We start from the raw sequence: 72,089 nt of genomic DNA, 5'->3' as shown, positions 1-72,089 counted from the left end.
CCCACTTAGTAATGTAATCAACAGCAACTAAAATATGTGTATACCCATTAGAGGAAGGAAAAGGTCCCATATAATCAAAGCCCCAAACATCAAATGTTTCAATAACAAGTGAATAATTCATAGGCATTTCTTTACGTCTACTAATATTACTGATTCTTTGACATTAATCACAAGATAAGACAAACTTACGGGCATCCTTGAAGAGAGTAGGTGCTACCTCTTGAGCACTGCGTTGGATTTCCCCGAAAAGGAAAGGATGATGCAGCAAAGTAGCATAAGTATTTCCCTCAGTTTTTGAGAACCAAGGTATCAATCCAGTAGGAGGTTGCGCGCGCGTCCCTAGTACCTGCACAAAACAAATAACTCCTCGCAACCAATGCGATAAGGGGTTGTCAATCCATTCACAGTCACTTACGAGAGTGAGATCTGATAGATATGATAAGATAATATTTTTTGGTATTTTTGTGATAAAGATGCAAAGTAAAATAAAGGCAAAGAAAATAAATAAGTATTGGAAGATTAATATGATGAAGATAGACCCGGGGGCCATAGGTTTCACTAGTGGCTTCTCTCAAGAGCATAAGTATTTTACGGTGGGTGAACGAATTACTGTTGAGCAATTGACAGAATTGAGCATAGTTATGCGAATATCTAGGTATGATCATGTATATAGGCATCACGTCCGAGACAAGTAGACCGACTCATGCCTGCATCTACTACTATTACTCCACTCATCGACTGCTATCCAGCATGCATCTCGAGTATTAAGTTCATGAAAACAGAGTAACGCCTTAAGCAAGATGACATGATGTAGAGGGATAAATTCATGCAATATGATAAAAAACCATCTTGTTATCCTCGATGGCAACAATGCAATATGTGCCTTGCTGCCCCTACTGTCACTGGGAAAGGACACCGCAAGATTGAACCCAAAGCTAAGCACTTCTCCCATTGCAAGAAAGATCAATCTAGTAGGCCAAAGCAAACTGATAATTCGAAGAGACTTGCAAAGATAACCAATCATACATAAAAGAATTCAGAGAAGATTCAAATATTGTTCATAGATAATCTTGATCATAAACCCACAATTCATTGGTCTCAACAAACACACCGCAAAAAGAAGATTACATCAAATAGATCTCCACAAGAGAGGGGGAGAACATTGTATTGAGATCCAAAAAGAGAGAAGAAGCCATCTAGCTAATAACTATGGACCTGAAGGTCTGAGGTAAACTACTCACACTTCATCGGAGAGGCTATGGTGTTGATGTAGAAGCCCTCCGTGATGGATGCCCCCTCCGGCGGAGCTCCGGAACAGGCCCCAAGATGGGATCTCGTGGATACAGGAAGTTACGGTGATGGAATTAGGGTTTTGCCTCCGTATCTGATCGTTTGGGGGTACGTAGGTATATGTAGGAGGAAGGAGTACGCCGGTGGAGCAACAGGGGGCCCACGAGGGTGGAGGGCGCGCTACCTCGTGGCCTCCTCCTTTGTTTCTTGACGTGGGGTCCAAGTCTCCTGGATCATGTTCGGTGAGAAAATCACGTTCCCGAAGGTTTCATTCCGTTTGGACTCCGTTTGATATTCCTTTTCTTCGAAACCCTAAAATAGGCAAAAAAACAACAATTCTGGGCCGGGTCTCCGGTTAATAGGTTAGTCCCAAAAATAATATAAAAGTGGATAATAAAGCCCAATAATGTCCAAAACAGTAGATAATATAGCATGGAGCAATCAAAAATTATAGATACGTTGGAGACGTATCAAGCATCCCCAAGCTTAATTCCTGCTCATCCTCAAGTAGGTAAATGATAAAAACAGATTTTTTTAATATGGAATGCTACTTAGCATAATTTTAATGTAATACTTCTTAATTGTGGTAGGAATATTCAGATCCGTAAGATTCAAAAGAAAAGTCTTATATTGACATAAAAATAATAATACTTCAAGCATACTAACAAAGCAATCATGTCTTCTCAAAATAACATGGCCAAAGAAAGTTATCCCTACAAAATCATATAGTTTGGCTATGCTCTATCTTCACCACACAAAGTATTTAAATCATGCACAACCCTGATGACAAGTCAAGCAATTGTTTCATACTTTTGACATTCTCAAAACTTTTTCAATCTTCACGCAATACATGAGTGTGAGCCACGGATATAGCACTATAGGTGGAATAGAATGGTGGTTGTGGAGAAGACAAAAAGGGATAAGATAGTCTGACATTAACTAGGTGTATCAACGGGCTATGGAGATGCCCATCAATAGATATCAATGTGAGTGAGTAGGTATTGCCATGCAATGGATGCACTAGAGCTATAAGTATATGAAAGCTCAAGAAAAGAAACTAAGTGGGTGTGCATCCAACTTGCTTGCTCATGAAGACCTAGGGGATTTTGAGGAAGCCCATCATTGGAATATACAAGCCAAGTTCTATAATGAAAAATTCCCACTAGTATATGAAAGTGACGAAATGAGAGACTCTCTATCATGAATATCATGGTCCTACTTTGAAGCACAAGTCTGGTAAAAGGATAGTAACATTGTCCCTTCTCTCTTTTTCTCTCTTTTTTTTATTTGGGCCTTTTCTATTTTTTTGATGGCCTTTTTTTCGTCTGGAGTCTCATCCCGACTTGTGGGGGAATCATAGTCTCCATCATCCTTTCCTCACTTGGGACAATGCTCTAATAATGATGATCATCACACTTTTATTTTCTTACAACTCAACAATTACAACTCGATACTTAGAACAAAATATGACTCTATGTGAATGCCTCCGGCGGTGTACCGGGATATGCAATGACTCATGAGTGACATGTATGAAAGAATTATGAATGGTGGCTTTGCCATAAATACGATGTCAACTACATGATCATGCTAAGCAATATGACAATGATGGAGTGTGTCATAATAAACGGAACGGTGGAAAGTTGCATGGCAATCTATCTCGGAATAGTTATGGAAATGCCATAATAGGTAGGTATGGTGGCTGTTTTGAGGAAGGTATATGGTGGGTGTATGATACTGGCGAAAGGTGCGCGGTATTAGAGAGGCTAGCAATGATGGAAGGAAGAAAAGTGCGTATAATCCATGGACTCAACATTAGTCATAAAGAACTAATATACTTATTGCAAAAATCTACAAGTTATTAAAGCAAAGTATTACGCGCATGCTCCTAGGGGGATAGATTGGTAGTAAAAGACCATCGCTCGTCCCTGACCGCCACTCATAAGGAAGACAATCAATAAATAAATCATGCTCCGACTTCATCACATAACGGTTCACCATATGTGCATGCTACGGGAATCACAAACTTTAACACAAGTATTTCTCAAATTCACAACTACTCAACTAGAACAAATTTAATATCACCATCTTCATATCTCAAAACAATTATCAAGCATCAAACTTCTCCTAGCATTCAACACACTCATAAGAAAGTTTTTACTATTCTTGAATACCAAGCATATTAGGATTATTTAAGCAAATTACCATGATATTTAAGACTCTCAAAATAATCTAAGTGAAGCATGAGAGATCAATAGTTTCTATAAAACAAATCCACCACCGTGCTCTAAAAGATATAAGTGAAGTACTAGAGCAAAACTATATAACTCAAAAGGTATAAGCGAAGCACATAGAGTATTCTAACAAATTCCAAATCATGTATGGCTCTCTCAAAAGGTGTGTACAGCAAGGATGATTGTGGTAAACTAAACAATGGAGACTCAAATAATACAAGACGCTCCAAGCAAAACACATATCATGTGGTGAATAAAAATATAGCTCCAAGTAAAGTTACCGATAGAAGTAGACGAAAGAGGGGATGCCTTCCGGGGCATCCCCAAGCTTAGGGTCTTTCCACTCCTTGTTCCATAATCCATCAAATCTTTACCCAAAACTTGAAAACTTCACAACACAAAACTTAAAGTAGAAAATCTCGTGAGCTCCGTTAGCGAAAGAAAACAAAAGACCACTTCAAGGTACTGTAATGAACTCATTCTTTATTTATATTGGAGTTACATATACTTTATTCCAACTTCTCTATGGTTTATAAACTATTTTACTAGCCATAGATACATCAAAATAAGCAAACAACACACGAAAAACAGAATCTGTCAAAAACAGAACAGTCTGTAGTAATCTGTAGCTAGCGCAAGATATGGAACCCCAAAAATTCTAAAATAAATTTATGAACGTGAGGAATTTATCTATTAATCATCTTCAAAAATAATTAACTAAATATCGCTTTCCAAATAAAAATGGCAGCAGTTCTCGTGAGCACTAAAGTTTCTGTTTTTTACAGCAAGATATTGAGACTTTCCCCAAGTCTTCCCAACGGTTCTACTTGGCACAAACACTAATTAAACACAAAAAACACAACCAAAACAGAGGCTAGATAAATTATTTATTACTAAATAGGATCAAAAAGCAAGGAATCAAAATAAAATCGGGTTGCCTCCCAACAAGCGCTATCGTTTAATGCCCCTAGCTAGGCATAAAAAGCAAGGATAGATCTAGGTATTGCCATCTTTGGTAGGCAATCAATAAGTGGCTCTCATAATAGATTCATAAGGTAATTTAATTTTCTTTCTAGGAAAGTGTTCCATGCCTTTCCTTAAAGGAAATTGGAATCTAATATTTCCTTCCTTCATATCAATAATTGCACCAATCGTTCTAAGGGAAGGTCTACCAAGAATAATAGGACATGAAGGATTGCAATCTATATCAAGAACGATAAAATCTACGGGCACATAATTCCTATTTGCAACAATAAGAACATCATTAATTATTCTCATAGGTTTCTTAATAGTGGAATCCGCAAGGTGCAAGTTTAGAGAGCAATCATCAAAATCACGGAAACCTAACAAATCACACAAAGCCTTTGGAATCGTGGAAACACTGGCACCCAAATCACACAAAGCATAGAACTCGAGATCTTTAATTTTAATTTTAATAGTAGGTTCCCACTCATCATAAAGTTTTCTAGGGATAGAAACTTCCAACTCAATTTTTTCTTCAAAAGATTGCATCAAGGCATCAACGATATGTTTAGTAAACGCTTTATTTTGACTATAAGCATGAGGAGAATTTAGCATGGATTCCAACAAGGAAATACAATCAATCAAAGAGCAATTTTCATAATTAAATTCCTTGAAATCCATAATAGTGGGTTTAGCAACATCTAGGGTTTTAATTTCTTCAATCCCACTTTTATCAAATTTAGCATCAAGATCTAAAAACTCTGAATTTTTGGAACGCCTTCTAGATAAAGGTGGATCATAATCAGTCCCATCATTATCAAGATTAATATTGCAAAACAAAGATTTAATAGGGGACACATCAATAACTTTTAGATCTTCATCTTCATTTTCATAGGAACTAGAAGAACACACTCTTATAAAGGCATCTTTCTTAGCACGCATCCTAGCGGTTCTTTCTTTGCACTCATCAATGGAAATTCTCATGGCTCTGAGAGACTCATTGATATCATGCTTAGGTGGAATAGATCTAAGTTTCAAAGAATCAACATCAAGAGAAATTCTATCAACGTTCCTAGCCAAATCATCAATCTTAAGCAATTTTTCTTCATCAAAGCATTGAAATTCTTTTGCGAAGTAATAAATTTTTTAATATTAGATTCAAAATCAGAGGGAATCTTATTATAATTTCCATAAGAATTGTTGTAGGAATTACCATAATTATTAGAGGGATTACTAGGATAAGGCCTAGGATTAAAATTTCCTCTATACGCGTTGTTACCAAAATTATTCCTACCAACAAAATTCATATCCATAGATTCATTATTGTTCTCAATCAAAGTAGACAAGGGCATATCATTAGGATCAGAAGAAACACTCTTACTAGCAAATAATTTCATAAGTTCATCCATCTTTCCACTCAAAACATTAATTTCTTCTATCGCATGCACCTTTTTATTAGTAGATCTTTCAGTATGCCATTGAGAATAATTAACCATAATATTATCTAGGAGTTTAGTAGCTTATCCTAAAGTGATTTCCATAAAAGTGCCTCCTGCGGCCGAATCTAAAAGATCTCTAGAAGCAAAATTCAATCCGGCATAAAACTTTTGTATAATCATCCACAAATTCAAACCATGAGTAGGGAAATTATGTATCATTAATTTCATCCTCTTCCAAGCTTGTGCAACATGTTCATGATCAAGTTGCTTAAAATTCATAATATCGTTTCTAAGGGAGATGATCTTAGTGGGAGGAAAATACTTAGAGATAAAAGCATCTTTGCACTTGTTCCAAGAATCAATACTATTTTTAGGCAAAGACGAAAACCAAGCTTTAGCATGATCTCTAAGCGAAAAAGGAAATAGCTTCAATTTAACAATATCATTATCCACATCTTTCTTCTTTTGCATATCACACAAATCAACGAAGCTATTTAGATGGGTAGCGGCATCTTCACTAGGAAGGCCGGAGAACGGATCTTTCATGACAAGATTCAGCAAAGCGGCATTAATTTCACAAGATTCAGCATCGGTAAGAGGAGCAATCGGAGTGCTAATAAAATCATTGTTGTTGGTATTGGTAAAGTCACACAATTTAGTGTTATCTTGAGCCATCGTGACAAGCAAGCAATCCAACACACAAGCAAACAAAAAGCAAGTGGGCAAAAAGAGGCAAATAGAGAAAGAGAGGGAGGATAGAGAGAGATGGCGAATAAAACAGCAAGGGTGAAGTGGGGGAGAGGAAAACGAGAGGCAAATGGAAAATAATGTAATGCGGGAGATAAGGGTATGTGATGGGTACTTGGTATGTTGACTCAACGACGCCAGAAATGGCTCGTTGTCGGGAATCAAATCTTGACTTGCGCGAACCTCCCCGGCAACGGCGCCAGAAATTCTTCTTGCTACCTCCTGAGCACTGTGTTGGATTTCCCTGAAGAGGAAAGGATGATGCAATAAAGTAGCGTAAGTATTTCCCTCAGTTTTTGAGAACCAAGGTATCAATCCAGTAGGAGATTGCGCGCGTGTCCCTAGTACCTGCACAAAACAAATAACTCCTCGCAACCAACGCGATAAGGGGTTGTCAATCCCTTCACGGTCACTTACGAGAGTGAGATCTGATAGATATGATAAGATAATATTTTTTGGTATTTTTGTGATAAAGATGCAAAGTAAAATAAAGGCAAAGAAAATAAATAACTATTGGAAGATTAATATGATGAAGATAGACCCGGGGGCCATAGGTTTCACTAGTGGCTTCTCTCAAGAGCATAAGTATTTTATGGCAGGTGAACGAATTACTGTTGAGCAATTGACAGAATTGAGCATAGTTATGAGAATATCTAGGTATGATCATGTATATAGGCATCACGTCCGAGACAAGTAGACCGACTCCTGCCTACATCTACTACTATTACTCCGCTCATCGACCGCTATCCAGCATGCATCTAGAGTATTAAGTTCATGAAAACAGAGTAACGCCTTAAGCAAGATGACATGATGTAGAGGGATAAATTCATGCAATATGATAAAAAAACCATCTTGTTATCCTCGATGACAACAATACAATACGTGCCTTGCTGCCCCTACTGTCACTGGGAAAGGACACCGCAAGATTGAACCCAAAGCTAAGCACTTCTCCCATTGCAAGAAAGATCAATCTAGTAGGCCAAACCAAATTGATAATTCGAAGAGACTTGCAAAGATAACCAATCATACATAAAAGAATTCAGAGAAGATTCAAATATTGTTCATAGATAATCTTGATCATAAACCCACAATTCATTGGTCTCAACAAACACACCGCAAAAAGAAGATTACATCGAATAGATCTCCACAAGAGAGGGGGAGAACATTGTATTGTGATCCAAAAAGAGAGAAGAAGCCATCTAGCTAATAACTATGGACCCGAAGGTCTGAGGTAAACTACTCACACTTCATCGGAGAGGCTATGGTGTTGATGTAGAAGCCCTCCGTGATGGATGCCCCCTCCGGTGGAGCTCTGGAACAGGCCCCAAGATGGGATCTCGTGGATACAGGAAGTTACGGTGGTGGAATTAGGGTTTTAGCTCCGTATCTGATCGTTTGGGGGTACGTAGGTATATATAGGAAGAAGGAGTACGTCGGTGGAGCAACAGGGGGCCCACGAGGGTGGAGGGCGCGCCTGGGGGGTAGGCGCGCCCCCTACCTCGTGGACGCCTCCTTTGTTTCTTGACATGGGGTCCAAGTCTCCTGGATCATGTTCAGTGAAAAAATCACGTTCCTGAAGGTTTCATTCCGTTTGGACTCCGTTTGATATTCCTTTTCTTCGAAACCCTAAAATAGGCAAAAAAAACAACAATTCTGGGCTGGGCCTCCGGTTAATAGGTTAGTCCCAAAAATAATATAAAAGTGGATAATAAAGCCCAATAATGTCCAAAACAGTAGATAATATAGCATGGAGCAATCAAAAATTATAGATACGTTGGAGACATATCAGTAGGCCAATAAAAACTAGATTGCAATACCTTATGCGCATTTCTATCTCCAGCGTGGTGCCCTCCATAAGCCTCGGAGTGACACTTGCGTAGAGTCTGTTCCTGTTCATGCTCAGGTACACAACGTCTAATAATACCATCTACTCCTTCTTTATAAAGATGTGGGTCATCCCAAAAGTAATGTCTTAAATCGTAGAAGAACTTTTTCTTTTGCTGGTATGTGAAACTAGGTGGTATAAATTTGGCAACAATGTAATTAGCATAATCAGCATACCATGGAGCAGTACAAGAAGCATTTATGACATTTAATTATTCATCAGGAAAGCTATCATCAATAGGAAGTGGGTCATCAAGAACATTCTCTAACCTAGACAAGTTGTCTGCAACGGGGTTCTCAGCTCCCTTTCTATCAATAATATGCAAATCAAATTCTTGTAGCAAGAGAACCCATCTAATAAGTCTAGGTTTAGCATCTTTCTTTTCCATAAGGTATTTAATAGCAGCATGATTAGTGTGAATAGTTACTTTAGAATCAACAATATAAGGTCTGACTTATCACAAGCAAAAACAACTGCTAAAAATTATTTTTCAGCAGTAGCATAATTTCTGTGGGCCCTATCTAGAGTTTTACTAGCATATTGGATAACATCCAGCTTCTTATCAACTTTTTGTCCTAGAATAACATCTAAAGCATAATCGCTAGCATCACACATAATTTCAAAGGGTAAATTCCAATCAGGTGGCTGAACAATAGGTGCAGAAATCAAAGCTTTCTTAAGTATTTCAAATGCTTCTACACAATCGTCATCAAAGACGAAAGGAAAATCTTTTTGTAATAGGTTAGTCAGAGGCCGAGAAATTTTTGAGAAGTCCTTAATAAACCTCCTATAAAAACCGACATGACCAAGGAAACTTCTTATACCTTTGATGTCCTTGGGACACGGCATCTTTTCAATAGCATCAACTTTAGCTTTATCAACTTCAATACCTCTTTCAGAAATTTTATGCCCCAAGACAATACCTTCATTAACCATAAAGTGCCACTTCTCCCAGTTCAAGACAAGATTAGTTTCTTCACATCTCTGCAAAACTCGATCAAGGTTGCTCAAGCAATCATCAAAAGAGGATCCATAAACGAAGAAATCATCCATGAAAACCTCACAAATCTTTTCACAAAAGTCAGAGAATATAGCCATCATGCATCTTTGAAAGGTAGCAGGTGCATTACATAAACCAAAAGGCATATGTCTATAAGCAAAACTACCGAAAGGGCAAGTAAAAGTGGGCTTTGCTTGATCATCAGCTCACACAGGTATTTCAGAGAAGCCAGAGTAACCATCTAGAAAGCAAAAATGTGTATGTTTGGATAATCTTTCTAGCATTTGGATAATGAAAGGCAAAGGGTAATGATCTTTTTAGTAGCTTTATTTAATTTGCGAAAATCAATTACCATCCTATAACCTGTAATAATTCTTTGTGGAATCAATTCATCTTTATCATTAGGAACGACAGTAATACCTCCTTTCTTAAGGACACAATGGACAGGACTTACCCACTGACTATCAGCAATGGGATAAATTATACCCGCTTCAAGGAGCTTTAATATTTCTTTTCTTACCACTTCTTTCATCTTAGGATTCATCCGTCGTTGGTGATCAATAACTGGTTTGGCGTCTTTCTCCAAATTTATTTTGTGTTGACATAGAGTGGGACTAATGCCCTTAAGATCATCAAGAGTATATCCAATAGCAGCGCGATGCTTCTTCAGAGTTTTCAATAATCTCTCTTCCTCAGCTCTGGAAGGTTAGCACTAATAATAACAGGATATATCTTCTTTTCATCAAGATAAGCATATTTAAGAGTATTAGGCAATGGTTTAAGCTCAAACACGGGATCACCCTTGGGTGGAGGAGGATCCCCTAGGATTTCAACAGGCAAGTTGTGTTTCAGAATAGGTCCCTGTTTAAAGAATACCTCATCTATTTCCCTTCTTTCATTCATGAAATATCATTTTCATGGTCTAGCAAATATTGTTCTAAAGGATCAGTAGGAGGCACAACAATAGAAGCAAGACCAATAATTTCATCTTTACTAGGCAATTCCTCATCACGGGGTTGTCTACGAAACTTAGCAAAATTACACTCATGAGACATATCCCCTAAACCAACAGAAATAACATCCTTATTGTAGTCTATCTTAGCATTAACAGTATTCAAGAAGGGTCTACCAAATATAATGAGACAAAAGCTATCTTGTGGGGAACCAAGAATAAGAAAATCAACAGGATATTTAACCTTCCCACACAAGACTCCAACATCTCTAACAATCCCAATTGGTGAAATAGTATCTCTATTGGCAAGCTTAATGGTAACATCGATATCTTCTATCTCAGCAGGTGCAATATCATGCATAATTTCTTTGTATAAGGAATGGGGTATTGCACTTGCACTAGCACCCATATCACATAAGCCATGATAGCAATGATCTCCTATTTTAACAGAAATAACATGCATGCCTACAACAGGTCTATGTTTATTTTTAGTATCAGGTCTAGCAATTCTAGCAGTCTCATCACAGAAGTAAATAACATGCCCATCAATATTATTGGCCAAGAGATCTTTGACCATAGCAATATTAGGTTCAACTTTAACTTGCTTAGGGGTTTTTTGTGTCCTAATATTACTTTTGTTGACTACAGTTGAAACTTTAGCATGATCCTTTATTCTAACAAGGAAAGGTAGTTTCTCAACATAAGCAGTAGGAACAACAAGATCATTATAAGTGATAGTCTTTTCTTCAACTTTAATAGGTGCAACTACTTTTACTTCAATGGGAGGATTATATTTAAACAACTTCTCCTTAGGGAGATCAACATGAGCAGCAAATGATTCACAAAAGGAAGCTACTATCTCAGAGTCAAGTCCATATTTAGTGCTAAATTCACGAAATGCATCGGTATCCATAAAAGATTTAACACAATCAAACATAGGTGTTATACCTGACTCCTTACCTTCGTCGAGGTCCCAATCTTCAGAGTCGCGTTTAATTCTTTCCAATAAATCCCATTTGAATTCAATAGTCTTCATCATAAAAGATCCAGTACAAGAAGTATCAAGGATGGAGCGATTACTGAGAGAAAGACGAGCATAACATTTTGAATAATCATTTCTCTTGAGAGCTCATGATTGGGGCATGAATATAACATTGACTTAAGCTTCCCCCAAGCTTGAGCGATGCTTTCTCCTTCGCAAGGCCAAAAATTATATATATAATTACGATCATGATGAACAAGATGCATAGGATAAAACTTCTGGTGAAATTCCAATTTCAATCGCTTATAGTCCCATGATCCCATATGTGACGCCCCGAGACCGATGTGCCAGGTGTCGTCCAGTTATTCGATGTTGTTGCCTTGTCTTTGCTTGCGTGTCATGCATCTCATATCATGTCATCATGTGCATTTCTTTTGCATACATGTTAGTCTCATCCATCCGAGCATTTTCCCCGTTGTCCGTTTTGCAATCCGGCGCTCCTATGTCACCCGGTGTCCCTTTCTACCTCTTTTCGTGTGCGGGTGTTAAAAATTTCCGGATTGGACCGAGACTTGTCATGCGGCCTTGGTTTACTACCGGTAGACCGCCTATCAAGTTTCGTGCCATTTGGACTTCGTCTGATACTCCAACGGTGAACCGAGGGACCGAAAAGGCCTCGTGTGTGTTGCAGCCCAACACCCTTCCATTTTGGCCCAAAACCCACCTAAACCCTCTCCATCATCTCGGCCGTTCGATCACGATCGCGTGGCCGAAAACCGCACCCCATTTGGACTCTCCTAGCTCCTTCTACCCCTATATAAAGATCCCCCACGAAAATCCCGGGTCTCCCCTTTCCCCTAACCCTAAATTTCCCTCGCGCCGCGCCGGACATGTCCGAACCCGGCCGGACAAACTCACCGCCGCCGTCCGCGCCAATGGCCTCTCGCCATGTGGCACGCCGCCGTCCCACCGCCGCCGCGGCCCGCGGAGCCCATCCGGGGCCCGCACGAGCCCGGATCTCGCCGCCGCCCGACCCGCGTCGCTCCGCCGTCTTCTCCAACGCCGGTCGGCCCCGCTGCTCGCCGGACTTCACCGCCACCGCCCTGGCGCAGCCGCCCGACGCCGCCGGCGAACTTCATGTACCCGAGGCGCCTCGCCTCCCTGCCGTGCTTCGACCGGCCGGCCGCGCCCGCGCCGGCCCCGCCTCACTCGCCGCCGCCATGCTCGACCTCGCCACCGAGCCGCGTCGTCGGGGCAACTCCGGCGAGCTTGCCTCCGCACCGGAGCCCGCGCCCGGCCGCGACGACCGCGCCACCGGCGGCCGCGCCTCACCCCCGCACGGATCCGTCTGGGATCTTTCCTCCCCCCCCGTCCTCTCCGGCCGCCGTCCTCTCCTCCTCCGGCGAAGTTCCGGCCAGATCCGCCGCCATCCTCGTTCTCCGCGCCGCGTTGACTTTTTCCGCGGGGTGAGAATTCCACCAAGTCCCTGAGATTTCCAGATTCAAATGCCTATGTTCATCATGTCATAACTTTGCATCTGTAGCTCCGTTTTAAGCGTGTAGCATATCGAAATGTTCGCCTCAGAGAGTACATCATTCCAAAGCATTGCATCATTTTCATTTGAGATCATCTTGATGCCCAAAATGCTGTTGGAAGAGGGCTATGTGGTAAAATTATCAGATCTGCTGCATCAAATAGCTATTTGTCTTTTTTGCCATGATTAATGTGTGCATGATATGCTCCTGAGTTCTACATGTGTTTTGTTATATGCTTTGCCATATTTACAGAGGTGCTTACCATGTATTTTTGTGATATTTGTGGTGACTAGCACAAGCTTGCAAAGTAGTGCATTCGTTAATGCTGATTTCAGGGACTTAGAATTTCTCTAAGTCCTTGATCTGTTTTTGTCAATATGCCATATGTTCATGTTGTTTCCTAGTGATCCGTGCCTCTTTTGAGGATGATCAGTAAGGTTGATTTGTTAACATTGTGGTGCTATATCCATCCATGTCTTTGTTTTCATTTATGGAGCAATCTAGCTTGAGTCAATCGAGCTCTACTTTTGCTATTTCGTGAATCCTGGCAGATTGTTTACTTGTTAGCGATTTTGCCGAGGATGTTGTTGTTGATCCGTGCATGCTATGTTGTTGTTCTTGCAATGTATGGCTTCTATAATATGTATTATTGATGGGTGTATTATTAGTTTGTCATGCTTTGCTCTGTAGTGAGTGCATCGAGCTCGTGAACATGCCTACTCGTTAACAGATTTGCATGCTCACATGCTTGCAATTGTATTTTCGGATCCCTTTTGGCTCAAGGTCACTAAGGGACTTTTGTTAAGTGCTTTGAGTAGCTTCATTCCATGCCTTGCTTTGCCATGTTAAGTTCCTGTAGCATGGAGTTTTCATGCTCTAAAGTGTGCTACCTGATGTTAAATTCCAGACTTGTGTTAATTTCACTAAGTCTGAAACCTGTTTATCATTTGCTCTTTTGCCATGCTTGTTTGAACCTGTTAATGGATGAATTGGCCGTAGCTCAGTGTTCATCTTTTGTCAAGCATCTTGAGTGGATCCCTACCATGTATTTTTTTGTCATGTTTGAGTGCCGTAGCATATTTATCTTGGTGCATTTAGATGGCTACTTGCTGATTATCGCAGACCGGTGCCATATTTGTTTTGCTTGCCATTTCCAAACCGTGCATCCGATTCCGGTGATCTTTATATCGATTTCAACCGAAATGACCCCACCTTTCCAGTGGCACTCTTGGATTTCCAAGTTGAGGCCAGGTTCAATCATTCCTTTGCAAATCATGCATATGCACCGCATACCGCATCCCGCATCCCGCATATCATATCATATTCATGTGTGGTTTGTTTACTTGTTGTGTGCTTCTTTCCGGTGTTTGCTTCTTCGGGTTGGTTCCGGTAACGTCATGTTTGTGAGGACTCATTCATCTACGTCCGTTTGTCTTCTTCATGGGCTCGTTCTTCTTCCTTGCGGGATTTCAGGCAAGATGACCATACCCTCGAAATCACTTCTATCTTTGCTTGCTAGTTGCTCGCTCTTTTGCTATGCCTATGCTGCGATACCTATCACTTGCTTATCATGCCTCCCATATTGTTGAACCAAGCCTCTAACCCACCTTGTCCTAGCAAACCATTGTTTGGCTATGTTACCGCTTTGCTCAGCCCCTCTTATAGCGTTGTTAGTTGCGGGTGAAGATTGAAGTTTGTTCCTTGTTGGAACATGGAGATGTTGTTCCTTGTTTGGAACATGTTTACTTGTTGGGATATCACAATATATCTTATTTAATTAATGCATCTATATACTTGGTAAAGGGTGGAAGGCTCAGCCTTATGCCTGGTGTTTTGTTCCACTCTTGCCGCCCTAGTTTCCGTCATATCGGTGTTATGTTCCCGAATTTTGTGTTCCTTACGCGGTTGGGTAATAGTGGGAACCCCTTGACAGTTCGCCTTGAATAAGACTCTTCCAGCAATGCCCAACATTGGTTTTACCATTCGCCACCTAGCCTTTTCTTTTCCCTTGGGAGTCGCGCTCCTGAGGGTCATCATTATTTTACGCCCCCCGGGCCAGTGCTCCTTTGAGTGTTGGTCCAAACTAGAGTCGTGTGCAGCGCCCCCTCGTGGAAACTCGAGGTTTGGTTTTAGTTGTATGGAGAACTCATCTTAGTGTGCCCTGAGAACGAGATATGTGCAGCTCCTATCGGGATTTGTCGGCACATTCGGGCGGTGTTGCTAGACTTGTTTTATCTTTGTCGAAGTTGTCTTGTAGAACCGGGATGCCGAGTCTGATCGGAATGTCTCAGGAGAAGGTTTATCCTTCGTTGACCGTGAGAGCTTGTGATGGGCTAAGTTGGGACACCCCTGCAGGGATTTGAACTTTCGAAAGCCGTGCCCGCGGTTATGGGCAGATGGGAATTTGTTAACGTCCGGTTGTAGAAAACCTGAAGTTGACCTTAATTAAAATGCATCAACCGCATGTTTAACCGTGATGGTCTCTTTCCGGCGGAGTCCGGGAAGTGAACACGGTGTTGGAGTTATGTTTGACGTAGGTTGCTCTAGGATCACTTCTTGATCATAGTTTCTCGATCGTGCTTTGGCTTCTCTTCTCGCTCTCATTTGCGTATGTTAGCCACCATATATGCTAGTCTCTTCCTGCAGCTCCACCTCATACCTTTACCTTACCCATAAGCTTAAATAGTCTTGATCGCGAGGGTGCGAGATTGCTGAGTCCCCGTGACTCACAGATACTTCAAAACCAGCTTGCAGGTGCCGATGAGTCCGTGCAGATGATGCAGCCAAGCTCAAGGAGGAGCTCGATGAAGATCTTGTCCTTTGTGTTGTTTCGTTCTAGTTGATCAGTAGTGGAGCCCAGTTGGGGTCGATCGGGGGACCTTGTCGCTTTTGGGGTTCTTCTTTTATTTTGGTTCCGTAGTCGGACCTTGATTGTATTTGGATGATGTAATGCTTTATTCATGTAATTGTGTGAAGTGGCGATTGTAAGCCAACTATGTATCTCTTTCCCTTATGTATTACATGGGTTGTGTGAAGATTACCTCACTTGCGACATTGCTTTCAATGCGGTTATGCCTCTAAGTCATGCTTCGACACGTGGGGGATATAGCCGCATCGAGAGTGTTACAAGTTGGTATCAGAGTCTTCCCCGACCTTAGGAGCCCCCACTGCTTGATCGAATTAGCTGACGAGTTGAGTCTAGAAAATGTTTTGAGTCATTTAGGAATTATATATCGGAGAGTTTAGGAATTCTTTTTACTCCCCAGTCCCTTCATCGCTCTGGTAAGGCATCCTGACGTAGAGTTTTGACTCTTCTCTTCTCAAATTTCACTAAAAAAATTTAGGATCACGCGGGTATCTTGGAATCGTTCCGATCAATTTGTGACGAGAACATTGTTCTTGGTGCCTCCTGTCATTTAGGGGTTGTGGCAGTGTCCCGGGGAGTTGAGCTCCGAGGTGTTGTCGTCACAATTTTATCGTTGCAGTTCTGGAATACCTGAGATTAGTTTCACCGACATCGAAAATCTCTTTTATGCAGTTTTTGGTAAGATAACCTCGACGCCACCCAGTACTAGGGCGGGAGTTCGGGAGTATTGCCATAACTCGTATAATGGATGCTTTTCGAAGGTTGAGGTAGACGATTTCCGAAGGTTTCTTGGTTATGTGTTGAAGGATGGATACAGCTGGATGTAGGATTTGCTAGTTTTGGGTGAGATATTATGCTTCCCCTGTATCCCCAACACCTGATTGCATAACTGGGAAAGTTTCGGGAGTTTATAAGTGGGAATTCAAGTAGGTCCTAGGATATCTTTCCAACAGATGTATGATATGAAATTGGGGTTCGACGTCTAGTGGTCCGCCTATCCACGGTTGATTTTACAGTGGTCTCGTTGTGTCTTAAAGAGTCCTTGGCTATGCCGACTCGGGGACGCTTCGTATGTCATGTGCACTGCCTTGTACATGATGGTGTTGTACGATCGAGCCCGTGTAGGCCCCACCACGAAAACTTCAGACGAAATCTCTATCATATGTTTGTTCCGGCTTATTCTGCAAGCCAATCCTTTGTTTTGTTTTGAGTTGTGGTATTCGAGTTTCTTCAATGTCAAGTGTTGATTCCATACCTTCCCCAAATGGTGTTCTCATACTCCGATGTGGATACCAATCCTTCTTGATCATCAAGATTGTCTTGTCAATCCTTTTCACCGGCATGTTTTCTCTTCAAGTGGATCCGATCATTTCAACATCAGCAAGATCAATTATCATTTCTTCTCAACGGTGTTCGTTTCATTCTTAACAGTGTTTTCCCACCCTCCCACCCTTGTTTTCTTGAAGGATTCAGATTTCTTGATCAAGTATCCATCTTATTGATGTGAAGTCTCTCCATCCTTTTCCTTCAATGTTCTTATCCGGTGATTCTCATGAAGATACTAACGAAGCCTCAAGTTCGTCATTCTTCATTCTTTTCTTCTCCGGTGGATTCAAATCAAGCTTTGGTGTTGATCATATCCTTTTTCCTCGTTTCAAATACCTTCTCATGCCGGTGCACCTTATATTCATTCACTTCTCGCTATTTAATTGTTCTGGAGTGCTCAAGATATCTCGAAGATTCGTGTTTTCCACTCTGCATTCATTCAAGATCTTTCGAGGTTGTTATATCATTCAAGTCATTTAATTCAACCGGTGCAACCTCTCTTTCAAATCATTCAATGGTGTTTCTTTTGAGTGGGCCCTAACCCACAGGTCTTTTCCTAGGATCTTACCTGACTCTTCTTATTTTCCCGGAGCTATCCTCAAATTTCTTTTTGAAGTTTGATGTAAGAATGATTTATCATCAGTCAAATGTCTTTCTCCAAGATCTTCCAAATTGTTTTCATCATTGGTTCAACTTTTCTATTCTTCTTTATTCCGGAGTGTCTCAACAATTCATGGTGGTGTTACTCATCATCTTTTCCAACTTTTGAAGACCGAAGAAGAGTTTCTCCTCAATCTTATCTGTTCTCTCAAAGATTCATGATGCTAGCCTTATGCCATCCTCTCATAATTGTTTTTGATCGTGAGAATTCTTTTCACCCATCCGAAGCAATTCAAGAGTCTCCTCAGTTTGATTATCCGGAGTCCATCAATTCAGGTTTATTCATTCTCAGCTTTCAGTTGTCATTCTCCAATCTTACCGGTGCATCGTTCAAGTGATCTCCAATCAGTTCGTGATCCCTTCGTTCCCATGTATCTAGATTGTCTCGAGTGTCTTCCTTCATTTCACAGTTCTTACCCGGTGATTCACCCCTTTACTTCGTTCATTTTCAATTCTTACGGTGGTTCGTTCAAGAGTTCTCTTCCTTGGTTATCATATCAATTTATTCGTTGTTTCAATTCTTACGGTGGTTCGTTGAAGACCTTCTCAAGTTGGCGCGATATCTATCTTAATATTTTCTTCAAGAATAAGTAGTATGCCAAATCTGTTGTTTGTCATCAATTTAATTGGTGAAGGATAAGCATAATGTAATCCTTATTCTTATTTCATCCAAGTGATTAATTTCCTATTCCGAAGGCTCATCAAATTCCTAATTTCAATTGTTTCATCTTCTCTTTTTCTCGGAGTTCCAACCTTTTTCAATTACATCTCCGTGGAGATTCATTTAAATCATTGCAAGGCTTCAACCTTACTCTTCTCATCTTTCTTTCCGTTTGATCATTCTTTTGTTTACCGGAGTCTTCATGAAGGTTCTACATGATGGTTCATAAAGGATTTAATTCCTTCTCCAAGTTTTTCATCGAAATTCTTTTCTAAGAAGCTCAAGCTTTCTTCATATTGTAATCCGGAGTGCAATTCTTTCTACCGTATCATTGGAGGTGGTATTATGTCATTCTTGATGATTTGAGTTCATGTTTCATGATTCACACGTTGTTAAGAATGAGGTATTTTAAATCCATCAACCTCTTCGTTGGAGTTATCTTGGGTTATATTTCACCTAAAGCTTTCCCTAAGGATTGTTGCTATTTATGGTGCTCATAAATGACCCAAGTTCTTCATTTATTCTCCCAGTGAAATAGCTTTCTCGTCTCCTTATTCTTATCAATCCAATTCTTCTTCCCGTGAGTGGCAGGTTGTCTTCTTCATGGGCTCGTTCTTCTTCCTTGCGGGATTTCAGGCAAGATGACCATACCCTCGAAATCACTTCTATCTTTGCTTGCTAGTTGCTCGCTCTTTTGCTATGCCTATGCTGCGATACCTGCCACTTTCTTATCATGCCTCCCATATTGTTGAACCAAGCCTCTAACCCACCTTGTCCTAGCAAACCGTTGTTTGGCTATGTTACCGCTTTGCTCAGCCCCTCTTATAGCGTTGTTAGTTGCAGGTGAAGATTGAAGTTTGTTCCTTATTGGAACATGGAGATGTTGTTCCTTGTTTGGAACATGTTTACTTGTTGGGATATCACAATATATCTTATTTAATTAATGCATCTATATACTTGGTAAAGGGTGGAAGGCTCAGCCTTATGCCTGGTGTTTTGTTCCACTCTTGCCGCCCTAGTTTCCGTCATATCGGTGTTATGTTCCCGAATTTTGTGTTCCTTACGCGGTTGGGTAATAGTGGGAACCCCTTGACAGTTCGCCTTGAATAAGACTCTTCCAGCAATGCCCAACATTGGTTTTACCATTCGCCACCTAGCCTTTTCTTTTCCCTTGGGAGTCGCGCTCCTGAGGGTCATCATTATTTTACGCCCCCCGGGCCAGTGCTCCTTTGAGTGTTGGTCCAAACTAGAGTCATGTGCAGCGCCCCCTCGTGGAAACTCGAGGTTTGGTTTTAGTTGTATGGAGAACTCATCTGAGTGTGCCCTGAGAACGAGATATGTGCAGCTCCTATCGGGATTTGTCGGCACATTCGGGCGGTGTTGCTAGACTTGTTTTATCTTTGTCGAAGTTGTCTTGTAGAACCGGGATGCCGAGTCTGATCGGAATGTCTCAGGAGAAGGTTTATCCTTCGTTGACCGTGAGAGCTTGTGATGGGCTAAGTTGGGACACCCCTGCAGGGATTTGAACTTTCGAAAGCCGTGCCCGCGGTTATGGGCAGATGGGAATTTGTTAACGTCCGGTTGTAGAAAACCTGAAGTTGACCTTAATTAAAATGCATCAACCGCGTGTGTAACCGTGATGGTCTCTTTCCGGCGGAGTCCGGGAAGTGAACACGGTGTTGGAGTTATGTTTGACGTAGGTTGCTCTAGGATCACTTCTTGATCATAGTTTCTCGATCGTGCTTTGGCTTCTCTTCTCGCTCTCATTTGCGTATGTTAGCCACCATATATGCTAGTCTCTTCCTGCAGCTCCACCTCATACCTTTACCTTACCCATAAGCTTAAATAGTCTTGATCGCGAGGGTGCGAGATTGCTGAGTCCCCGTGACTCACAGATACTTCAAAACCAGCTTGCAGGTGCCGATGAGTCCGTGCAGATGATGCAGCCAAGCTCAAGGAGGAGCTCGATGAAGATCTTGTCCTTTGTGTTGTTTCGTTCTAGTTGATCAGTAGTGGAGCCCAGTTGGGGTCGATCGGGGGACCTTGTCGCTTTTGGGGTTCTTCTTTTATTTTGGTTCCGTAGTCGGACCTTGATTGTATTTGGATGATGTAATGCTTTATTCATGTAATTGTGTGAAGTGGCGATTGTAAGCCAACTATGTATCTCTTTCCCTTATGTATTACATGGGTTGTGTGAAGATTACCTCACTTGCGACATTGCTTTCAATGCGGTTATGCCTCTAAGTCGTGCTTCGACACGTGGGAGATATAGCCGCATCGAGAGTGTTACACCATATCATCACATAGCCTATACCATGTCAATGCATCTCCCTTCAAAGATAAAGGGAAGACATTCTTCTTGATAACATCCTCGGGCATACCTGCAAGCTTAAATAATCCACAAACTTCATCCACATAGATTAAGTGTAAACCAGGATGCAATGTTCCATCTCCTGCAAAAGGATTAGCTAGCAGTTTCTCTATCATACCCGAAGGAATTTCAAAGTAAACATTTTCAGTAGGTTCAGTAGGTTGAGGGGTAGCTAATTGTGGTTCCGAACGAGGTGAAGATACCCCGAACAAACCCCTCAAAGGATTATGTTCCATAATAACAAGTGACAGTAAATTTCAGTACACTATATAAATTTTTCCTTACCAAATTCCACCTACCAAAGGCGCTTCACTCCCCGGAAATGGTGCCAGAAAAGAGTCTTGATGACCCACAAGTGTAGGGGATCTATCGTATACTTTTTGATAAGTAAGAGTGTCGAACCCAACGAGGAGCAGAAGGAAATGATAAGCAGTTTTCAGTAAGGTATTCTCTACAAGCACTGAAATTATCGGTAACAGATAGTTTTGTGATAAGGTAATTTGTAATGAGTAGCAAGTAATAAATCAAATAAGGTGCAACAAGATGGCCCAATCCTTTTTTAGCAAAGGACAAGCCTGGACAAACTCTTATATGAAGGAAAGCGCTCCCGAGGACACATGGGAATTATCGTCAAGCTAGTTTTCATCATGTTCATATGATTCGCGTTCGGTACTTTGATAATTTGATATGTGGGTGGACCGGTGCTTGGGTACTGTCCTTACTTGGACAAGCATCCCACTTATAATTAACCCCCATTGCAAGTATCCGCAACTACAACAGGAGTATTAAGGTAAACCTAACCATAGCATGAAACATATGGATCCAAATTAGCCCCTTACGAAGCAACGCATAAACTAGGGTTTAAGCTTCTGTCACTCTAGCAACCCATAATCTACTTATTACTTCCCAATGCCTCCCTCTAGGCCCAAACAATGGTGAAGTGTCATGTAGTCGACGTTCACATGACACCACTAGAGGGATGACAACATATATCTCATCAAAATATCGAACGAATACCAAATTCACATGACTACTTATAGCAAGACTTCTCTCATGTCCTCAGTAACAAACGTAACTACTCACAAAGCATATTCATGTTCATAATCAGATGGGCATTAATATGCACAATGGATCTGAACATATGATCTTCCACCAAGTAAACCAACTAGCATCAACTACAAGGAGTAATCAACACTACTAGCAACCCACAGGTACCAATCTGAGGTTTGGATACAAGAGTGAACTACGGTTTGAGATGAGATGGTGCTGGTGAAGATGTTAATGGAGATTGACTCCCTCCCTATGAGAGGACCGTTGGTGACGACGATGGTGATGATTTCCCCCTCCCAGAGGGAAGTTTCCCCGGCAGAACAGCTCACCGGAGCCCTAGATTGGTTCCGCCTTGTGGCGGCGGAGTTTCGTCCCGTGAGCTTTCTTATGATTTTTTCTCGGATGAAAGACCTCATATAGCAGAAGATGGGCATCGGAGGGCCACCAGGGGGCCCACGAGGAAGGGGGCGTGCCCAGGGGGTAGGGCACGCCCCCCACCCTCGTTGCCAGGGTGTGGCCTCCCTCTGGAACTTTCTTCGCTCAGTATTTTTATATATTCTGGAAATAACTTCCGTGAAGTTTCAGGACTTTTGGAGCTGTGCAGAATAGGTCTCTAATATTTGCTCCTTTTCCAGCCTAGGATCCCAGCTGCCGGCATTCTCCCTCTTGTAAACCTTGTAAAATAAGAGAGAATAGGCATAAGTATTGTGACATAATGTGTAATAACAGCCCATAATGCAATAAATATCAATGTAAAAGCATGATGCAAAATGGACGTATCAGGGACCCAAAACAGGTGATGTGGCATAACAGCGCGGCGGACGGCGCCGTTACTCGCTACCTGGTTAAACCGACGCGGTCGGCTCGCCCGACCGCACCAGCTCTCTCACTATCTCACTATCTCACCCGCACTCTCTCGCTCCCTCCTGCTCCTCTTCCTCTCCGGTTACCGTCGGCCGCCATGGTGTCCTGGAGCGAGAGCGAAAGCACTAAGGGCTCCGCCGTGCAGTACATCTTCACTCCCGACTCCCCTGTCAAGGTCAGTTCTTTCTCTGGTTCTCTGTTTGTTTTTGGCCGCCGCTCATTTGTGTTCTAGTGTTCTACTAGTTCTGCTGAGTTCTGCTCGAGTTGAACAAGTTTTTGTTGGATTTCCCAGATCCCAGCTACAATTGATGAACCGTTGTTCGAGGGTGCTGCTGACGATTTGATGGTGATGTGCGAGCATGGGAATCCAGGGAGGAAATGTGTTGCATTTGAGGGGATAAGCACTAGGAGGAGGTTCATTGCCTGTGCCACTGAAGTAAGTAAGAAGTCGTAGCTTTGCATCACTCCAATTCATCATCTAGGGTTCATAGTTACTGTTCATGTTCTAGGGTTTATAGTTATTGTTCATGTTCTGTTCTAGGGTTCATATTACTTTTCTATGGTTCATAGCAACTCTTCATTAACTACATTTGGTAGATTGACTTAACTGAATGTGGTAGACAAACTTAACTGAATATGGTACATTAACTTAACTGATCTGAATATGATGGATTAAGCTAACTAAATGTGGTACATTAACTTAACTGAATCTGTAACTAATGACTTGAAGTTTGAACTGATTTTTTCTGTTGCAGGGTGCTAATAATTGTGGATTAGTGCAGTGGGTAGATGAGGAGTGGCCAGATCATCTGCAGAATGCTCTTCACAAGCTGTGGCTTATATATGAGCATAGCCAGCATAACAATAGGATGGCATGCCTGGAGCATTCATCTACTGTACACAATCTCACACAGCAGAAAAAAGAGTTGCAGGAGACATATGAGAAGCTTGTTGAAGATGTGAACAACCTCTTGGATTATAAGGATAGCCAGCCTGAGGTGAACCAGAAAAATGATGTTGAGAACATTTCAGTGAGTGTGGAAAGCAACATGACAAAGGATGCTGAGAACAAAAAATTGAAGGCTGTTGTTGACTAGTTAAAGGAAATTCATGTAGCTCAAGCCACTATCATTAGGAATTTTAAGTTCAATCATCTGAAAGAGAAGGAAAAGATGAGCTCTGATAAGAGGACTTTGGAGATTTGCTATGCTGACTTGAAGAAAGAGAAGGATCAGGTGGACAGTCGCATTGCTGAGCTAATGAAAGAGAAGGAGAAGTTGACCATGGATAAGAGTACTCTTGCTTCCTGCATTGTTGAGCTCAAGACAGCAGGTGATAGTAACAAGAGGAAGCTTCACCAGATTAAGGCTATTTGTGATGAAGACTAAGTTCAGTTGTTGTCTGACCATGTGGGTCATTGTCTTTTGTAATAGCTTTGGACTAAAGCTTGTAATGTGTTAACTTTGACTTTGTTGAACTCTGGTAATTTTATAGTTCGGTTATTTGTGATGAAGACTAAGTTATGTCCTTGAACTATGAATCTTAAGTACTAAGTTGGGTCATTTGATTTGTTCTTTCATTTATGTTATTGTTTATGATTAATGTTGTGTGAGGAAAGTTTTGGCCCAATTAAGGTGAGACCTAAGTTGTGTTTTGGCCCAAACTTACTCATTTGTGGTTTTGTCGACCTCGATCCACCCCAAATGACCTAACTCGCTCATTTAGGGTTTTGTCGACCTCAGTCCACCCCAAATGACCTAACTCACTCATTTGGGGTTTTGTCGACCTTCATCCACCCCAAATGACCTAACTCACTCGTTTGTGGTTTTGTCGACCTTGATCCACCCCAAATGACCTAACTCACTCATTTGGGGTTTTGTCGACCTTGATCCACCCCAAATGACCTAACTCACTCATTTGTGGTTTTGTCGACCTCGATCCACCCCAAATGACCTAACTCACTCATTTGGGGTTTTGTCGACCTCGATCTACCCCAAATGACCTAACTCACTCATTTGGGGTTTTCTCGACCTCGATCCACCCCAAATGACCTAACTCACTCATTTTGTGTTTTGTCGACCTTGATCCACCCCAAATGACCTAACTCACTCATTTTGGGTTTTGTCGACCTTGATCCACCCCAAATGACCTAACTCATTCATTTGGTGTTTTGTCGACCTCGATCCACCCCAAATGACCTAACTCACTCATTTGGTGTTTTGTCGACCTCGGTCCAGCCCAAATGACCTAACTCACTCATGCATCAAAGTCTTGAACACAACAACAAGCATCATAAGAACCATCATCAACAACAGAGAAGCAAATCATCATAACAACCAGCACTCCTGGATGCAAATCTTGAACATAACTAGCATCATAAGAACCATCATCAACAAAAATAGAGAAGCAATTATCATAACAACCAGCACTCATGCATCATAGTCTTCAACACAACCATAAAATAGGTATGAATGCATCATAGTCTTCAACACAACCATAAAATAGGTATGAGTGCATCATAGTCTTCAACACAACCATAAAATAGGTATCTTACAAAAAAGTCTGAAACACAACCATAAATAGTTCAACACAACCATAAATAGTTTAACCATCACCAGTTCCAAATAGTACTGTGCCAACATAGGCAAGGATCTTCATAATGTTTTTACCATCAGCAGGTCACCACAAACTTACCTACTTCCCTTAGAACAATTGAACCACTCAGACATCTTAAAAGATGGTTTTCTGACTCTTCTAGTACCTGCTAGTCTTGGAGGCAAGAAGTTTTTCTTTTGCCTAGCAGCAGCAGCAGTAGTACAGGTACTTGGCCCAGCAGCTGTAGAGGAACTGGGCCCAGCAGAAGATGCACTAGTAGTAGCTGCCCTTGGAGCTCTCCTGGATGCAGGAAGAGCTGATGGAGCTTTGCTTGCAGTTGGTGTATCTCTTGTGGGTGCCCTTGGAGGAGGAGGAGCTGATGGAGCTGCCCTGGGTACTGCTGGTGCAGCTCTTGTTGGTGCCCTTGGAGCAGGAGGAGCTGATGGAGCTTTGGTTGCTGCTGCTGTGGCTCTTGTTGGTGCCCTTGGAGCTGTCCTAGCTGATGCATCAACTCTTCTATTTTCCTGGAATTACAACATAGACAGATTACAAGATTGGAAACTTGCATAAACATAGAAATATTACAAGATAGTCACAAAGTTACCATATGTTGGTTCATTCTCATTGCCAGAGATGCCTTAAGAGTCTTGTGGCAGCTAGTGTACCTATGCGCAGCCAGGTTGCAATTGCTACAAGTGATTGTACCCATCCTAGAAGTATCCTTGGGAGCTGGCTTCTCAAACCTACTCTTCCTCCTCTTAGTTTGTTTCTTTCCTGGCTTTTCTTTGAAAACCGGTGGCTCTATGTCAGGGGTACCAGTCTTTGGCCATAGATCAGGCCCAGGCACATGATAGACTATTGCACTGTAGGCTGCTTGGTACATGGGTTTCTTGAAGAAATCACTGACAAAATCTTCTTGATGTAATTTTGCCTTGTTGATTGTAGAAACTGCATGATTGCAAGGAACCCCTGTCATGTCCCATTTCCTACAACCGCATGTGTATGCTTGCAAATTAACTGCATATGTACTTTCTCCACTTGTAACTTGGTATAGATCAGGTCCAGCTTTGATAGATTGACAGTATCTTGAATGATGTTTTGCTTCTTCTAGCTTTTCAGCATATGTTGGGTATATCTGCCACTTGGCTGTGTCAGTCTTAGTCCTATTTGTGTTGAACTTAACTAGCAACTTAGTTCTGACCCCATCAACCATAGTTTCAATTGGCTTGCCTCTGACATCAAGTATCATCTTGTTAAACACTTCACTAATATTGTTGACAACAAGTCAGTTTTACAATTATTGTCCATGGCATGTCTAGCCCATGTATGTTGGGAATCTTACTAAGACATTTCCAAGCTGCCTCACACTCTCTTTTCATGTCATCCATTGCTATATCATATCCATGCTCAGTATATGAATAGCTAGCCTGATCCATGTATTTCTTTAACTCTTCACCTCTAAAATTAGCAGTTTGAAAGTTCTGATAAATATGTCTAAGGCAGAATCTTTGTGGGCAGTTTGGAAAGACATTATTTATGGCTTTAAGAAGACCCTGTTTAAAACAACTAAAGTGTAACTAACAAGGCACTTGTTGACAATATTAAGCATTTGCATTATAGAGGAGCAGATTTTGGTTTTACCTTTTGTCTATCAGATATGATAGTGTAGTAGCCATACTTCCCAGACTCACCACCAATGGCATACTTGAGTTGTGTTAAAAACCATGACCAGCTTGCAGTATCTTCTTTGTCAACTATTGCAAATGCAATAGGAAAAATGTTGTTATTACCATCTCTTCCAGTTGCAGCCAAGATTTGCTGCCCTGTGGTAAGCTTTATAAAACACCCATCAACACCTACAACAGCACATAGCACATTAGAAACAAAGTAGTGCAGAGCTATACATAAAAATTTTAGTACTAGCAATTAGCATTTAAGTACCTATGAAGGGTATGCAGCCATTTAAGAAACCCTCTTTGCATGCATTTAGGAATATGAACAAGCCATGGAATCTAGGATTCTTGCTAGGATGTGCCCTCAAATGCTTTGTTGTAACACTGCATCTACTTCCTGGATTGGTATCCAATACAGCTTGGAGGTAATCCCTTATCCTTGTATACTGTGCCTTTGGATCTCCTTGGACCACACTCTTAGCAACTTTCCTTGCTCTGTAGGCCATGTGAATGGACACTTCTATGCCATGTTTCTGCTTCAAATTCTCAATTATGGATTGGACTGGTGTGTTAATGTCTGCCCTCAACTATTGCTCACACTCATGTGCCAACCACTTGACAGTTACTTTGGTGCTCTCTCCTACTGTAGCACAATTGTGGTAAAAGTTCATTTTCTTTATGCAAAATGTCTTCTCATGTGCTATCTGAGAGGCTGCAATGAAAAGAGGACATTCTGCACTACTGCAAGCTGCAATAACCCTATCAGAACAATTCCTATGAAAGGAATAGTTTCTGTTCTGTGAGATGTGGAATGTTTGAAGTGCCCTCCTGAATTAGCTCACATCTAGGAAACATAGTTTCTTCACAAATTGCTCCTGTGGGTTCTCTCTCTTCTCATCATACCAAACCATTGGTTTCTTCTTCTTGGCCCTACTCTTCCTGCCACCTGGAATCTTAAAAGCTGGTGGCTGAGCCCCATCATTGTCTTCCTGGCTTAAGTCACCTGGGTTGCTCTCCTCATCAGAGGAAGGGTACCAGTCTTGTTCTATAATTTGATCTAAACTTGCATGAGATCTGGTTGTTGGCCCCTTTCTCTGACTGACTCCTGTGCTGCTTCCTCCTATAGTGCTTCCTCCTATGCTGCTATTCACTGCTGCCTCCTGCTCTGCTGCCTCCTGCTTTGTTGCCTCCTCCTCATCAACTCCCTCCTCCTCATCTGGTTCATATAGCTCTTCAACATCAGTGTCACCCTCAAAGTGGTTGAGTGGATCATCTCTATGCTTCTTCATTGCCTATAGCCTAGCAATTATGTCCTCACCTGCTAGAATCTCACTATCAGTATCACTGTCAGTACAATCTTCAGCAAGCAACTCTGGAAGTTTCCTTTTAGCTACTCTGTATTTCTCTTTTCTTTTCTTATTGCTCCTGAACTTCTCAATCTCTTTATTCCTATTCTCCTCCATTTGTTGCTCTATTTTCTCTTGCTCCTGATCAATGTCCATGAAATACTCATGCCTCTCCTCACCATTGTCCACTACAAATTCTGGTTCAATGTGCATGACCTGGACTGGCTCTAGTTGTGGCTTCACTGGACTAGGAAAAATTACTCCAGATGTATCTATCTGATACACAAGTGGCACACCTATTTCAGACAAAGGAACCTGATCTTCATACACACTGCCTCTGTTCAAATCAGCTGGTGTTGGAGCATCACTTCTCATTACTGTAATATTAACCACAGTTTTTCCTTTACTAGCTAGCTCATCCAGCATCTCCTCCACCCTTTCATCATCTGCTAACTCTACCATTCCTGACACCCCAACACCTGGATCTCTGACATAATACATATAATCTCTACAAGAATAGCCTTCTACCTTTACAAGTGCAACTAGATTCCAGAAAGTTATGTCTGGTAGGCTTATATTTCTTTTCCAGTTATCTCTGTCAAAGAAATGAAATCTGACTTCCCAGACTTCATCATCCAAACTACAAACAAAATTACAGTAAACTATTCAGTACAAAGCTACTTCAAATGTTATATTCAAAATTCAGTTAAAAGAATATTTATAAATGCAATTACAAATTAAGTTAAATGTTTAGTTACAAGTTCAGTTAAATGTTGAGTTAACAGATAAGTTAACACTTCAGTAAAATGTTTAGTTACAAGTTCAGTTAACAGATAAGTTAATACTTCGGACAAATGTTTAGTTAATAGATGAGTTAACGCTTCAGTAAAATGTTCAATTAACAAATGTTTAATTACTAATTCAACTAAAACAGTAAACCTTAACACTTCAATTAACTAAATATTCAGACAAATGAGTAAACTTAACACTTCACTTTGCTGAATATTCAAACAAATGTTCAATTAACAGATAATTTAACACTTTAGTAAAATGTTCAATTAATAAGTGTTCGGTTACTAATTCAACTAAAACAGTAAACTTAACACTTCAATACCCTAAACATGAATGTTCAGTTAAATATTCAGACAAAATTTCAGTTAACCCTAGAACCCTAACGCAGGAACAGCACACCTAGAACACTAACTCTATAACCCAACCGGACGAACATCAGCCCTAAAACCCTAACCCTAGAAACCTAAACTACAAACCCAATCGGGGAAAAGGGAGAACGCGCATGCATTACTTACCAGACACCGCCGAAAGAGGATGCCCAGTTTTGGCTGCCCATCGGATCTTCCTTCACAGCTCGGGCGAACGCGGCCGCCGCCGCAGATTCAACTGATGGGGTTGCCGGCGGCAGTTGGGGAGGAAGCTGCGGCTGAGATGGATTTGAGCTACCATAGAACTCCGGCGGATCTCCATCAGCGCCGCACCTAGCATCAGCAGCGCCTCCATCGCGGGATTTCGCCGTCGCCATGAGTGGGAGCACGAAGGACAAAGAGAGAGTGCGGGCGAGATAGTGAGAAAGCTAGTGCGGTCGGGCGAGCCGGCCACATCGGTTCGACGAGTAATGGCGTCGTCCGCCTCGCCGTTACGCCACGCCACCTCTTTTGGGTCCCACCTGTCTGAAACGCCCTCAGAGGCTGCAAATCAAGCTATCACTGTTTTTTACAAAAAGTTTACCGAATGCGCAGTGCTTTTTGCAAAAGATTAGGGACCAGATGGTTTTCTGCAGAAGAAGCCCCAAATGTAGTTGTTTTTTGCAATTAACTCATATTTAATGTGCTTAGCACCTCATCTAAGCACTCATGCATTGGCAGCAGCCTCGAAAGAATGGAAAACAGTAGCTCTAGTGAGTCAAAGAGACCGAAGCGCGTTTTTTCATAAAAAGAAAAGAAAGTCAAACCGCAGCTGATAGTGATTGGTAATACTCCTACTACTCCCGGCAGAGGCAGGACATGCATCAATCTCCAGCAAAAGTGCAGAACCAGCTCCCGGTTTCGGATATAGCAGTGACTTGGTAGGGAAGGCCGGAGCAGGGCGTTCGCGCGGCAAGCCAGCCCACGGTGGCTTGTCATCGTTGCCAACCTCGTCCTTCCAGTCGTCTAGTCATAGTGGCCAATGACAAAAGCCTTTCTTTCTTCTCCAAGCGTGTACATCTCCGCCGATTTCTTCGTACGTGTTTTCTCAGGAAAAGGCAATCTGACTCGTCCATTTTCGTTCTTCTTTTACGGCGGCCGGCGTCAGCGTAGGTCCTCCGTGCTTCACAAGGTAATAATAACGCCCTAAGCTGCCTAGCAGGGAGCGCTAGCCTTGAGCCCCTATGATTATTTACCAAATGCAGCTTATATAATTGATTAAAGAAAGAAGGCGCTGGAAGATGTCAATCGCCAACTAGGAGTAGGTGCCTCAGCTGCGTTCAGCACGCAACATAAGTTTCGACGTCAGCCAGAAAAAGGATGGAGCAACAATAGGTATATGAGCCGGCTGCGCCAACCTGGCGAATCATGGTGGACGAACGGTGCAGATGATGAGATAGATGACGAAAAGGCATAGCCTGAGCCCTGATGGGTCATCTCATCTCCCCGGCTGCTGAAATGGCATACGGAACCGGTAGACAACACCTACGTACCATTTTGGTTCCTTCTGCGCTAAGTATTTAGATATGCACGCGTCTTTGTCATGCATATCCATTGGCCACTATACTGGCGTATACATGTGTCGCACCCGCTTCACCTTATCCGTGCCAAATATGCCATGTATAAATTGTGGTATTCCGGGAGACCGGAATGCAAGTATGTCTACGTAAAACTAGCTAGCTAGACTGGTAGTGTAGTTTCGGGACAGAAATGCGGGTCGCACATCGCTCACGACTAACATACCGTGTGAGTACCAAGTCATCGTTCGTGTATCTCCATTTAATTGTATTGCTCTTTCTGTTTGAAATACCACTAGTATATCTGTATATATCCATTGTGTTGTACTCCCTCTGTCTCAGAATAAATATCTTAATTTTAATATAATTTTGTACTAAAATAAAGTTGAGACACTTATTTTAAGACGAATAAAGTATTTTATAGTTTACAGAGTCACGGTGATGCACACACGTACAAGCTCCGTGACATCCCTTGGACCATTGAGCAGCCAAGTTCAAGGGAACAGAATAAGAGCAACTCTACCAGACCCCGCATCCCGCCCCGACCCGTAAAATAACCAACAAAATGCGGGTCGGGGCGGAAAAATCAGCCCCATCAGACCTAACATCCCGCCCCGGCCCGCCAAAAAATTTAGGGGGCGCGATAAAATCCCGAGCCCAAGCCGGGAAAACGCGGGTTTCCGCCTCGCGGCTGCGGTGCCCTGCATATAAACGGAAGCGATTGGTGGAGGGACATTTCATCCCGCGCTTTCTTCCACCAACTACCTCTCCTCTCCCCCCTCGCGCCGCCGCCGGCCGCCGCCCAAGATTCCGGCGAAAGCAGCCGGCAGGAGCACGCCGGAAGGCCGCCACGCGCACGAGGCCTCCCCTCCCTTCCCCCCTGCGTCGGCGGGCCGCCGGATTTGCAGATCTGCGACACTTCATCGCGGGCCACCGGATTTGGCTTTTCCGGACGCCGGTTGCTGCCCCAAGCGATGGAGTGGTCGGGGAGCCTCTCCCGCAGCCCAGACAAGGGCGCATCGCCGCATGCAGGTGCTGCTTCGTCTGCCCGCCGCCGCCGAAGGTTTGCGTGCATGGATTCGTCCGGCCGTCCACCGGGGTCTGCGCTCGCGCTGCGTCTTTGTGGCTTGCCGATGCCGCTCATAGAATGCGACGAAGCACCCCGGATGGGTGTTCTTCAAATGCAAAAACGACGGGGTACGTGCACTTGCGGTAGCTCATTTTGATGGCTCATTATTTGGTTCAATTGCAGTAGCTCATTTTGAAGATGCTCACTCATTGTGTGTAGGAAGATGGATACTCATTTTGGTTTTGGGAAGGCGAGTACATTGATTTGTTGATAGAAAAAAATTAATAGATGTTCGTGCACTCCTTAATAGAATCGAAGGCAATGAATCAGGTGCATGTGCAACTGGAGGGAAAGCAACGTCTACTTCTTTCGAACCAAAGATGAAGAAAGAAGAATGCAAAATCAAGAATCCGCAGATCAACAATGAATGCATGGAGAAGATATTAGTACAACTTGGAAATCTTCTAAAATGCATACTTGTGTTTCTTGTTTTCTTTGGTCTTACTATTCTAGCAAAGATTTGGTGATGTCTATGTATCCAATATTGTTGAAAAAGCAAAAAAAAATGCATTATGTTGGATCAAATTATGGTGCAAATTTAGGTTTTCCGGATCGGGAGGAGCTGCGCTGCGCCCGATCAGACCCCGCAAAGCCGACCCGTAAAAGAGCATATTCCGTGATTATTCTTTTTTACGGGTCTGTTATGCGGGGTCTGTATCTGCGGCCGTCCGCGCCGGCCTACAAAACCGTTTTTCCGCGAACTGCAAACGCGTTTTCCGTGCTGGTCGGATGCGGGGTCTGCTAGAGTTGCTCTAAGCACAACGAGCTAGCTGTTCCATATTTCCTCGGCAGAACATAGCAACTTGTGGAACAAGACCATCCCACGAGCCATACGAGTTGAGAGAACGCTCGTTAAAATTACACATTTGTTTGGTTCAATTAGCGCGTGTTGCTACGTCAAGGTCACGCCGAACGGCAGCGACAAATTTTGTCTAGTTTAAACCATGAGCAACTAGATGAGCCAACGGTCACAACTGGCCGAGGGGCGTGCCGCTGGAACCAGGGCCAAGGAAATTTCTGGGGACGTACGTGACGAGGGAGATGAAGATCCATCGGATGATGAAATGAGAAGACTAATTGATGATGGTTGTTCGTTCCCTAAATTACTTGGCTATATGCGGAGAAAATATTATATAGGAAAGTGGGTAGCACCTACCATATACACTACTCCTATCCTATGTCAACAAAAAGAAACGAACCCAGCCAACAATTGGTAGGTTAAGAATTAGGTAAAGTCGTCAATAGAACTGATGAAATTGCTTGAAATGTGAAGGCTTGAATGGAGCGGAGTTGAACAACAAATTGTCGTTCAGCAATACACGGCACGTGAGACCAATATAAATAACACCGGAAAGCATATGACTCCTGCTACAGAGACGATACTTCCTACACGACCCATGCCCAACACAAAAGATTAGACCGTCCCTGAGTGGATTCAAGATGCAGCGCACCAGCGGATGTTGCATCGTATGACGATCAAACATCGAAACGTCATGTGTACAGTAGTTTTCGAAAGCAGATTTACTACTCACCCCAATATTAAATATTTAAATGTATGCTTTTGGATGATTTAATGTAATATCACCATCACATGTAGGCATGTAGTACAACCTAGTGCAAACCAATTGTGCACACGCAAAAGGCACAAAACACACACATGATCCGCAAAGCTCTCTCCCCTTCTCCATGCTCTCTTTTGTGGAGAGAATGAGAATCACAATATCTGCCAAACAAAAAAAAGTAGAGATACTATTCCATGGGACCACTAGTTGTGATTTACTAGGCTAATCATGTGGATCTCGGTGAGGAAAAAGCAACCGGCCTTTTAGAGTCTTCTTTTTTTCTTTGAGAGTATACAAATTGCGTGGTATATTTTTTATAGAAGACAGAGAATATGTTACAAGAATGGATAGGAACATCAAGAAATGTTATACTGTTACTATCACTTTGAGTGATCTATCTTTTCTATATCTCTTTGTGTATGTTGATTTTTTTTACTTGAAATGTATGAAATTAGAAAGGGTAAAATGTGGTATAATTTTCGCTAAATGAGATAGAATGGATGAAAAATTCATAAATGAGGTAATTTCTTTCACAAAAGTTAAAACTGGGGCAAAAATGAAATTCAATAGAAAAAATCTCAGCGATTTACTACTTTTCATTAAAACAACAACTTAGAAATTTTCTTATTTTATTACTTTCTTATTGAGAGATAACAAGAGGGATGATATGATTCATTGAACAAAGGAGAGGCAAAAAGACTCATGTCCGGTTAACTAGAAGAAATCAAGCTAGAGCCCTAACAATAAGCAACTACCTAGTTAAACTAGATCTAGATTGTCCGGCTTAAGGCATCTCCAACGTCGTCCCTCAAACCACCTGCAAGGATTCGGACAGCGTGGTCCGGCTGTGTTTTACCATCCAACGCGGTCCTGCATCAATTCGCCGACCGGTTCAGACGCTCTTTTTTCCGCAAACTGGGGGGAGGGCTTTGCAGGCGTCTGGACCCACTACCATGGCCGCGTCTGACAAACCTGGCCTACCAAAAACCAGGGCACCCCCGCGCGCTTTCCCGGCAGAAGCCATTCACGCCGCTCTAGAGCGGCCGCTCATTGACGCCGGCCCAGAGCAGGCGTGACCTCTCACCTGTTGCCGACATTGAAGCGACCTGCCGGCCAAGGGCGCCGCCCGCGCCGCGTCCCTGGTCTCCACACCTGTTCAATGCCAAAGAGACTTTTACTGTACGGGACGGGACGGATGTCTATCCCACCCGTTCAATGCTCATCCCTCCGTCTGCCACCATTAAACAGGCTCGTCGACCGAGAAACCAACTCCGGCGCCTGCACGTTGATGCACTCGGACGCTTGGTCTCACTGGCATCCACTATTTAAAGACGGTCACACCTGGCGAATAGCCCACAACAACCCCATCCACCCCACATCTTTCTTATGTGCACCACATCCACCATGACTGTGAGTGGGAACGCTGTGTGGGAGAGCCTGTCGATGAAGATGAAGCACGAGATCACCACCCTTGTCGCCGCCTGGCAGAGTCCGCGTGCAAGGCGGATCGAGGTCGGTATGTTGGCCAACTCCCCTGAGGTATCTGACGAGAACGACCGCACGATGAAGACGGGCTCCGACAACGATTCAACACTAAAGCCCGTGCCGGTGCATGCAGACTTGACCAAGGAGCAAGCGCATGCGCACTTCAACACCACCATGACGAAGGAGCAGCCTGCGTCGGCACCTATGTCACTGTTCCAGCAGGCACATGAAGAGCAATGGTCCTCCTCGAGCAGCACCGGCCGGCGGAAGGCTAGGTCAATGGTGAGCGAATGAGCGAGGAAGCCGTGACGACCTAGGCAGTGGTGGACCCCAACTTCGTCATCGAGCAGTAGGCGCTCTACAAGGACGCCCGCGCTCAAGCTGCTGCTCGCAACGCGCGGGTGGCTTAGCCGGACGCGGACGCGATGCTGAATGCGCAGGCGATCGCAGACCGGTACGCCACCACCTCGCGTCCTACGTGCCGCCAAACACTGTTTGGTCGCGCCGCTGGGACGACGACAGTGTCAGTCCCTCCATTTCCATCGTGGACCTCATGTCCACCGGCGACGGATAGGTCGCGGACTCCTCCGATGATGATGATGAGTAGGGCATGTGAACGGCAAGGCCTGGTGTCCCAAGTGGGTCGATCTGTCTTGCATATTCCACTCTTCCTCGGGGGAGACCGCACCTTCACTTCATGAGTCTTGTCACGGCCGCTCATCAAGACGGCGAGGGAGGTGGAGCAGTGAGTTGCCTCGCTCGTATCCGGCGGGCTCGGCGGGCCACCCAGCCAGTTTTTATGATGGAAAACCCCTCTTGCTGCTCGTCGGATGCCATGGAGAGTATGGAGAATATGGTGCGAGGAGAATATGGGAAGCGGAGGTATGGTGCAGTTCTTGCCCGGCGTCTGACCTCGTTTAAATACACGATGGACGCGAAGAGCCAATCAGCGTTGTGTTTAATGTAGTCCGGCTCATGAACGGATGTGTGGTCGGAGTAGGTCTCCGGGCACACGCGCGACTTTAATGATGGCAGATGAGGACGCGTGTTCAGCTGGGCGTGCCGCGGTCGGCGCCATTGAGAGGTTCCGTCCACCCTGGTCGTCGTTAATGTGGAGTGGCCGCTCACAGCAGCATGAATGCGGGCAGCTGGAGCCGAACGGAAAAGCACGCGGGCGATGGAAGAGGGTTTTGGGTGTGACATGATTGCCAGATGCGGACGTGGCAGCGGTCCGGACGCCCGCACCCCCTCCCCCACTTTGTCTCTAGTTTGTGAGAAAATGCACGCCTGCGGACCGATACAAGACAGCGTTGGATGACAGAACACGTCTGGACGGTTTGTGTCGGCGTTGGAATAACATTATTTCAGCCACAAAATGAGTGGTTTCTCCCCACGTGTAAATAAGAGCAACTCCAACGGTCCGACCCAAACGGACGGCAATTTTGTCCGCTTTTTGTCCGTTTGGGTCGGCCAGGCGGACACGGATGTCCGCTTCCGCGTTTGGGTCAGCGCGTCCGCCCAACGCTAGCCTGACCCATTTTGACGGTGCTAAAAAAATAAACGCATGCACATTAAAAAAGAGAAACAACATTAGTTAAACATTAAAGCCGGCCACGAAGGCCGGCGAGAGTCCACACATCCACATTTGCATTTAAAAAAATAAAAACAACCTAAACTATGAGGCGGCGCGCTGCCCTAGGCGTTGTCGTCATCGTCCTCGGGGTCCGTGAGGTCGATGAGCGTCGGCACCGGCCCGGCCCAAGCGAACGCCGTGTTCCAGAGCGCCGTCATGTCGGGCGCACGCAGTGCCGGCGCGGGGGTGTGTGCGGCCGCCTGTGCAGCCGCGGCCTGGCGCGCCTCCTCCTTGCCCTCGCGCTGCTCCTCCTCGAGGTCGCGCTCGAACATCTTGAGGTACTCGCGGTCGCGGTGCTCCTCAGCCACCCGGATCTGGCGCCAGTGCTCGAGGTACGCCGCCTCCTCCGCCGGCGTCGCTCCCATCCAGACCGACGACGCGCGTACCCACTCGCGCACTACTCCTGTCCAGGAGTAGCGATCAATGGGGGACGGCTCCGGCTCGGGCTTCGGCTGCGGCTTGATAGGGGACGGCGGGGCCATCATCGGCACCACGCTGTCGCCCGCCGTGGAGAGGGCAAGTGCCTGCGCCATTGCCGCCTCGTACCGAGCCTCCTCTTCCTCCGCCGCCTCCGCCCTGCGCCGCTCGTCCTCCTCGCTCTCCCGGTAGACGGCTGCAAGGGCCGCCTGGTCCTCCTCGCGGACGACGAGCGCCGACGGCGGCGAGCTCCGGTCGACCTTGGGCACGCCCCGTCGCCTCGCCTCCTCGTGCTCGAAGGCGAACCACCTCGCCCAGTTGGACGAGTCGGATGCGTAGGCGGCGTCGCGGCGCTGCTCTGGCGTCAGCAGCGCCCGCCGGCGTCGCACCTCCTCCGCGTGAGCCCGATTCGTCCGCGGCGTCGCCGGCACTGGGATCCTATCTGGATCCAGAAGCCAGTCGTGCGGTAGGGTCATGTCGGGATACGGCAAAGGCTGGCTGTGCTGCCAGTGCCACTCCGCCTGGTGCACTGGCACGTTCACGCGCTGCCTCTGTCGGCGAGGCGCCGGCGCCGGCGGAGGCGGGAGGAACTTTGAGGGGAAAGGGGTGGCGGGGGCCTTGCCCTTGGCCTTGCTGCCGCTGGCACCGGAGAAGAGGCCCATCTCGCGGTGGTTGTGGTGGCTAGGATTTGCCGGCGACGGGGGAGCAAAGCTTGGCAGATGTGGACGGCGAGTTTGGATGAGACGGCCCCACCGCACGGTCGGCTTAAAAACGGACGAGCGCCGTCGCTGACGCGTGGGCCCGTGGTCATAAATTAAGTTGATCGCGTGGGCAGCGGGTAGTTGGACGGCCGCCATGTGGGGACGCAGCGGACAGCGAGAAGGCGCGTGAAGCGTCCATTCGGCGTCCGCGCCGACGCATTTGGGGCGCAAATTTGGACCACAAATGCGTCAGCGCGGACGCGACACAGACGTGATTTGGGTTTGGGTCAGTGCGTTGGGCCACCACTTTTGTCCGCGCCGACCCAAACGGTCGCAGGCGGACGAAATGTATCGGCCCTTTGGAGTTGCTCTAACACTCCCTGTGTCCCTCACTTCTCGCGTTGATTAACCAACACATATACATTGAACAGATATGAGACAAGATTCACTTTCTTAGGCCAACTCCACCGCGAGACCCCAAACGGACGTCCGGTTTGGCCGGATTTTGTCCCTTTGTGGCGCTGATGGGTTCGCTCGTGTCCGGTCTTGTCCGTTGGGTCGTGCGTGCGCCCACCGCGCGGCCGCTCCCCAAATCACGTCCGCGTTGGACATGATTTAAAAATAGAAAAACGTAAATAAAATGACTAAAAAATTAAATAAGCACAGTTTAATAAACATAAAACTTAGTTAGGGTCGCCACGGCCACAAAACGGCCCAGTTTCACGTCCAACTTGACATAATTAAACATAAAAAGAAAATAAAAAACGGCCACCGCCAGCGCGCTCCTACCCATGCCCGTCGATGCCGTCGCCGTCTTCAGTGGCCGCCGGCGGCGTAGTCGTCGCTGACGAGGTCCACGTAGGTCGGCGGCGTCCAGAGGTGGGCTGGCGGTGCGTGGTAGACGGGGGCGGGCTGGACGGCGGGAGGTGCCTGCACGACCTCCTCCCGTGGTGATGCCTCCCGCTCCGGTGACCGCGGCGGAGTGGCGCACCAGTTCACGCCCACGGCGGCGGCCATCTCCGGTGCAGTGCAGGACCAGCCCCACCCCTGGCCCAGCAGACCCGGGTGGAACGCGGCCACCGGCTCCTCCTCTATCGCCTCCTCCTCCATCGCCTCCTTCGCGGCCACCATCTCCAGCTCGAGGATGGCTACCTCGCCGGCGGCGGAGCGGGCCATCAACTCCTCCAGGCCCTCCCATTGCCGCTCATCGTGCGTGTACATGGAGTCCTCCATGACACGCGCCATGAGACGGGCCTCCTCCTCCGCTGTCATGTGAGGAGGTGGTGGTGGAGATGGCGAAGGCGACGGCGACGGTGTGGGAGTGAGGCCGCGCACCAGCCTACGCCCGCGCTCCTGGGGAGCAGGCGCTGCGCGCTCCCGACGTGGCCGCCGCGACCCAGACGTCATGTCGTCGAAGAAGGAGGCACGCCGCACGTCGTGCTCGTCCCTGAGCCAGGTATCCCAGAGGGAGGAGTCCGGGGTGTACCTGTCGTCGTAGTAAAAGTCGTTGGGGAGGAGGCGGTGGTGGCGCTCGATCTCATGACGGCGCGCACGACCACTCGCCGGGACCGGCGGGATCGGCACACGATCGGCGGACAGGTGCCAGTTGTTGGGGAGGTGGATGATACGTCTCCGTCGTATCTACTTTTCCAAACACTTTTGCCCTTGTTTTGGACTCTAACTTGTATGATTTGAATGGAACTAACCTGGACTGACACTGTTTACAGCAGAATTGCTATGATGTTGTTTTATGTGCAGAAAACAAAAGTTCTCAGAATGACCTGAAACTCCACAGAATATATTACAATAAATAATAAAAAAAATCCTCGCCCACACCCTTTCCACGAGGGTGGGGGGCGCCCCTACCTCGTGGGCCTCTGGAGACCTCCCGACTCCAACTCCAACTCTATATATTTGCTTTCGAGGAGAAAAAAATAAGAGAGAAGAATTCATCGCATTTTATGATACGGAGCCGGCGCCAAGACCTAAAACCTCTCGGGAGGGCTGATCTTGAGTCCGTTCGGGACTCCGGAGAGGGGGATTCGTCGTCGTCGTCATCATCAAGCATCCTCCATCACCAATTTCATGATGCTCACCGCCGTGCGTGAGTAATTCCATCGTACGTTTGCTGGACGGTGATGGGTTGGATGAGATTTATCATGTAATCGAGTTAGTTTTGTTAGGGTTTGATCCCTAGTATCCACTATGTTCTGAGATTGATGTTGCTATGACTTTGCTATGCTTAATGCTTGTCACTAGGGCCCGAGTGCCATGATTTCAGATCTGAACCTATTATGTTTTCATCAATATATGAGAGTTCTTGATCCTATCTTGCAAGTCTATAGTCACCTATTATGTGTTATGATCCGTTAACCCCGAAGTTACAATAATCGAGATACTTACCGGTGATGACCGTAGTTTGAGGAGTTCATGTATTCACTATGTGCTAATGTTTTGTTCCGGTTCTCTATTAAAAGGAGGCCTTAATATCCCTTAGTTTCCATTAGGACCCCGCTGCCACGGGAGGGTAGGACAAAAGATGTCATGCAAGTTCTTTTCCATAAGCACGTATGACTATATTCGGAATACATGCCTACATTATATTGACGAATTGGAGCTAGTTCTGTGTCACCCTATGTTATGACTGTTACATGATGAACCGCATCCAGCATAATTATCCATCATTGATCCGATGCCTACGAGCTTTCCATATACTGGTTTACGCTTATTTACTTTCCCGTTGCTATTATTACAATCACTACAAAATACCAAAAGCATTACTTTGCTTTCATTACTCTTTTGTTACCGTTACCATCACTATCATATTACTTTGCTACTAAACCCTTTGCTGCAGATACTAAGTTTCTAGGTGTGGTTGAATTGACAACTCAGCTGCTAATACTTGAGAATATTCTTTGGCTCCCCTTGTGTCGAATCAATAAATTTGGGTTGAATACTCTACCCTCGAAACCTGTTGCGATCCCCTATACTTGTGGGTTATCAAGACTAATTTCTGGCGCCGTTGCCGGGGAGCATAGCTCTATTCTTTGAGTCACTTGGGATTTATATCTGCTGGACACTATGAAGAATTTGAAAGACGCTAAGACAACAATTTATCCCTCAACTACGAGGGGAGGTAAGGAACCGCCATCTAGCTCTGCACTTGATTCACCTTTTGTTTTGAGTAAGCTTGCAACACCTACACCTGCTTCTGCTATTCGTTCTGATATGTCGCATGTTATTGATGATGCCACTTCTACTATGCATGACACTTATGATGAAACTACTTCTATGATTGATACTACTGTGCCACTTGGTGATTTTCTCGAGGGACGACTTGCTAGGGCTAGAGAGATTGAAAATATTGAATCCGATTATGATGATCAAAGTGATGATGAAGAATCACTTGTTATTCCTGAGGGTTATTTATTTGATCAAGAAGCTTCTTTATCTATTTTAGCTTGCAAAGATAGATATGAACTCAAAAGGTTATTAGCTAAATGGAATAAGCAATCTCTAAATGCTAGGATGAAACCTGACCCTGTTTTTTCTACTTCACCTATCTGTGTTACTGATAAGGATTATGAATTCTCTGTTGATCCGATATAATTACTTTAGTTGAATCTGATCCTTTTCATGGCTATGAATCTGAAACTGTTGTGGCACATCTTACTAAATTAAATGATATAGCCACCCTGTTCACTAATGATGAGAGATCTCGCTACTTTTATATCCTTAAAATATTTCCGTTCTCATTAAAGGGTGATGCTAAGATATGGTTTAATTCTCTTGATCCTGGTTGTATGCGCAGTCCCCAGGATATGATATATTACTTCTCTGCTAAATATTTCCCTGCTCATAAGAAACAAGCTGCTTTAAAGGAAATATACAACTTTGTGCAAATTAAAGAAGAGAGTCTCCCACAAGCTTGGGGAAGGCTTCTCAAGTTACTTAATACTTTGCCTGATCATCCTCTTAAGAAAAATGAAATACTTGATATCTTTTACAATGGACTAATCGATGCTTCCAGAGATTACCTGGATAGTTGTGCTGGTTCTCTTTTCAGGGAAAGAACACCGGATGAAGCTGAAATCTTATTGAATAATATGTTGACAAATGAAATTAATTGGGCACCTCCTGAGCTAACTCCTGCTCCAATTAATGATCCTATTCCTAAACCAACTCCGAAGAAGAGAGGTGTTCTATTTCTCAGTCCCGAAGATATGCAAGAGGCAAAGAAATCTATGAAAGAAAAAGGTATTAAAGCTAAAGATGTTAAGAATTTACCTCCTATTGAAGAAATACATGGTCTTAATTTACCGCCTGCCGAAGAAATATATGATCTTGATCCTTTACTTATTGAAGAATCTCCAGACCTCGATAACCCAACACAGGTAGTAAAGGTAAATTCTCTCTATAGATATGATAAAGCTGAAATCCCTCCTGCTAAAATTGCTAGTCAATGTTTGGATGAGTTTGATAATTTTATGTTTAAGCAAGAAGACTTCAATGCTTATTTTGGTAGACAATTAAAACAAGATGCTGATATGATTAAATACTTGGGTGATTATATGGCTAATATTAGAGGTGAACTTAAACTTGTTAGCAAACATGCTTTTATGGTTACCACTCAAGTAGAACAAGTACTTAAAGCTCAAAAAGAATTGCTTAATGAGATGAATAGTAAGAAAAATAATTATGTTGTTAAAGTGGCTACTAGAACTGGTAGAATGACTCAGGAACCTTTGTATCCTGAAGGCCACCCTAAGAGAATTGAGCAAGATTCTCAGAGAAATAATATTGATGCACCTAGTTCTTCTAAAAAGAAGAAAAAGAAAAATGATAGAACGGTGCAAACTTCTAGTGAACCTATTGCTGAACCACCTGATAATCCAAATGATATCTCTATGTCTGATGCTGAAACACAATCTGGCAATGAACATGAACCTAATGAAAATGTTAATGATGATGTTCATAATAATGCTCAACCTAGTAATGATAATGATGTAGAAATTGAACCTGTTGTTGATCTTGATGACCTACAATCAAAGAATCAACGTTATGATAAGAAAGACTTTGTTGCTAGGAAACATGGTAAAGAAAGAGAGCCTTGGGTTCATAAACCCATGCCTTTTCCTGTTGGGGAACGTGGTAATTTCAAAAAAATTCCTACGGACACGCAAGATCATGATGATGCATAGCAACGAGGGGAGAGTGTGATCTACGTACCCTTGTAGACCGACAGCGGAAGCGTTAGCACAACGCGGTTGATGTAGTCGTACGTCTTCACAGCCCGGCCGATCAAGCACCGAAACTACGACACCTCCGAGTTTTAGCACACGTTCAACTCGATGACGATCCCCGGACTCCGATCCAGCAAAGTGTCGGGGTAGAGTTCCGTCAGCACGACGGCGTGGTGATGATCTTGATGTACTACCGTCGCAGGGCTTCGCCTAAGCACCGCTACAATATTATCGAGGATTATGGTGGAAGGGGGCACCGCACACGGCTAAGAATATGATCACGTGGATCAACTTGTGTGTCTAGGGGTGCCCCCTGCCCCCGTATATAAAGGATCAAGGGGAGGAGGCCGGCCGGCCCCTATGGCGCACCAAGGAGGAGTCCTCCTCCTAGTAGGAGTAGGACTCCTACTAGGAGGGGGAAGGAAGTGGGGAGGGAGAAGGAAAGGGGGGCGCCGCCCCCCCTCTCCTAGTCCAATTCGGACCAGGGGGGAGGAGGCGCGCGGCCCACCCTGGCTGCCCCTCTCTCTCCACTAAGGCCCATTACTTCTCCCGGGGGGTTCCGGTAACCCTCCGGCTCTCCGGTTTTCTCCAAAATCACCCGGAACACTTCCGGTGTCCGAATATAGCCGTCCAATATATCAATCTTTATGTCTCGACCATTTCGAGACTCCTTGTCATGTCCGTGATCACATCCGGGACTCCGAACTAACTTCGGTACATCAAAACTCATAATATAACTGTCATCGAAACCTTAAGCGTGCGGACCCTACGGGTTCGAGAACAATGTAGACATGACCGAGACACGTCTCCGGTCAATAACCAATAGCGGAACCTGGATGCTCATATTGGCTCCTACATATTCTACGAAGATCTTTATCGGTCAGACCGCATAACAACATACGGTGTTCCCTTTGTCATCGGTATGTTACTTGCCCGAGATTCGATCGTCGGTATCTCAATACCTAGTTCAATCTCGTTACCGGCAAGTCTCTTTACTCATTTCGTAATACATCATCTTGCAACTAACTCATTAGTTGTAATGCTTGCAAGGCTTATGTGATGTGCATTACCGAGAGGGCCCAGAGATACCTCTCCGACAATCGGAGTGACAAATCCTAATCTCGAAATACGCCAAGCCAACATGTACCTTTGGAGACACCTGTAGAGCTCCTTTATAATCACCCAGTTACGTTGTGACGTTTGGTAGCACACAAAGTGTTCCTCCGGCAAACGGGAGTTGCATAATCTCATAGTCATAGGAACATGTATAAGTCATGAAGAAAGCAATAGCAACATACTAAACGATCGGGTGCTAAGCTAATGAAATGGGTCATGTCAATCACATCATTCTCCTAATAATGTGATCCCGTTAATAAAATGACAACACATGTCTATGGTTAGGAAACATAACCATCTTTGATTAATGAGCTAGTCAAGTAGAGGCATACTAGTGACGTTTGGTTTGTCTATGTATTCACACAAGTATTATGTTTCCGGATAATACAATTCTAGCATGAATAATAAACATTTATCATGATATAAGGAAATAAAATAATAACATTATTATTGCCTCTAGGGCATATTTCCTTCATTTCCTCCCAAACCATCCAAGAAAAAGGATGATGAGGATTTTGAGCGCTTTGCTGAAATGATTAGACCTATCTTTTTGCGTATGCGATTAACTGATATGCTCAAAATGAATCCTTATGCTAAGTACATGAAAGATATTGTTACAAATAAAAGAAAGATACCAGAAGCTGAAATTTCCACCATGCTTGCTAATTATACTTTTAAGGGTGGAATACCAAAGAAACTTGGAGATCCAGGAGTACCCACTATACCATGCTCCATTAAAAGAAACTATGTTAAAACTGCTTTATGTGATCTTGGAGCCGGTGTTAGTGTTATGCCTCTCTCTTTATATCGTAGACTTGACTTGAATAAGTTAGCACCTACTGAAATATCTTTGCAAATGGCTGATAAATCAACTGCTATACCTGTCGGTATTTGTGAGGATGTGCCTGTTGTGGTTGCAAACATTACTATTTTAACGGACTTTGTTATTCTTGATATTCCCGAGGACGATAGTATGTCTATTATTCTTGGAAGACCTTTTTTGAATACTGCAGGGGCTGTTATTGATTGCACTAAAGGCAATGTCACTTTTCATGTTAATGGTAATGAGCATACGGTGTTGGAAATATGCCCTAGAGGCAATAATAAAAGCATTATTATTATATTTCCTTTTTCATGATAATTGTCTTTATTCATGCTATAATTGTGTTATCCGGAAATCGTAATACATGTGTGAATAATAGACACCAACATGTCCCTAGTAAGCCTCTAGGTGACTAGCTCGTTGATCAACAGATAGTCATGGTTTCCTGACTATGGACATTGGATGTCATTGATAACGAGATCACATCATTAGGAGAATGATGTGATGGACAAGACCCAATCCTAAACATAGCACAAGATCGTATAGTTCGTTTGCTAGAGTTTTCCAATGTCAAGTATGTTTTCCTTAGACCATGAGATCGTGTAACTCCCGGATACCGTAGGAGTGCTTTGGGTGTACCAAACGTCAAAATGTAACTAGGTGACTATAAAGGTATACTACGGGTATCTCCGAAAGTGTCTGTTGGGTTGACACGGATCAAGACTAGGATTTGTCACTCCGTGTGACGGAGAGGTATCACTGGGCCCACTCGGTAATGCATCATCATAATGAGCTCAAAGTGACCAAGTGTCTGGTCACGGGATCATGCATTACGGTACGAGTAAAGTGACTTGCCGGTAACAAGATTGAACGAGGTATAGGGATACCGACGATCGAATCTCGGGCAAGTAACATACCGATTGACGAAGGGAATTGTATGCGGGATTGATTGAATCCTCGACATCGTGGTTCATCCGATGAGATCATCTAGGAGCATGTGGGAGCCAACATGGGTATCCAGATCCCGCTGTTGGTTATTGGCCGGAGAGTCGTCTCGGTCATGTCTACATGTCTCCCGAACCCGTAGGGTCTACACACTTAAGGTTCGGTGACGCTAGGGTTGTAGGGATATGTATATGCAGTAACCCGAATGTTGTTCGGAGTCCCGGATGAGATCCCGGACGTCGCGAGGAGTTCCGGAATGGTCCGGAGGTAAAGAATTATATATAGGAAGTGCTATTTCGGCTATCGGGACAAGTTTCGGGGTCACCGGTATTGTACCGGGACCACCGGAAGGGTCCCGGGGGCCCACCGGGTGGGGCCACCTGCCCCGGGGGCCACATGGGCTGTAGGGGTGTGCGCCTTGGCCTATATGGGCCAAGGGCACCAGCCCCAAGATGCCCATGCGCCAAGAGATAAGGAAAGGAAGAGTCCTAAAAGGGGAAGGCACCTCCTAGGTGCCTTGGGGAGGATGGACTCCTCCCTTGGCCGCCGCCCCCCCAGGAGATTGCATCTCCTAGGGCCGGCGCCCCCCCTAGGCTCCCTATATATAGTGGGGAATGAGGGCCTCTCACACCACGCCTTTGGTGCCTCCCTCTCCCTCTCCAACACATCCTCCTCCTCCGTAGAGCTTGGCGAAGCCCTGACGGAGTACTGCAGCTCCTCCACCACCACGCCGTCGTGCTGCTGCTGGAGCCATCTTCCTCAACCTCTCCTTCCCCTTGCTGGATCAAGAAGGAGGAGACGTCACGCTGACCGTACGTGTGTTGAACACGGAGGTGTCGTCCGTTCGGCGCTAGGATCTCCGGTGATTTGGATCACGTCGAGTACGCCTTCCTCATCCCCGTTCTTTGAACGCTTCCGCGTGTGATCTACAAAGGTATGTAGATGCAATCTGATCACTCGTTGCTAGATGAACTCCTAGATGGATCTTGGTGAAACCGTAGGAAATTTTTTGTTTTCTGCAATGTTCCCCAACAGTGGCATCATGAGCTAGGTCTATGCGTAGTTCTCTTGCACGAGTAGAACACAATTTGTTGTGGGCATTGATGTTGTCAACTTTCTTGCCGCTACTAGTCTTATCTTGCTTCAACGGTATTGTGGGATGAAGCGGCCCGGACCAACCTTACACGTACGCTTACGTGAGACCGGTTCCACCGACTAACATGCACAAGTTGCATAAGGTGGCTGGCGGGTTTCTGTCTCTCCCACTTTAGTTGGAGAGGATTCGATGAAAAGGGTCCTTATGAAGGGTAAATAGAAGTTGACAAATCACGGTGTGGCTTTCACGTAGGTAAGAAAACGTTCTTGCTAGAACCCTTTTGCAGCCACGTAAAACTTGCAACAACAATTAGAGGACGTCTAACTTGTTTTTGCAGCAAGTGTTCTGTGATGTGATATGGCCAAAGTTGTGATGAATGATGAATGATATATATGCGATGTATGAGATGTTCATGCTATTTTAATAGGAATCACGACTTGCATGTCGATGAGTATGACAACTGGCAGGAGCCATAGGAGTTGTCTTTATTTTTTGTATGACCTGCGTGTCATTGAGAAACGCCATGTAAATTACTCTACTTTATTGCTAAACGCGTTAGCCGTAGTAGTAGAAGTAATAATTGGCGAGCAACTTCATGGAGACACGATGATGGAGATCATGATGATGGAGATCATGGTGTCATGCCGGTGACAAGATGATCATGGAGCCCCAAGATGGAGATCAAAGGAGCTATGTGATATTGGCCATATCATGTCACTATTATTATTTGATTGCATGTGATGTTTATCATGTTTTTGCATCTTGTTTACTTAGAATGACGGTAGTAAATAAGATGATCCCTCATAATAATTTCAAGAAAGTGTTCCCCCTAACTGTGCACCGTTGCGACAGTTCGTTGTTTCGAAGCACCACGTGATGATCGGGTGTTAGATTCCAACGTTCACATACAACGGGTGTAAGACAGATTTACACATGCAAACACTTAGGTTGACTTGACGAGCCTAGCATGTACAGACATGGCCTCGGAACACAGAAGACCGAAAGGTCGAGCATGAGTCGTATAAAAGATACGATCAACATGAAGATGTTCACCGATGTTGACTAGTCCGTCTCACGTGATGATCGGACACGGCCTAGTTAACTCGGATCATGTTATACTTAGATTACTGGAGGGATGTCTATCTAAGTGGGAGTTCATTGAATAATTTGATTAGATGAACTTAATTGTAATGAACTTAGTCTAAAAATTTTACAATATGTTTTATAGATCAAATGGCCAACGTAGTCCTGAACTTCAACACGTTCCTAGAGAAAACCAAGCTGAAAGACGATGGCAGCAACTACACGGACTGGGTCCAGAACCTGAGGATCATCCTCATAGCTGCCAAGAAAAATTATGTCCTACAAGCACTGCTAGGTGACGCACCTGTTCTCTCTGCAGAACAAGACGTTATGAACGCTTGGCAGGCACGTACCGATGGCTACTCCCTCGTTCAGTGCGGCATGCTTTACAGCTTAGAGCCGGGGCTCCAAAAGCGTTTTGAGAGACACGGAGCATATGAGATGTTCGAAGAGCTGAAAATGGTTTTCCAAGCTCATGCCCGGGTCGAGAGATATCAAGTCTCCCACAAGTTCTTCAGCTGTAAGATGGAGGAAAACAGTTCTATCAGTGAGCACATACTCACTATGTCTGGGTTGCATAACCGCTTGACTCAGCTGGGAGTTAATCTCCCGGATGACGCGGTCATTGACAGAATCCTTCAGTCGCTTCCACCGAGCTACCAGAGCTTTGTGATGAACTTCAATATGCAGGGGATGGAAAAGACCATTCCTGAAGTATTTGCAATGCTGAAATCAGCAGAGGTAGAAGTCAAAAAGGAACATCAAGTGTTGATGGTGAATAAAACCACTAAGTTCAAGAAGGGCAAGGGAAAGAAAGCTTTCAAGAAGGACGGCAAGGGAGTTGCCGCTCCCGGCAAGCAAGCTGCCGGGAAGAAGCCAAAGAATGGACCCAAGCCTGAGACTGAGTGCTTTTATTGCAAGGAAAGTGGTCACTGGAAGCGGAACTGCCCCAAATACTTAGCGGACAAGAAGGCCGGCAAAACGAAAGGTATACGTGATATACATGTAATTGATGTGTACCTTACCAGTACTCGTAGTAGCTCCTGGGTATTTGATACCGGTGCAGTTGCTCACATTTGTAACTCAAAACAGGAGCTGCGGAATAAGCGGAGACTGGCGAAGGACAAGGTGACGATGCGCGTCGGGAATGGTTCCAAGGTCAATGTGATCGCCGTCGGCACGCTACCTCTACATTTACCTTCGGGATTAGTTTTAAACCTTAATAATTGTTATTTAGTGCCAGCTTTGAGCGTGAACATTGTATCAGGATCTCGTTTAATTCGAGATGGCTACTCATTTAAATCCGAGAATAATGGTTGTTCTATTTATATGAGAGATATGTTTTATGGTCATGCTCCGATGGTGAATGGTTTAATCTTAATGAATCTCGAGCGTAATGCTACGCATGTTCATAGTGTAAGTACCAAAGATGTAAGATTGATAATGATAGTCCCACATACTTGTGGCACTGCCGCCTTGGTCACATAGGTGTCAAACGCATGAAGAAGCTCCATGCTGATGGACTTTTAGAGTCTCTTGATTACGAATCATTTGACACGTGCGAACCATGCCTCATGGGTAAAATGACCAAGACTCCGTTCTCAGGAACAATGGAGCGAGCAACCAACTTATTGGAAATCATACATACTGATGTGTGCGGTCCAATGAGTGTTGAGGCTCGCGGTGGCTATCGTTATGTTCTCACCCTCACTGATGACTTGAGTAGATATGGGTATGTCTACTTAATGAAACACAAGTCTGAGACCTTTGAAAAGTTCAAGGAATTTCAGAGTGAGGTTGAGAATCAACGTGACAGGAAAATCAAGTTCCTGCGATCAGATCGTGGAGAATACTTGAGTCACGAGTTTGGCACACACTTAAGAAAATGTGGAATAGTTTCACAACTCACACCGCCTGGAACACCTCAGTGTAATGGTGTGTTCGAACTTCGTAATCGCACTCTATTAGATATGGTGCGATCTATGATGTCTCTTGCCGATTTACCGCTATCTTTTTGGGGGTATGCTTTAGAGACTGCCGCATTCACTTTAAATAGGGCTCCGTCAAAATCCGTTGAGACGACACCGTATGAATTATGGTTTGGAAAGAAACCTAAGCTGTCGTTTCTGAAAGTTTGGGGATGCGATGCTTATGTCAAGAAACTTCAACCTGAAAAGCTCGAACCCAAGTCGGAAAAATGCGTCTTTATAGGATACCCTAAAGAAACTATTGGGTATACCTTCTACCTCAGATCCGAAGGCAAGATCTTTGTTGCCAAGAATGGGTCCTTTCTAGAGAAGGAGTTTCTCTCGAAAGAAGTAAGTGGGAGGAAAGTAGAGCTTGATGAAGTATTACCTCTTGAACCGGAAAATGGCGCAACTCAAGAAAATGTTCCTGAGGTGCCTGCGCCGACTAGAGAGGAAGTTAATGATGATGATCATGAAACTTCAGATCAAGTTGCTACTGAACTTCGTAGGTCCACAAGGACACGTTCCGCACCAGAGTGGTACGGCAACCCTGTCTTGGAAATCATGTTGTTAGACAACGGTGAACCTTCGAACTATGAAGAAGCGATGGCGGGCCCGGATTCCGACAAATGGCTAGAAGCCATGAAATCCGAGATAGGATCCATGTATGAAAACGAAGTATGGACTTTGACTGACTTGCCTGTTGAGCGGCGAGCCATAGAAAATAAATGGATCTTTAAGAAGAAGACAGACGCGGATGGTAATGTGACCATCTATAAAGCTCGGCTTGTCGCTAAGGGTTATCGACAAGTTCAAGGGGTTGACTACGATGAGACTTTCTCGCCGGTAGCGAAGCTAAAGTCCGTCCGAATCATGTTAGCAATTGCAGCATTCTATGATTATGAAATATGACAAATGGACGTCAAAACAGCATTCCTTAATGGTTTCCTTAAGGAAGAATTGTATATGATGCAGCCGGAGGGTTTTGTCGATCCTAAGTATGCTGACAAGGTATGCAAGCTCCAACGCTCGATTTATGGGCTGGTGCAAGCATCTCGGAGTTGGAACATTCGCTTTGATGAGATGATCAAAGCGTTTGGGTTTACGCAGACTTATGGAGAAGCCTGCGTTTACAAGAAAGTGAGTGGGAGCTCTGTAGCATTTCTCATATTATATGTAGATGACATACTTTTGATGGGAAATGATATAGAGCTTTTGGACAGCATTAAGGCCTACTTGAATAAGAGTTTTTCAATGAAGGACCTTGGAGAAGCTGCTTATATATTAGGCATCAAGATCTACAGAGATAGATCAAGACGCCTCATAGGTCTTTTACAAAGCACATACCTTGACAAGATATTGAAGAAGTTCAATATGGATCAGTCTAAGAAGGGGTTCTTGCCTATATTGCAAGGTGTGAAATTGAGCTCATCTCAATGTCCGACCACGGCAGAAGATATAGAAGAGATGAGTGTCATCCCCTATGCCTCAGCCATAGGGTCTATTATGTATGCCATGCTGTGTACCAGACCTGATGTAAACCTTGCCGTAAGTTTGGTAGGAAGGTACCAAAGTAATCCCGGCAAGGAACACTGGACAGCGGTCAAGAATATCCTGAAGTACCTGAAAAGGACTAAGGAAATGTTTCTCGTTTATGGAGGTGACGAAGAGCTCGTCGTAAAAGGTTACGTCGACGCTAGCTTCGACACAGATCTGGATGACTCTAAGTCACAAACCGGATACGTGTATATTTTGAATGGTGGGGCAGTAAGCTGGTGCAGTTGCAAGCAGAGCGTCGTGGTGGGATCTACATGTGAAGCGGAGTACATGGCAGCCTCGGAGGCAGCGCATGAAGCAATTTGGGTGAAGGAGTTCATCACCGACCTAGGAGTCATACCCAATGCGTCGGGGCCAATCAAACTTTTCTGTGACAACACTGGAGCTATTGCACTTGCCAAGGAGCCCAGGTTTCACAAGAAGACCAGGCACATCAAGCGTCACTTCAACTCCATTCGTGAAAATGTTCAAGATGGAGACATAGATATTTGTAAAGTACATACGGACCTGAATGTAGCAGATCCGTTGACTAAACCTCTCCCTAGAGCAAAACATGATCAACACCAGAATTCCATGGGTGTTCGATTCATCACAATGTAACTAGATTATTGACTCTAGTGCAAGTGGGAGACTGTTGGAAATATGCCCTAGAGGCAATAATAAAAGCATTATTATTATATTTCCTTGTTCATGATAATTGTCTTTATTCATGCTATAATTGTGTTATCCGGAAATCGTAATACATGTGTGAATAATAGACACCAACATGTCCCTAGTAAGCCTCTAGGTGACTAGCTCATTGATCAATAGATAGTCATGGTTTCCTGACTATGGACATTGGATGTCATTGATAACGAGATCACATCATTAGGAGAATGATGTGATGGACAAGACCCAATCCTAAACATAGCACAAGATCGTATAGTTCGTTTGCTAGAGTTTTCCAATGTCAAGTATCTTTTCCTTAGACCATGAGATCGTGTAACTCCCAGATACCGTAGGAGTGCTTTGGGTGTACCAAACGTCACAACGTAACTGGGTGACTATAAAGGTATACTACGGGTATCTCCGAAAGTGTCTGTTGGGTTGACACGGATCAAGACTGGGATTTGTCACTCCATGTGACGGAGAGGTATCACTGGGCCCACTCGGTAATGCATCATCATAATGAGCTCAAAGTGACCAAGTGTCTGGTCACGGGATCATGCATTACGGTACGAGTAAAGTGACTTGCCGGTAACGAGATTGAACGAGGTATAGGGATACCGACGATCGAATCTCGGGCAAGTAACATACCGATTGACGAAGGGAATTGTATGCGGGATTGATTGAATCCTCGACATCGTGGTTCATCCGATGAGATCATCGAGGAGCATGTGGGAGCCAACATGGGTATCCAGATCCCGCTGTTGGTTATTGGCCGGAGAGTCGTCTCGGTCATGTCTACATGTCTCCCGAACCCGTAGGGTCTACACACTTAAGGTTCGGTGACGCTAGGGTTGTAGGGATATGTATATGCAGTAACCCGAATGTTGTTCGGAGTCCCGGATGAGATCCCGGACGTCACGAGGAGTTCCGTAATGGTCCGGAGGTAAAGAATTATATATAGGAAGTGCTATTTCGGCTATCGGGACAAGTTTCGGGGTCACCGGTATTGTACCGGGACCACCGGAAGGGTCCCGGGGGCCCACCGGGTGGGGCCACCTGCCCCGGGGGGGCACATGGGCTGTAGGGGTGTGCGCCTTGGCCTATATGGGCCAAGGGCACCAGCCCCAAGAGGCCCATGCGCCAAGAGATAAGGAAAGGAAGAGTCCTAAAAGGGGAAGGCACCTCCTAGGTGCCTTGGGGAGGATGGACTCCTCCCTTGGCCGCCGCCCCCCTAGGAGATTGCATCTCCTAGGGCCGGCGCCCCCCCTAGGCTCCATATATATAGTGGGGAAGGAGGGCCTCTCACACCACGCCTTTGGTGCCTCCCTCTCCCTCTTCAACACATCCTCCTCCTCCGTAGAGCTTGGCGAAGCCCTGACGGAGTACTGCAGCTCCTCCACCACCACGCCGTCGTGCTGCTGCTGGAGCCATATTCCTCAACCTCTCCTTCCCCTTGCTGGATCAAGAAGGAGGAGACGTCACGCTGACCGTACGTGTGTTGAACACGGAGGTGCCGTCCGTTCGGCGCTAGGATCTCCGGTGATTTGGATCACGTCGAGTACGCCTTCCTCATCCCCGTTCTTTGAACGCTTCCGCGCGTGATCTACAAAGGTATGTAGATGCAATCCGATCACTCGTTTCTAGATGAACTCCTAGATGGATCTTGGTGAAACCGTAGGAAAATTTTTGTTTTCTGCAACGTTCCCCAACATACGGTACACTTTCCGAGGAAACAACCTCAAGTTCATAGTATCAACTCTATTGGAAAATTTTCATCGATTATATTTGGAGGTTTTGAATTTCCTCTTCCTACTGTCAAGAAGAAATATGATATTCTTATTATTGGGGATGTGCATATCCCCGTTGAGGTAATATAGTGTTATTCGAAATTTCTCCGGTTCCATGTTATTCGGAATGAGTTCGTTAACAAGACTTGATCAACCTTATTAGTTGATTCCTTTTGACGAGCATGAGATGGATGAAACTAGAAGCACAACCTTTTGTACCGTCTCTATACTTTCTGTTATTTAGTTGAAATAAAGTAAAAGTAACTAATTTTCTATCTGTTATCTGATTATCCGTGCAATATAAAAATACCTCGAAAATAAAAGTTCTCCAAATGCCCTGAAATTTAAATATGATTTTTTTCTAGAATATTTGAGGATTTATGGAATAAAGAACACACCAGGGGGCCAACCACCTTGCCACGAGGGTGGAGGGCGCGCCCACCCCCCTAAGGCGCGCCCCCTACCTCGTGGGCCCACGGTGGCCCTCCTCCACTTATTCCTGAACCCATCCTCTTCTTCTTTCTCCCACAAACACGAAAAACCAACTCAAGCACGAGTTCCAGCCCTCTTTGCTGCCATTTTCAATCACCTTGCTCAAAGCACCTCTCACAAAACTGCTTGGGGAGATTGTTCCTTGGTATGTGACTCCTCCATTGGTCCAATTAGTTTTTGTTCTAGTGCTTTATTCATTGCAAATTTTTGCTGCTTAGGTGACCCTGTTCTTGAGCTTGCATGTCAAATGTATATGGTCAAAAGTAGTTTTGATGCATGATATAGGCTCTAGGCACTTGTAGGAGTAGTTGCTATCAATATTATTGAGTTTGGTTTAATTTTATTTTGAAGTTACTAAAAATTTCAGAATTTTTCAGAAAATGATGAGGAGATTATTGAGGGGCTCATCGAGCCAAAGCTCGAAGGAAAAGGCACCGAAGCCTAAGTATAATTTTCCGCGCACCGCGGAGGTTCGGGCGTGTGAATGGCCTTCCGAGGATTTCTTAAGAGCAGCCGGGATTTATGAAGATTTTCATGAGTTGGCTCAGACTTCAGGCCTTACCGCTTTCCTCCACGACCAATGCGATCAGTAGCTCTTGCTCACAAATACCTTTGTGCAAAACTTTCATTTTCATTCTAAGAACTCACCACCTACGGTGGAATTTCATTTATATGATGAGCATAAGGAGATGTCACTTTATGATTTCTGTCGGATTTGTCTAGTCCCTTTTGGGGGCAAGACAGAAGAACCACATCGTGATGATGTGGAGGGATTTATTGACACTATCACTGTAGGGGAAACAAGGAAGGTTTCCGATGCACGAATCACTAGCATACATTTTCCCGTTTTACGCTACTTTGCGTTATTTGCTAGTCGTTGCTTAATTGGTCGCAGAAACTGTGGAAACCTGAGTATCCCTGATATTATTATTTTGCACCACGGCTTATATGGTGATAACTCTTTTAGTATGGGTGGCATTATTGCTAGACGGTTAAGTATGAACCGTACTAAGGGTCCCATCTTTGGAGGCATCACTACTAGGGAAAACCTTATACACAGAATCTTAGCAGCAGCGCGGCATAAAAAGAGGCGCTGCTGCTAATTAGTAGCAGTGCGGTTACGGAAAGCACGTTACTGGTGCAAATTTAGCAGTAGCGCGTGATGTTTAAACCGCGCTGCTACAAAAATCCACCGATAGTATACAACGACCTAAGTTTACCAGTAGCGCGGCATTAGGAAGCGCGCTGCTGCTAATGCCATAGTAGTAGCGCTCTTTTTAGTCACGTCGCTGCTGCTAATTTTGAAATTGTCCACACGGTTGGCCCGTTTAGCAGTAGCGCGTGATAGGAAAGCGCGCTGCTGCTACGCTCTTAGCAGCAGCGCACTTTTGCTCCCGCGCTACTGCTAAGACGTAGCACCCACCACGTTTTTCCACCTCCCCCTCCCCATCTCCTCTCCTCCCTTTCCCCTACCTCCCACGTCCTCCCTCTTTCACTCTTCTTCTTCCTCAATACTTCTCCCCCATTACTCTCCCTCTTCTACCTACCTTTCTCTCTCTTCATTACTCCTAGCTATAACTACACCACCTCCATTAATGCATCTCCTTTCTCTTTTTTCTTCCCCCTCCACTAGTTGAAGTTGTCTCCTCCCAAATTAGGTAGCTAGGTAGATGTAGCATTTAGTTAAGTGACCTATTTGCCCCTAACCAGATCTATCTTTGTCAAGAAGAGATTTGTGCACTTTTGATCTCCCTACAACATCATCTCCACCGTGTGCTCAATCTCGAGATAGAGGTGATTAAAATTTCATGCTTTTGCAAAATGGAAATATGTTTATGTGTGTGTGATATGTTTATGAAAATTTTGTGTGTGGTATGAGTTGACGCCAAATTGTGCTTTTGAGTTGCCTATGTTTTGCCGAAATGTCGATTTATTTTCGTTTCGGCGAATTCCGGGCAAACTCTAGATCTATATATGTCCTATTTTAAGGAAGGTCATGCCGATTTTTTGTATGACTTTGATGAATGCACGCATTTTTATAATCAATTTGTTTATTATTATCGTGCAGAGTTGACGATGGTCAGTGGAACGATGGTGGACAGGTGGTTGCGGTCGGCAGTGCAGGGCATGAAGGAAAATAACCTGAGAGAGGTTTTATGTCCGTGTCGAAAATGCAAAGGAATATTTTGGCTCAACCCCCATGACGATGGTCGTGTCGAAGCGCACCTGCTCATGACTGGTTTCATGGATGGCTATACTCGGTGGATAATTGAAGATGAGGATGACGATGTTGAGGATGCCGACGGGGCAGGCAATGATGACACGGGGCAAGACAAAGAGATGATCGATAATGGCGGCGGGGAAGAGGCCAGACATGGCGGCGGAGAAGGGGCCGGACATGGCGGCGGAGAGAACAACATGGACTCCACGCAGCAGAGTTCGTCGGTACTAAGTTCAATCGTGCGGGACCCTCATGTTCAAGCATTGCTTCGCAAGGAGACGAGTACTGAGAGAGCTGCTTCTAGAGAGGAGGCTAAGCTGGAGAAACTGGTGGTAGACTCGAACACTCCATTGTATGATGGTTGCAATCCTGAGGTGACCCGCTTGAGTTTCATGCTCCAACTCCTGAAGACGAAGGCTAAAAACAAATGGACCGACACTAGCCTCGATGAGCATCTCAAGTACCTAAAGGATGTTCTTCCCGCGGGTAATCTATGTCCTAGTAGTGTTGATGAGGCCAAGAAGATCGTGTGCCCTCTTGATCTGCCACACGTTAGATACCATGCATGCATCAACGATTGCATAATTTATCGGAAGGAGCACACAGAAAAAACAAGCTGTCCGGTGTGCAATGCTTCTCGATACAAGAAGGCTGGGGAGAAATGTCCCCAGAAAGTGGTATGGTACTTACCGATCACTCCCCGTCTCTAGAGGTATTTTGTAGATCCCAAGGAAGCAAAGCTAATGCGCTTGTTGGGGAACGTTGCAGAAAACAAAAATTTTCCTACTCGTTTCACCAAGATCATCTAGGAGTTCATCTAGCAACGAGTCATCGGATGCATCTACATACCTTTGTAGATGGCGCACGGAAGCGTTCAAAAGAACGGTGATGATGTAGTTGTACTCGACGTGATCCAAATCACCGATGACCAGCGCCGAACGGACGGCACCTCCGCGTTCAACACACGTACGGGACGGGAGACGTCTCCTCCTTCTTGATCCAGCAAGGGGGAGGAGAGGTTGATGAAGATCCAGCAGCACGACGGCGTGGTGGTGGATGCAGGGCGTCACAGAAGCAGGGCTTCGCCAAGACTACAAGGGAGAGACGTAACGGGGAGAGATGGAGGCGCCAGGGGCTGGTGTGTAATCCCTCCTCTCCCCCCACTATATATAGGGGTGCCATGGGGGGGGGGTGCCGGCCCTAGTAGATGAGATCTACTAGGGGGGGCGGCGGCCAAGGGGAGGATTCCCTCCCCCCAAGGCACCTAGGGGTGCCTTCCACCACATGGACTCTTCCATGGTGGAACCCTAGGCGCATGGGCCTATAGGGGCTGGCGCCCCAGCCCACTATGGGCTGGGTTCCATCCTATTTCAGCCCATGGGGCCCTCCGGGATAGGTGGCCCCACCCGGTGGACCCCCGGGACCCTTCCGGTGGTCCCGGTACAATACCGATAACCCCGAAACTTGTCCCGATGCCCGAAACAGCACTTCCTATATATAATTCTTTACCTCCGGACTATTCCGGAACTCCTCGTGACGTCCAGGATCTCACCCGGGACTCCGAACAACATTCGGGTTTCTGCATATACATATCTTCACAACCCTAGCGTCACCGAACCTTAAGTGTGTAGACCCTACGGGTTCGGGAGACAAGCAGACATGACCGAGACGACTCTCCGGTCAATAACCAACAGCGGGATCTGGATACCCATGTTGGCTCCCACATGCTCCACGATGATTTCATCGGATGAACCACGATGTCGAGGATTCAATCAACCCCGTATGCAATTCCCTTTGTCAATCGATATGTTACTTGCCCGAGATTCGATCGTCGGTATCCCAATACCTCGTTCAATCTTGTTACCGGCAAGTCACTTTACTCGTACCGTAATGCATGATCCCGTGACCAGACACTTAGTCACTTTGAGCTCATTATGATGATGCATTACCGAGTGGGCCCAGCGATACCTCTCCGTCATACGGAGTGACAAATCCCAGTCTTGATCCATGTCACCCAACAGACACTTTCGGAGATACCCGTAGTCTACCTTTATAGTCACCCAGTTACGTTGTGAAGTTTGGCATACCCAAAGCACTCCTACGGTATCCGGGAGTTACACGATCTCATGGTCTAAGGAAAAGATACTTTGACATTGGAAAACTCTAGCAAACGAACTATACGATCTTGTGCTATGTTTAGGATTGGGTCTTGTCCATCACATCATTCTCCTAATGATGTGATCTCGTTATCAATAACATCTAATGTCCATAGTCAGGAAATCATGACTATCTGTTGATCAACGAGCCAGTCAACTAGAGGCTTACTAGGGACATGTTTGGTGTCTGTTATTCACACATGTATTACGATTTCCGGATAACACAATTATAGCATGAATAAAGACAATTATCATGAACAAGGAAATATAATAATAATGCTTTTATTATTGCCTCTAGGGCATATTTCCAACAGTCTCCCACTTGCACTAGAGTCAATAATCTAGTTACATAGTGATGAATTGAACACCCATGGAATTCTGGTGTTGATCATGTTTTGCTCTAGGGAGAGGTTTAGTCAACGGATCTGCTACATTCAGGTCCGTATGTACTTTACAAATCTCTATGTCTCCATTTTGAACATTTTCACGAATGGAGTTGAAGCGACGCTTGATGTGCCTTGTCTTCTTGTGAAACCTGGGCTCCTTGGCAAGTGCAATAGCTCCAGTGTTGTCACAAAAGAGTTTGATTGGCCCCGACGCATTGGGTATGACTCCTAGGTCGGTGATGAACTCCTTCACCCATATTGCTTCATGTGCTGCCTCCGAGGCTGCCATGTACTCCGCTTCACATGTAGATCCCGCCACGACGCTCTGCTTGCAGCTGCACCAGCTTACTGCTCCACCATTCAACATATACACGTATCCGGTTTGTGACTTAGAGTCATCCAGATCTGTGTCGAAGCTAGCGTCGACGTAACCCTTTACGACGAGCTCTTCGTCACCCCCATAAACGAGAAACATTTCCTTAGTCCTTTTCAGGAACTTCAGGATATTCTTGACCGCTGTCCAGTGTTCCTTGCCGGGATTACTTTGGTACCTTCCTACCAAACTTACGGCAAGGTTTACATCAGGTCTGGTACACAGCATGGCATACATAATAGAACCTATGGCTGAGGCATAGGGGATGACACTCATCTCTTCTATTTCTTCTGCCGTGGTCGGACATTGAGCTGAGCTCAATTTCACACCTTGTAACAAAGGTAAGAACCCCTTCTTAGAATGATCCATATTGAACTTCTTCAATATCTTATCAAGGTATGTGCTTTGCGAAAGACCTATGAGGCGTCTCGATCTATCCCTATAGATTTTGATGCCTAATATATAAGCAGCTTCTCCAAGGTCCTTCATTGAAAAACTTTTATTCAAGTAGGCCTTGATGCTGTCCAAGAGTTCTATATCATTTCCCATCAAAAGTATGTCATCTACATATAATATGAGAAATGCTACAGAGCTCCCACTCACTTTCTTGTAAACACAGGCTTCTCCATAAGTCTGTGTAAACCCAAACGCTTTGATCATCTCATCAAAGCGAATGTTCCAACTCCGAGATTCTTGCACCAGCCCATAAATCGAGCGTTGGAGCTTGCACACCTTGTCAGCATTCTTAGGATCGACAAAACCTTCCGGCTGCATCATATACAATTCCTCCTTAAGGAAACCATTAAGGAATGCCGTTTTGACGTCCATTTGCCAAATTTCATAATCATAAAATGCGGCAATTGCTAACATGATTCGGACAGACTTCAGCTTCGCTACCGGTGAGAAAGTCTCATCGTAGTCAACCCCTTGAACTTGTCGATAACCCTTAGCGACAAGCCGAGCTTTATAGATGGTCACATTACCATCCGCGTCTGTCTTCTTCTTAAAGATCCATTTATTCTCTATGGCTCGCCGTTCAACGGGCAAGTCAGTCAAAGTCCATACTTCGTTTTCATACATGGATCCTATCTCGGATTTCATGGCTTCTAGCCATTTGTCGGAATCCGGGCCCGCCATCGCTTCTTCATAGTTCGAAGGTTCACCGTTGTCTAACAACATGATTTCCAAGACAGGGTTGCCGTACCACTCTGGTGCGGAACGTGTCCTTGTGGACCTTCGAATTTCAGTAGGAGCTTGATCAGAAGTATCTTGATCATTATCATTAACTTCCTCTCTAGTCGGTGCAGGCACCTCAGGAACATTTTCTTGAGTTGCGCCATTTTCCGGTTCAAGAGGTAATACTTCATCAAGCTCTACTTTCCTCCCACTTACTTCTTTCGAGAGAAACTCTTTCTCTAGAAAGGACCCATTCTTGGCAACAAAGATCTTGCCTTCGGATCTTAGGTAGAAGGTGTACCCAACAGTTTCTTTTGGGTATCCTATGAAGACGCATTTTTCCGATTTGGGTTCGAGCTTTTCAGGTTGAAGTTTCTTGACATAAGCATCGCATCCCCAAACTTTTAGAAACGACAACTTAGGTTTCTTACCAAACCATAATTCAAACGGTGTCGTCTCAACGGATTTCGACGGAACCCTATTCAAAGTGAATGCGGCAGTCTCTAAAGCATAGCCCCAAAAAGATAGCGGTAAATCGGTAAGAGACATCATAGACCGCACCATATCCAATAGAGTGCGATTACGACGTTCGGACACACCGTCACGCTGAGGTGTTCCAGGCGGCGTGAGTTGTGAAACTATTCCACATTTTCTTAAGTGTGTACCAAATTCGTGACTCAAGTATTCTCCTCCACGATCTGATCGTAGAAACTTGATTTTCCTGTCACGTTGATTCTCAACCTCACTCTGAAATTCCTTGAACTTTTCAAAGGTTTCAGACTTGTGTTTCATTAAGTAGACATACCCATATCTACTCAAGTCATCAGTGAGGGTGAGAACATAACGATAGCCACCGCGAGCCTCAACACTCATTGGACCGCATACATCAGTATGTATGATTTCCAATAAGTTGGTTGCTCGCTCCATTGTTCCTGAGAACGGAGTCTTGGTCATTTTACCCATAAGGCATGGTTCGCATGTGTCAAATGATTCATAATCAAGAGACTCCAAAAGTCCATCTGTATGGAGCTTCTTCATGCGTTTGACACCTATGTGACCAAGGCGGCAGTGCCACAAGTATGTGGTACTATCATCATCAACTTTACATCTTTTGGTACTCACACTATGAATATGTGTAGCAATACGCTCGAGATTCATTAAGAATAAACCATTCACCATAGGAGCATGACCATAAAACATATCTCTCATATAAATGGAACAACCATTATTCTCAGATTTAAATGAGTAGCCATCTCGAATTAAACGAGATCCCGATACAATGTTCATGCTCAAAGCTGGCACTAAATAACAGTTATTGAGGTTTAAAACTAATCCCGTAGGTAAATGTAGAGGCAGCGTGCCGACGGCGATCACATCAACCTTGGAACCATTCCCGACGCGCATCGTCACCTCGTCCTTCGCCAGTCTCCGTTTATTCCGCAGCTCCTGCTGTGAGTTACAAATATGAGCAACGGCACCGGTATCAAATACCCAGGAGTTACTACGAGTACTGGTAAGGTACACATCAATTACATGTATATCAAATATACCTTTGGTGTTGCCGGCCTTCTTGTCCGCTAAGTATTTGGGGCAGTTCCGTTTCCAGTGACCCTTCCCTTTGCAATAAAAGCACTCTGTCTCGGGCTTGGGTCCATTCTTTGGCTTCTTCCCGGCAGCTTGCTTGCCGGGCGCGGCAACCTCCTTGCCGTCCTTCTTGAAGTTCTTTTTACCCTTGCCTTTCTTGAACTTAGTGGTTTTATTGACCATCAACACTTGATGTTCCTTCTTGACTTCTACCTCCGCTGATTTCAGCATAGCAAACAACTCAGGAATGGTCTTTTGCATCCCCTGCATGTTGAAGTTCATCACAAAGCTCTTGTAGCTTGGTGGAAGCGACTGGAGGATTCTGTCAATGACCGCATCATCCGGGAGATTAACTCCCAGCTGAGACAAGCGGTTATGTAACCCAGACATAGTGAGTATGTGCTCACTGACAGAACTATTTTCCTCCATCTTACAGCTAAAGAACTTATCGGAGACTTCATATCTCTCGATCTGGGCATGAGCTTGAAAAACCATTTTCAGCTCTTCGAACATCTCGTATGCTCCATGTCTCTCAAAACGTTTTTGGAGCCCCGGCTCTAAGCTGTAAAGCATGCCGCACTGAACGAGGGAGTAGTCATCAGCACGTGTCTGCCAAGCGTTCATAACATCTTGGTTCTGTGGGACAGGTGGATCACCTAGCGGTGCTTGTAGGACATAATCTTTCTTGGCAGCTATGAGGATGATCCTCAGGTTCCGGACCCAGTCCGTATAGTTGCTGCCATCGTCTTTCAGCTTGGTTTTCTCTAGGAACGCGTTGAAGTTGAGGACTACGTGGGCCATTTGATCTACAAGACATAGTGTAAAATACTTTTAGACTAAGTTCATGATAATTAAGTTCATCTAATCAAATTTTTAATGAACTCCCACTTAGATTAGACATCCCTCTAGTCATCTAAGTATTACATGATCCGAGTTAACTAGGCCGTGTCCGATCATCACGTGAGACGGACTAGTCAACGTCGGTGAACATCTTCATGTTGATCGTATCTTCTATACGACTCATGCTCGACCTTTCGGTCTTCTGTGTTCCGAGGCCATGTCTATACACATGCTAGGCTCGTCAAGTTAACCCTAAGTGTTTTGCTGTGTAAAACTGTCTTACACCCGTTGTATGTGAACGTAAGGATCCATCACACCCGATCATCAAGGCGTGCTTAGAAACGACGAACTTTAGCAACGGTGCACAGTTAGGGGAGAACACTTCTTGATATTGTTATGAGGGATCATCTTATTTACTACCGTCGTTCTAAGTAAACAAGATGCAAAAAATGATAAACATCACATGCAATGAAATAATAAACGTGACATGATATGGCCAATATCACATAGCTCCTTTGATCTCCATCTTGGGGCTCCATGATCATCTTGTCACCGGCTTGACACCATGATCTCCATCATCATGATCTCCATCATCGTGTCTCCATGAAGTTGCTCGCCAACTATTACTTCTACTACTATGGCTAACGCGTTTAGCAATAAAGTAAAGTAATTTACATGGCGTTCCTCGATGACACGCAGGTCATATAAAAGAATAAAGACAACTCCTATGGCTCCTGCCGGTTGTCATACTCATCGACATGCAAGTCGTGATTCCTATTACAATAGCCTGAACATCTCATACATCACATATAGATCATTCATCATTCTTCACAACTTTGGCCATATCATATCACAAACCACTTGCTGCAAAAACAAGTTAGACGTCATCTAATTGTTGTTGCAAGTTTTATGTGGCTGAATTAGGGTTCTAGCAAGAACGTCTTCTTACCTACGTTAAAGCCACAACGTGATTTGTCAACTTCTATTTACCCTTCATAAGGACCCTGTTCATCAAATCCGCTCCAACTAAAGTGGGAGAGACAGACATCCGCCAGCCACCTTATGCAACTAGTGCATGTTAGTCGGTGGAACCGGTCTCACGTAAGCGTACGTGTAAGGTTGGTCCGGGCCGCTTCATCCCACAATACCGCTGAAGCAAGAAAAGACTAGTAACGGCAAGAAAGTTGACAAATCTCCGCCCACAACTAATTGTGTTCTACTCGCGCAAGAAGAACTACGCATAGACCTAGCTCTCATACCACTGTTGGGGAACGTTGTAGAAAACAAAAATTTTCCTACTCATTTCACCAAGATCATCTAGGAGTTCATCTAGCAACGAGTCATCGGATGCATCTACATACCTTTGTAGATGGCGCACGGAAGCGTTCAAAAGAACGGTGATGATGTAGTTGTACTCGACGTGATCCAAATCACCGATGACCAGCGCCGAACGGACGGCACCTCCGCGTTCAACACACGTACGGGACGGGAGACGTCTCCTCCTTCTTGATCCAGCAAGGGGGAGGAGAGGTTGATGAAGATCCAGCAGCACGACGGCGTGGTGGTGAATGCAGGGCGTCACAGAAGCAGGGCTTCGCCAAGACTACAAGGGAGAGACGTAACCGGGAGAGATGGAGGCGCCAGGGGCTGGTGTGTAATCCCTCCTCTCCCCCCCACTATATATAGGGGTGCCATGGGGGGGCGCCGGCCCTAGTAGATGAGATCTATTAGGGGGGGCGGCGGCCAAGGGGAGGATTCCCTCCCCCCAAGGCACCTAGGGGTGCCTTCCACCACATGGACTCTTCCATGGTGGAACCCTAGGCGCATGGGCCTATAGGGGCTGGCGCCCCAGCCCACTATGGGCTGGGTTCCATCCTATTTCAGCCCATGGGGCCCTCCGGGATAGGTGGCCCCACCCGGTGGACCCCCGGGACCCTTCCGGTGGTCCCGGTACAATACCGATAACCCCGAAACTTGTCCCGATGCCCGAAACAGCACTTCCTATATATAATTCTTTACCTCCGGACTATTCCGGAACTCCTCGTGACGTCCAGGATCTCATCCGGGACTCCGAACAACATTCGGGTTTCTGCATATACATATCTTCACAACCCTAGCGTCACCGAACCTTAAGTGTGTAGACCCTACGGGTTCGGGAGACAAGCAGACATGACCGAGACGACTCTCCGGTCAATAACCAACAGCAGGATCTGGATACCCATGTTGGCTCCCACATGCTCCACGATGATTTCATCGGATGAACCACGATGTCGAGGATTCAATCAACCCCGTATGTAATTCCCTTTGTCAATCGATATGCTACTTGCCCGAGATTCGATCGTCGGTATCCCAATACCTCGTTCAATATTGTTACCGGCAAGTCACTTTACTCGTACCGTAATGCATGATCCCGTGACCAGACACTTAGTCACTTTGAGCTCATTATGATGATGCATTACCGAGTGGGCCCAGCGATACCTCTCCGTCATACGGAGTGACAAATCCCAGTCTTGATCCATGTCACCCAACAGACACTTTCGGAGATACCCGTAGTCTACCTTTATAGTCACCCAGTTACGTTGTGACGTTTGGCATACCCAAAGCACTCCTACGGTATCCGGGAGTTACACGATCTCATGGTATAAGGAAAAGATACTTTGACATTGGAAAACTCTAGCAAACGAACTATACGATCTTGTGCTATGTTTAGGATTGGGTCTTGTCCATCACATCATTCTCCTAATGATGTGATCTCATTATCAATAACATCTAATGTCCATAGTCAGGAAATCATGACTATCTGTTGATCAACGAGCCAGTCAACTAGAGGCTTACTAGGGACATGTTTGGTGTCTGTTATTCACACATGTATTACGATTTCCGGATAACACAATTATAGCATGAATAAATACAATTATCATGAACAAGGAAATATAATAATAATGCTTTTATTATTGCCTCTAGGGCATATTTCCAACAGCGCTGGCACGCGGAGAGGAAGAAGCTCGATGATGGAGATGATCCGAAGCTGAGACACGTCAAGGATGGAGGCCAGTGGAGAGCGTTGAACAGCTTCTATCGGTATTTTGGATGTGATGCAAGGAACATCATGCTCGGCGCGTGTACCGATGGCATGAATCCGTTTGGCAATCAGAACACCAACCATAGCACATGGCCCGTGTTCGTATGGATGTACAACCTCCCCCCTGGTTGTGCATGAAATCGAAGTACATTCACATGAGCATGCTTATTCAAGGGCCGAAACAATCAGGAAATAATATTAATTTGTATCTGGGGCTACTTCAAGAGGAGTTAGACACGTTATGGAAAACACCGGCCAAGACATGGGACGCCAGCAAAGGCGAGTATTTCAACATGAGAGCCGCGCTGATCACGACAGTGCATGACTATCTTGGTTACGGATATGTGGCAGGCCAGGTGTGCCATGGATATTGCGGATGCACGCGGTGCATGGATGATACGACGTCTCAGCAGCTAACGTCAAGGAAAGATGGCGGGTCTAGGAAAATCGTGTACATGGGGCATCGAAGATGGCTCGAACAGGACAACCCGTGGAGAAACCGTGGAGATCTATTCAATGGTCACGCTGAGCATCGAGGACCTCCACGTAAGCGGAGCGGTGCCGAAATCGATGAGCTGTTGAAAAACTGGAAGGAGAGCCCCGCGTTGGGAAAGACGATGAGAAAGGCGCCGGAGCCGCTGCTGGAGGTATGGAAGACGAGGTCTGTGTTCTGGGACTTGGAGTACTGGCACAAACTCGATACACATCATTGCCTTGATCAAATGCATATCTGTAAGAATGTCCTTGAGAGCTTGCTCGCAACACTGATGAACATGCCGGATAAGACCAAGGATGGGCCGAAGGCAAGAAAAGACTTGCAAGATTTGAAAGTCAGGGAAGATCTGCACATGCCGCCCCGTAAAATGTCAGACAAGACAGAGACGGAGACAGGGGAACGGGAGAAGAAGGGCAAGAAAATAAAGAAAGAGGATTATTGCCCCCTTCTTGCTTCACCTTAAGTCAGGCTGAGATCCATCAATTCTTTAAGTGCCTTACCGGAGTCAAAGTTAGTTCCGGTTACTGTGGCAAGATAAGCAGATATCTAGACACGGACAAGAAAAGGTTCAGCGGGATGAAGTCCCATGACTGTCATGTGATGATGATGCAGATACTACCTGTTGCCCTTAGAGGGATAATGGACAAGCACGTCCGTGACACGCTTATTCGTCTTTGCAGCTTTTTCGACGTCATCTCTCAAAAGTCGATCAGTGTGAAGCAGCTTCGAAGGCTACAGGAAGAGATCGTTGTGATACTGAATGAGCTTGAGATGTACTTCCCGCCCGCATTCTTTGACATCATGGTGCATCTGTGTGTCCATATTGTGAATGACATAATAGACCTGGGGCCGTCATTCCTGCACAACATGAAGCCGTTTGAGAGGATGAATGGGATCATCAAAGGATTCGTTCGTAACATGTCCCGTCCGGATGAAGCATCGTCCAGGGCTATTTGACACAAGAGTGCATCTCTTTCTGTGAGAATTTTCTATATGGCACAGACCAGCCGCCTGGTGTTAGTGTTGGTTTGCCCGTTAACAAGCACGATGGGAGGCTCGAAGGAGAAGGTCACTGCAACGGTCACAGGGAATTGCACGTGGCATACTCAGATCAACGCAGCGACTTTGACAGAGCAAACTTGGTAGTGCTACAACATCTAGACGAGGTAGATCCTTTCGTGGCACTGCACAAAGAAATTATCGCAAAGAAGTATCGTGACCGGGGGGTATGCAAGACAGACACCGAAGTTACTAGAGAGCACAACTCAAAATTCTCACTGCTCCCCCTACCTCATGAGCCCCTGGAGACCTCTCGACTCCAACTCCAACTCTATATATTTGCTTTCGGGGAAAAAATAAGAGAGAAGAATTCATCGCGTTTTACGATACGGAGCCGCGCCAAGCCCTAAAACCTCTCGGGAGGGCTGATCTGGAGTCCGTTCGGGGCTCCGGAGAGGGGAATTCGTCGCCGTCATCATCATCAACCATCCTCCATCGCCAATTTCATGATGCTCACCGCCGTGCGTGAGTAATTCCATCGTACGCTTGCTGGACGGTGATGGGTTGGATGAGATTTATCATGTAATCGAGTTAGTTTTGTTAGGGTTTGATCCCTAGTATCCACTATGTTCTGAGATTGATGTTGCTATGACTTTGCTATGCTTAATGCTTGTCACTAGGGCCCGAGTGCCATGATTTCAGATCTGAACCTATTATGTTTTCATCAATATATGAGAGTTCTTGATCCTATCTTGCAAGTCTATAGTCACCTATTATGTGTTATGATCCGTTAACCCCAAAGTGACAATAATCGAGATACTTACCGGTGATGACCGTAGTTTGAGGAGTTCATGTATTCACTATGTGCTAATGTTTTGTTCCGGTTCTCTATTAAAAGGAGGCCTTAATATCCCTTAGTTTCCATTAGGACCCCGCTGCCACGGGAGGGTAGGACAAAAGATGTCATGCAAGTTCTTTTCCATAAGCACGTATGACTATATTCGGAATACATGCCTACATTACATTGACGAATTGGAGCTAGTTCTGTGTCACCCTATGTTATGACTGTTACATGATGAACCGCATCCGGCATAATTATCCATCATTGATCCGATGCCTACGAGCTTTCCATATACTGGTTTACGCTTATTTACTTTCCCGTTGCTATTATTACAATCACTACAAAATACCAAAAACATTACTTTGCTTTCATTGTTACCGTTACCATCACTATCATATTACTTTGCTACTAAACCCTTTGCTGCAGATACTAAGTTTCTAGGTGTGGTTGAATTGACAACTCAGCTGCTAATACTTGAGAATATTCTTTGGCTCCCCTTGTGTCGAATCAATAAATTTGGGTTGAATACTCTACCCTCGAAACCTGTTGCGATCCCCTATACTTGTGGGTTATCAATGGACGTCGCTCCAGGGAAGCGGCGTCCTCGTCTCCCAATAACAGCGGCACACCGACGCGCGGATGTAGTGTCGGTCGCGCTCGCCGGCGGACGTGGGGGCGATGGAGAAAGTGGGCGGCGCGGGGGGCCCGGTGTGGTGGTGATGCGGCCTCCTTCTTCACGGAGCCGGCGCGGCGCCCCGACGAGGAGCCGGCCTCGCGGTCGTGCTTCCCCTTGCGGTTGCAGAAGCCCATGGCTTCGAGGTGGCCGGCCGGCGAGCTCGACAAGGGAGGGCTAGGGTTTAGCGCGGTCGGGTTTCGAGAAGGCCGCGGGATGGAGTGGGGCAATGTGGGCGACAACCGGTCCACGGGTTCCCTATTTAAGAAGGACGGCGACCTTCCACTGGGCCGATGACAGGTGGGGTCGGCCACCCGTGCGCATTGATGTTGGCGGGTGGGAGGTAGATGGCCGCCCCGCCACGCGGCCAGACGCGGACGAGCGGCGCGTCCGTTCGGTGTCCGCGGCGACCCAAACCCGGCGCAAAGATGCGCTCGAAATGGGTCGGCCTTGATACAAAACGGACCAAACGGGTCCGGACCGTCGCGCGCTGAGCCGCCTTGTTTGTCCGTTTTACCCCAAACAAACGGAGCCGGACAGAATGGGGTCGCGCAATGGAGTTGGCCTTATTCCGTCACATCAAATGAAAGATAGATAGAATAGAGAACAGCAGGTCTAGTCAGACAGACAGAAGCGTGTTTCAAAAACAAAAAAGAAGGTCACATAGCAACTGCTAGTGATAGGTAAAACGCTCCGAGCACTACAACACAGTAGACATTAGGAGGCATTAAAAAATGTCTTTAAAAGCCTAAAAAATGCCTCCAAAAATATACCAAGGCGTTTTAGAAAAACGCTAGAGACTATCCCGAAAGGAAAGGTCTACCTAGGCATTTTTGAAAAATGCCTTAACAACACACACACACATACACGCAACGGGTCCACCTCGTCTCAACTTGCCGGGCCTTTTCCCTGGGCTGGCTGGCCCAATCATGTCCCACCTATCACATTTCAATACCATTTTTCTGAGCCATTCCCGTCCTCGTAGGTTAGATGTACAGGTCCACCATAATTAATAATTAATTTAATAATTAAACTAAACTAAATCACACGTCACTTTCGTTTACGTTGGAGAATTCTTACAAGACAATACGCGGCTGTTCTTTTAAAGCGGCTAAATTTTATCTCGGTAGACGGTATGGGACTAAATAGTTAGCGGTTGTATTCAAGCGTCGAATGGCTGGCGCAAAAAATGCAAATAGTATTGCTTTGGTAAATTCTAAGGTAATGCAGACCATCCCACCATCCTGCTATTGCTTTGAAGAGTAACAGTAGCTTTTATATGCAATATATCTGGCCAACTGGGCCGCACGAGTGGAAGGTTGTTGACGTACATATGCCATCTAATAGGGACTGATTTGGAAATTTAACTGAGATTTCGACGCGTTTTCTTTCAGAACGCCTTCAAAGCATGTGCTGGCAAATTTCAAAACACCCCTTATGCTTTGGTAAATTGCGGCGTTTTCTAAAAACGCATCTAAATCTCCAGTGGCCTTTTGCAAAATGCCTGTATACTATTCCATATCACGGCACTTTTTTTAAATGCCATTAATTGAGCATCTTTTGAGGCATTTTTCATAAGTGCCTGCTATCCATGGACCTTTGAAGGCATTTTCTCCAGAACGCCTTTGAAAGAGATAATCTAAGGCACTTTTTTTATGCCTTCAATAAAATGCCTCCATTTCTTAACCGTGTTGTAGTGCAGCCGAGCCAAGGCATCAATCTCGAGCAAAACGGGCGTCCGGTTTCAGATTATAGCAGTGTGCGCAGCGGCGCATGTTCTCCTCCGGTCACTGCGGTCAGCGACGATGACTTCCTACGTAGGGAACGCGCCGTCCTTTCGCGGCGGCGGCGGCAAAGGTGACTTGCCTTCGTTGCCAACCTCGTTCCTGAAGTGGCCAATGACAAAAGCCTTTTCCCCTAGCGTGCGTGCAGTTTTCATTTACCTTTTCTTTACGACGTAGTCGGCGACTCAGCGTTGGTAGGTCCTTCGTGCTTACTAGTAGCTGCTGTCTTAAGCTTCCTAGAAGGGAGCATTAAGCCCCTCTGATTAATTACCGAATGCAGTTTATAATCTGACACATACTCCCTCCGTTCCGAATTACTCGTCGCATAAATAGATGTATCTAGATGTATTTTAGTTCTAGATACATCCATTTCCGCGACAAGTAATTTGAAACATAAGGAGCGGCAATAGATATATGAGACGGCTAATAATCGTCCATGAACGGTGTGAATGATGAGATGATTGCTGATGAAAATGGATAGCCTGATGGGTCGTCTCATCTCCCCGGCTGTTGAAATGGCATACGGAACCGGTAAACAACACGTACGTACCCCTTGGTTCCTTCTGCGCTAAGTATTTAGATATGTACGCGTCATTGTCATACGTACATATCCACTGCCCACTCTACTGGCGTATACGTGTG

At 45.0% G+C, this 72,089-nt stretch overlaps 2 protein-coding genes and 1 pseudogene across 2 annotated transcripts; 1 reads left to right on the top strand and 2 right to left on the bottom strand.

Moving 5' to 3' along the window:
* Window positions 1-22,919: 22,919 nt before the first annotated feature.
* On the top strand, window positions 22,920-24,210 carry LOC125548967 (uncharacterized; annotated as a pseudogene).
* Window positions 24,211-25,512: 1,302 nt separating this feature from the next.
* Window positions 25,513-26,666, bottom strand: LOC147981004 (uncharacterized). The gene is made up of 2 exons (XM_087517007.1): window positions 26,022-26,666; window positions 25,513-25,941 (listed from the first exon to the last, which is right to left on the bottom strand). The coding sequence occupies exons 1-2, from the start codon at window positions 26,664-26,666 to the stop codon at window positions 25,513-25,515; spliced, it is 1,074 nt and encodes a 357-aa protein (XP_087373133.1).
* A 12,229-nt stretch (window positions 26,667-38,895) lies between these two features.
* LOC147981003 (uncharacterized) lies at window positions 38,896-69,800 on the bottom strand. The gene is made up of 2 exons (XM_087515830.1): window positions 69,660-69,800; window positions 38,896-39,720 (listed from the first exon to the last, which is right to left on the bottom strand). Exons 1-2 carry the CDS (start codon window positions 69,798-69,800, stop codon window positions 38,896-38,898), a joined length of 966 nt encoding a protein of 321 aa, XP_087371956.1.
* Between the last annotated feature and the right edge of the window lie 2,289 nt (window positions 69,801-72,089).

This window comes from Triticum urartu, chromosome 3A, assembly GCF_056163025.1.
Source record: "Triticum urartu cultivar PI428250 chromosome 3A, HENAU_Tu73, whole genome shotgun sequence".
Classification (NCBI taxonomy): Eukaryota; Viridiplantae; Streptophyta; class Magnoliopsida; order Poales; family Poaceae; genus Triticum; species Triticum urartu.
This window is presented reverse-complemented; position numbering and strand designations above follow the sequence as displayed.

What these genes read in the sequence shown, in the direction of transcription:
- LOC147981004 (XM_087517007.1), bottom strand. Translation starts at nt 26,666, where the DNA reads ATGATACTTGATGTCAGAGGCAAGCCAATTGAAACTATGGTTGATGGG. An exon ending in TGAGAATGAACCAACATATG is followed by an intron (nt 25,942 to 26,021) that starts GTAACTTTGTGA and finishes TTGTAATTCCAG; the next exon opens with GAAAATAGAAGAGTTGATGC.
- LOC147981003 (XM_087515830.1), bottom strand. Translation starts at nt 69,800, where the DNA reads ATGGGCTTCTGCAACCGCAAGGGGAAGCACGACCGCGAGGCCGGCTCC. An exon ending in ACTTTCTCCATCGCCCCCAC is followed by an intron (nt 39,721 to 69,659) that starts GTCCGCCGGCGA and finishes TTGGAAAAGTAG; the next exon opens with ATACGACGGAGACGTATCAT.